Source organism: Zonotrichia leucophrys, chromosome 1, assembly GCF_028769735.1.
Source record: "Zonotrichia leucophrys gambelii isolate GWCS_2022_RI chromosome 1, RI_Zleu_2.0, whole genome shotgun sequence".
In the NCBI taxonomy this organism is placed as follows: domain Eukaryota; kingdom Metazoa; phylum Chordata; class Aves; order Passeriformes; family Passerellidae; genus Zonotrichia; species Zonotrichia leucophrys.
This window is the reverse complement of record NC_088169.1, coordinates 974,245-1,038,543: the sequence shown is the minus strand read 5'-3', so window position 1 is coordinate 1,038,543 and position 64,299 is coordinate 974,245. Positions and strand designations below refer to the sequence as shown.

General features: G+C 43.2%; 1 protein-coding gene across 4 annotated transcripts; it reads left to right on the top strand.

Moving 5' to 3' along the window:
* The first annotated feature begins 10,510 nt into the window (after nucleotides 1-10,510).
* Nucleotides 10,511-55,121, top strand: RCAN1 (regulator of calcineurin 1). Of its 4 annotated transcripts, none has more exons than XM_064704203.1 (4): nucleotides 10,511-10,780; nucleotides 46,090-46,263; nucleotides 49,505-49,672; nucleotides 52,764-55,115. In XM_064704203.1, the coding sequence occupies exons 1-4, from the start codon at nucleotides 10,517-10,519 to the stop codon at nucleotides 52,917-52,919; spliced, it is 762 nt and encodes a 253-aa protein (XP_064560273.1). In that variant the 5' UTR covers nucleotides 10,511-10,516; the 3' UTR covers nucleotides 52,920-55,115. The 4 variants fall into 4 exon arrangements, with proteins under 4 accessions (XP_064560273.1, XP_064560255.1, XP_064560264.1 ...); XM_064704185.1 differs by lacking the exon at nucleotides 52,764-55,115 and adding an exon at nucleotides 52,128-52,325 and having other exon boundaries at nucleotides 49,505-49,664; XM_064704194.1 differs by lacking the exons at nucleotides 10,511-10,780; nucleotides 52,764-55,115 and adding exons at nucleotides 41,903-42,459; nucleotides 52,128-52,448 and having other exon boundaries at nucleotides 49,505-49,664.
* The last annotated feature ends 9,178 nt before the right edge of the window (nucleotides 55,122-64,299 follow it).

Below are 64,299 nucleotides of genomic sequence, written 5' to 3'. Positions count from 1 at the left end.
ATCCAAGATGACATCCAAGGAGAGGCCCAACAGAAGAACCCCAAGGAAAACCCCAAGGAGAGATCCAGAAAAGGGGGTGAAACAAGATTATAAAGGGGGTGGGTGTACAAAGGAGGGGTTTACACAGAACCAATCAGGAAAGGTGGAAGGATGAACTTAACATAACTGACATAAAGGGGAATCCAATGAATACAAAGTAAAGGAGGGGCCCCGGGACCACAGCCAACCACGACCCCCAGAGAGAAGAAGACTCTGGAAAGTTGGGAGGAGTGGGAGGTGATTGACTGGGCCCAGGGAGGGGAGAAAGTCTGCATTTAAGGGAAAAAACGGGGAGGAGGAATTATATAACTTATGACAATTTAATTAAATATGACAATTTATGCCAATGGCGGGAAAACTGGGGAGGGCAGAACCATTTGCAAACATAGGGGGGAACAATACAAAATGGGGGAGCTATACAATAAACTTAACAAACACACTACTACACCTGGCAGTGCCCAAGGCCAGGTTGGAGCAGCCTGGGACAGAGGATGATGTCCCTGCCATGGATCTGGATAAATTTTAAGGTCCCTCCCAACCCAAACCATTCCATGATCTGTGAATCAACAGCTCCTGCTTTTGCCAAGGGCAGTTTGACCTTTGCAGGCAGTGGCTCCCTCACAGGCCGCCCCCTGTTTGCTGCATCCCTCCTGACAGCCTGGGATATTTCACTAAAAATCCTCTTCAGCAAAGTCTCCCTTTTACTTTTTGAGGGAAATTACTGCTTTTTGAGGTGCTTTTCCTGTGGCAAGCAGCCCCTCTGGGCTGATTTCTCTCACACAGGTTGTTCCCCCCAAGATTGTCCCACACCCACAGGCCTCAGCCTCCCCAGCACAATCCAGACACTCAAAGGGAATTTATAAAGTTCCCCAAAAATCCCAATCCTTTAATTTAACCTCACTTTGAGCAAAGCAGGTGCCTTCCAAAAGAAAACAGACCTAAAGGAAATCCCCAGCCTCGTTTAACAGCTTATTCTGATGCTAAATGTTATTGTTGAAGGAAGGGGACCAGGACACCAGCTGGTTCATCACAGGTCCAGTTTATTGAAGAAAGCATCAAACACTTATACAGCAAATAATAAGCTTATGAATATTCTGTAAGCCAAGCAATCTATTGGTTAAACTATACCATGAACTCTTCCTCATTCCTTAGGGGTTCCATCTCTCTTTTCTCATGTCTCTTTCACTATTTGTTATCCTACTACAGCTAGGCCCAAGGACACGCTATCTTTGCAGGTGTAGAACTTGGAATTAGCCACGGCTTTGTAATTTTCCAGTCTCTCTAGTCAGCTAAATTCCCAACAAGTTATGTTTAATTTCTTGCTGAAATGTGTTTAATCACTGGGGCCATTTGTTCTTGCTCTGTGAGCAGAACTCTCCCGGTGCTCCACGTTGAGCTTGTTATGTTTGCCCAATTATCCCATCAAAAAAAAACCCAAACAATATTTAAGGTAGCAACAATTTTAATGGAATAGTTTAGAAAATATATAAATCAGGGATAATTTGGTTCAAATAATAGCGCATAAGCAAAAACAACCGCGGGGTACGGAGGGCAGGGTTCTTGACCCTTGCCACTTCCCGTACAAGCTTGCCAAGTGAAAGTCACCCCTTATATGCCATGTGTCAATGCCATCTCCTCCCATTTTCAGTTCGTCATTTTTCTGTCTCCGCCTTCATTACCACCTTTACCATGCATGTGCCACCACTGGGTTTGGTGGTCGCACAAGTCTTTGGGGTCGTCACTGATGAAGGCCCTGGAGTCTTCCTCTTTGTCCTTTAATTCACCTTTGGGTTACACATGCACACCAAGCCAGTACAACGGGAGCCAAGACTAACGTATCACTGCATCTGCATATCAAAGCAATAAGTCCCTTATAATTAGCATTTTCTTGGACCTGTTATGTTTGCCCAATTATCCCATCAAAAAAAAACCAAACAATATTAAAAGTAGTAACAATTTGAATGAAATAATTAATATATATATATATATATATATATAAATCAGGGATAATTTGGTTCCAATAATAGCACATAAGCAAAAACAACCGCGGGGTATGGAGGGCAGGGTTCTTGACCCTTGCCACTTCATGTACAAGCTTGCCAAGTGAAAGTCACCCCTTATATGCCATGTGTCAGTGCCATCTCCTCCCATTTTCAGTTCGTCACTTTTTTGTCTCCGCCTTCATCACCACCTTTACCACGCATGCGCCACCACTCGGTTTGGGGGTCGTCACTGATGAAGGCCCTGGAGTCTTCCTCTTTGTCCTTTAATTCACCTTTGGGTTACACATGCACACCAAGCCAGTACAACGGGAGCCAAGACTAATGTGTCACTGCATCTGCATATCAAGGCAATAAATCCCTTATAATTAGCATTTTCTTGGACCTGTTATGTTTGCCCAATTATCCCATCATTTAAAAGAACCAAACAATATTAAAAATAGTAACATTTTGAATGAAATAATTAATATATATATATATATATATATATAAATCAGGGATAATTTGGTTCCAATAATAGCACATAAGCAAAAACAACCGCGGGGTATGGAGGGCAGGGTTCTTGACCCTTGCCACTTCCCGTACCAGCCTGCCAAGTGAAAGTCACACCTTATATGCCATGTGTCAATGCCATCTCCTCCCAATTTCAGTTTGTCACTTTTCTGTCTCCACCTTCATCACCACCTTTACCACGCAGGCACCACCACTGGGTTTGGTGGTCACACAAGTCTTTGGGGGTCGTCACTGATGAAGGCCCTGGAGTCTTCCTCGTTGTCCTTTAATTCACCTTTGGGTTACACATGTGCACCAAGCTGTGGGATCTCAGCAGCTCAGGACTGAGGTGCCACCGAGAGCACCCTTGGGGGGCTCGGGAGTCCTGGAATGTTCCAGAAGTGTCTGGTGGCTGGACTTTGATCCCACACAGGAGACGACACCTGTATGAGGACAGGAGGGTTTCACCGGGGTGAATGGTGAAGGGATTGGTTAATTAGAGAGTGAAACACAGGGTTTAGGATTTCTGTACAGGGGGGTTTAGAGAAGTAAGATGGAGGAATTGGGGCGTGTCCTGTCCTTCTTCTTCTTCTTCTCCTCCATCTTCTGTGGTGATGGTGGCACTTTGGGATTGGTCATTACTAAAAGTGCACCGGGCAATAAGAATAAATGGTATTGGGGAAAAATGATAAATATTGTACACGTAACTTTGGGTATAAAGATAGGTGACCGCCCGGAGGGCAGGGAGTGTGCTCATGGCTGGCTGCTGAGCAGAGCTCTGTCGGGCCCAGAGAAAATCTTTTAGATAAACAATTAATAAACACCGAGACCGAGAAAAGAACTGAAGCCTCTTCTGTTCCTTTGAAACGCGGCTGCCCCAAGGCCACCCCGGGCCTTTCCAGGCCATCCAAACAGCCCAAAACCGGACACCAAGCCAGTACAATGGGAGCCAAGACTAACCTATCACTGCATCTGCATATCAAAGCAATAAATCCCTTATAATTAGCATTTTCTGGGACCCAACCGGGTTCTTGGTCATTTTAGTATCTTCAGCTTCTTTCCTGTGGTCCTTGAGAGCATCTGCTGGGAAGGGGGGGTGGGTGGAGCCCCTCCTTTCCCATTACAACTTTTAACTATTAACTGTTTTATTTTTCTCAAATATTAATTACTGTATCAATATTGATTACTGTTTCAATTTTTTATCAGCACGAATCCTATTTATCACAAGCTGGAGCCTCTCCTCACTATTCTTGGTGCTCAGCTGAGCCCATCCAGCCCTGGAAACATCTCAGGATGTTTTTCTCAGCTTTTCCCTCCTAAAGCTGCTGGAAGCGGTTCCACACCTGGTCCCGACCTCTCTCCAAGGAAAATGTTCATCTTGGAACAACACAGCCGGCAGGGACACGAATCTCCTGCTGCCAGGTTTTGCTTCTGAATTTTTTGAATTCTGTGGAACGTCAGATTTCAGGTGGAAAATGTTCACCAGATTTTCTCCTTTTTTTTTTTTTTTTAAATTTTATTTAATTTTATTTTTGAATATTTTAATTTTAATTTTATTTTTGAATAGATCACTATGTTAATATTTGCTGGTGTTTTTATCAACAGCATGCAAGGCATTCACCATTTACGTTCACCACTTGCAGCTGCATTGGCCGAAAATATCTCGTGACTTTTTAAAGCAAAAATGCACAAACGAAAGGTTCAGGTTGGATTTTAGAACAAAATCCCATGGAAAGGGCGGTGAGGCTTGGAATTTTATTTTATAATTTAATTTTAAATTTAATTTTAGATTTTATTTCCTTTTATTTTATTCTGTTTTATTTGATTTATTTTTTTCCTATTTTACTTCATTTCATTTTAATATATTTTTTATATTATATTGTATTTTATTCTATTTTTTAAAATTTCACTTTATTTCATTATGTATATCATATCATATCATAATATATTATGTTATATTACCTTTCATTTCATTTTATATTTTATATATTTTATTTTATTTTTTCCTTCTATTCTATTCTATTCTATTCTATTCTATTCTATTCTATTCTATTCTATTTCATTTAATTTTATTCTATTTTATTTTGTATTTTATTTAATTCTATTGAATTCCATTTTGTTTTTTTATTTTAATTTTATTTCATTATATTTTTATTTGACATTATATTTTATTCTATTTTGTTTAATTTCATTTTATATTCTATTTGATTTGATATTTTATTTCCTTTTCTTTTATTCTGTTTTCAAATTTCATTTGAAAACAGAACATATTATATAATAAAAAAATATTATGTCATTATATTTTTATGTGATATTATATTTTATTCTATTTTGTTTTCAAATTTCATTTTATTTCATTATATTTTTATTTGGTATTATATTTTATTCTGTTTTGTTTAATTTCATTTTATATATTTGATTTTCTATTTTATTTCCTTTTCTTTTATTCTATTTAATTTCATTCTATTTTACTTTATTAGATTTTATATTTTATATTTTATTCTATTTATTTTATTTTATTTCATATTTTATTTTTTTATTTCATATTTTATTTAATTTTTTACTTTATTTTATTCTATTTTATATTTCATTTTTTAATTTTATTTTATATTTCATTTTAAAATTTCATTTTATTTTATTCTATTTTATATTTAATTTAATTTAATTTTATTCTATTTTAGTTTTTTCATTTCCTTTCATTTTATTTCATTTCATTCTATTTTACTTCATTTCATTTTATATTTTATATTTTATATTTTATATTTTATATTTTATATTTTATATTTTATATTTTATATTTTATATTTTATATTTTATATTTTATTCTATTTATTTTATTTTATTTTAAATTTAATTTTCTTATTTTCTTTTCTTTTCTTTCATTCTTAATTTTATTTTATTATTTTATTTTATATTTCAATTCATTTTTGAATTGTATTTTATATTTCATTGTATTTTATTCTATTTTATTCCATTTTATTTTATTTCGTTTTTTATTTAATTTTATTATTTTATTTTATTTCATTTAGTTTCATTTTATTTCATTTAATTTTTATATTTAATTCCATTTTAAAATTTTATTTTCTATTTCATTTCATTTTTAAATTTCATTTTATTTGTATTAATTTTATTTTATTTATTTATATTTATATTTATATAAATATATATATAATATATTATTATATATTATATATATTATTATATATATTTATATTCATTTTACTTATATTTTATTTAAATTTAATTTAATTTAAATTTTTATTTATATTAAATTAAATGTATTAAATTATTTCTTTATATTCATTCTATTTATATTAAATTTCATTTTATTTTCATTTCATTTGATTCTATTTTATATTTAATTTAATTTAATTTAATTTTATTCTATTTTATTTTATTTAATTTAATTTTATTCTATTTTATTTAATTTTATTTTGTTCTATTTTATTTTATTTTATTTAGTTTCATTTTATTTCATTTAATTTTTATATTTAATTCCATTTTAAAATTTTATTTTCTATTTCATTTCGTTTTTAAATTTCATTCTATTTGTATTGATTTTATTTATTTATATTTATATAAATATATATATTATATAATATATAATATTATATATTGTTATTATATATTATATATATTATATATATTTATATTCATTTTATTTATATTAAATTGAAATTTAATTTAATTTAAATTTAAATTTTTATTCAAATTAAATTTATTAAATTATTTATTTATATTCATTTTATTTATATTAAATTGAAATTTAATTTAATTTAAATTTAAATTTTTATTCAAATTAAATTTATTAAATTATTTATTTATATTCATTTTATTTTCATTTCTTTTGATTCTATTTTATGTTTTATTTTATTTTATTTTATTTTATTTTATTTTATTTTATTTTATTCTATTTCGTTTTTTATTTTATTTCATTTAGTTTCATTTTATTTCATTTAAATTTTATATTTTATTTCATTTTAATTTTTATTTTATATTTCATTTCATTTTTAAATTTCATTCTATTTGTATTGATTTTATTTATTTATATTTATATAAATATATATATTATATAATATATAATATTATATATTGTTATTATATATATTATATATATATTATATATATTTATATTCATTTTACTTATATTTTATTTAAATTTAATTTAATTTAAATTTTTATTTATATTAAATTAAATGTATTAAATTATTTCTTTATATTCATTCTATTTATATTAAATTTCATTTTATTTTCATTTCATTTGATTCTATTTTATATTTTTTTATTTTATTTTATTTCATTTAGTTTCATTTTATTTCATTTAATTTTTATATTTAATTCCATTTTAAAATTTCATTTTATTTGATTGTATTTTATATTTTATTTTATTTTATTTTATTCTATTTTATTTTATTCCATTCCATTGCAGGCAGCCGCCTGTCCGTGTCCAAGGTGTTTTTTTGGGCCGCCAGATGGAGGTGTCAGCACAGCGAGTCCCTTTCCTGCGGGAAACCACCAGCGTTAATCATCAGCCTTAATTATCAGCGTTAATCATCAGCGTTAATTATCAGCGTTAATTATCAGCGTTAATTATCAGCGTTAATCATGTGAGAAATGCATGGATTTTCTGATTGGCTTTTCGCTACGATTCCAATAAATATTATATGTGTTGTGTTAGAAAGTAATGTTGTATTAATTCTCTTAAGCAGTGTGTTAAATATAGTTTTAGGTCATAAAATGTTAAAATACAAACGATGCTATGTAAGATATTTTTGTTAAATAAAGGACTGGCAGTGAGGTAACAGCCACAGGACACCTGAATCTTTCACAGAAAAAGAATTTATTGCTCCGTTATCACAAGAAATGAACTTTTTCCTTCATCAAGATTCAGAGGACGGAGCTGACACTGCCCAGCCAGAATCCTGTGTTTGAATGGAATTTATGCATCATGGATGAGGTGTGTGAATATGCAACAGGTTATTGTTTTTAAGGGTTAATCCTCTGTTAACGTGGGGCCTTTTTCGGGCTTGTGATGCTCAGAAAAAGTACCCAGACATCCACAACTCTTTGTATTTATTGTCTCATATCGTGCTAATTCAATTTGTCCAAATTGTCATTACTCTAATTGTGTTACTCTTTTTATAACCATTTTATTACTATTAAAATTTAAAATTTTAAAAACAAGTGATTGGCGTTTTTCACAATCATTAGCGTTAATCACCCTCACTTGCACTCAAACCGGCCCCAAACATTGCAGGAAATTCCCTTTTTTGGCCCCAAACATTGCGGGAAATTCCTTTTTTTGGCCCCAAACATTGCGGGAAATTCCTTTTTGGCCCAATGAAACATTGTCAAATTCCTTTTTTGGCCCAAAACATTGCGGGAAAATTCCTTTTTTTTGGCCCCAAACATTGCAGGAAATTCCCTTTTTTGGCCCCAAACATTGCGGGAAATTCCTTTTTTTTGGCCCAAACATTGCAGGAAATTCCTATTTTGGCCCCAAACATTGCAGGAAATTCCTTTTTTTTGGCCCAAACATTGCGGGAAATTCCTTTTTTGGCCCAAACACTGCGGGAAATTCCTTTTTTTTGGCCCAAACATTGCAGGAAATTTCTTTTTTTTGGCCCCAAACATTGCGGGAAATTCCTTTTTTTGGCCCAAAACATTGCGGGAAAATTCCCTTTTTTGGTCCCAAACATTGCAGGAAATTCCCTTTTTTGGCCCCAAACATTGCAGGAAATTCCTTTTTTTGGCCCCAAACATTGCAGGAAAATTCCTTTTTTTTGGCCCCAACATTGCAGGAAATTCCCTTTTTTTGGCCCCAAACACTGCGGAAATTCCTTTTTTGGACCCCAAACATTGGGGGAAATTCCTTTTTTGGCCCAAACATGAAAATTTCCAAATTCTTTTTGGCCCAAACATTGCGGGAAATTTCCTTTTTTTGGCCCCAAACATTGTTCTTTTGTGGAAACATTCGTTCTTTTTTGGCCCCAAACATTGCGGGAAATTCCTTTTTTTGGCCCCAAACATTGCGGGAAATTCCTTTTTTTTGGCCCCAAACATTGCGGGAAATTCCTTTTTTTTGGCGCAAACATTGCGGGAAATTCCTTTTTTTGGCCCAAAATGAATGAATTTCCAAATTCCTTTTTTTTGGCCCCAAACATTGCGGGAAATTCCTTTTTTTTGGCCCCAAACATTGCGGGAAATTCCTTTTTTTGGCCCCAAACATTGCGGGAAATTCCTTTTTTTGGCCCAAACACTGCGGGAAATTCCTTTTTTTGGCCCCAAACATTGCGGGAAATTCCTATTTTGGCCCCAAACATTGCGGGAAATTCCTTTTTTTTGGCCCCAAACATTGCAGGAAAATTCCCTTTTTTGGCCCCAAACATTGCGGGAAATTCCTTTTTTTGGCCCCAAACATTGCGGGAAATTCCTTTTTTTTGGCCCCAAACATTGCGGGAAATTCCTTTTTTGGCCCAAAATTTGCGGAAATTTTTTTCCCAAATTCCCAAATTCTTTTTTGCCCCAAACATTGCGGAAATTCCTTTTTTTGGCCCCAAACATTGCGGGAAATTTCTTTTTTTTGGCCCCAAACGTTGCGGGAAATTCCTTTTTTTGGCCCAAACATTGCAGGAAATTCCTTTTTTGGCCCCAAACATTGCGGGAAATTCCTTTTTTTGCTCTCCACCTTAGGGCTCACAATACCTTCAGAAAAAAAATAAAAATTCACTATAAAGTAACTTCATAAACAATAACTTCATAAAAATAACTTCAGAAACAATAACTTCATAAAAATAACTTCTTGTAAATAACTTAATAAAAAACTTCATAAAAACCAGTAACTTCATGAAAAGCAATAACTTCATAAAACTCTGTGACCTTTGAAGCTTGGGCCTTCCCCTGGAAGGCGGTGCTAATTATATATAAAAATAAACTGAAGGGTAATGTTATAGAAGATATTTTATATAGATACAGGCACATTATATTGAAAATATAATAAAAATATTTGCCCAGGTCTCTTAAGTCAGACTAACCAGCCAAGCCCACCAAGGCAGATTAGTGAATTATAACACACAGTGGCAATTTTCAGCTGATTTGTAAGTCTTTGAGTGAGGAATTTTAATATTCATGTGGCATTTTATATAAATATTTAGTATTTATGTTATAGACCATCCAACCTGGCCTTGAACACTTCCAGGCATGGGACATGGAGCTCATGTCTTTCTAGCCATAATATAGCATTATATACAGCAATTTTTATATAAATATATATTTATATACATACAGTATATTATTAGATACAGCAAATTTTATAGGTATTATATACACTATGTTATTTATATTCCCACATACAAGGAGTGTATTGTTACATAAAGCACCTTTTTATGTATTATATACTGTATATTAGATATATACCACATAGGCATACAGCATAGTATATACAGCATATTTTTTTATATTATATTACACATAATATAGCAAAATGTTATAAAGGCAATACATACACTATAGGATATATATACATGGTATATTATATGGAAAATGATATGGTAAATTAGATAAGGTATAATAATGTATGATATTAAAATATATATGGTAGTATAATTATAATATATATGGTATATTATATTAATATATGGTATTATAACAATATATGGTATTTTATATGGTAAATAATATGGTATATGGTAAATTTTCAGCTAGAATATATTATATATAGTGGGTACGTGTATTACATACACAATATATACTAAATATACAGTACAGACGGTAAATATAGTATATTTTATACATATATAGTTTATTTTGTGGGTGGGAGCTCAGCCGCTCCCTCACGGCGCTGCCCTCGCCCAACATGGCGGACGCGGCCTCACGCCCCACCTGTTGCCGCAGGGGCGGCGGCTTCCGATTGGCTGACACGGCCCAGGGTGGGCGCGGCGGCGGCTTCCGATTGGCTGCTGCGGGGCGGGGGCGAAGGAAGCAAGATGGCGGGCGGGGGGTGGGAGAAGCCGCCTTCGCGACGTCGCTGCTGCCGCCTCCGCTCCCCTCCGGCCATGGAGGAGCCGCCGCTCCAGCAGCCGCTGCCGCCCGGGGAAGACGAGGAGGAAGGGGAGGAGGAGGAAGAGGAGGCGGACGCGGAGTGGAGCTTCGTTGACCGCGAGATGGAGGCGGTGGCGCTCCGCGATCTGCCCACCGCCACCATCGCCTGCAACCTGGACCCGCGCGTCTTCCAGGACGGCCCGTGCCGGGTGAGGCGGGCCGGGAGCCGGGAGGGGGGCGCGGGCTGCGGGGCCGGGGCTGTGCGCTTCTCTGGGGGGAGAGAAACCTCCGGGGAGCGGGGAATGAGGGGCGAGGCTTGGCTGCGTGTCCCGCCCGTCCCCTCGGTGCCGAGCCGGGCTGAGCTGAGCCCGCTCCGAGGGTGGAGCCAGCAGGGGCCGGGCTCGGCTCCGGGAGCGGCCTCAGGCTGGGCCAGGGCAGGCTCAGCTGGGACAGCAGCAGCAATTTGCCCATGGAAAGGGAGCTCAGGCCTTGGCAGGGGCTGCCCAGGGAGCTTTGCAGTGCCCATCCCTGCAGGTGTGCCCTGGAGGTGGCACTGAGTGCTCTGGGCTGGGCACAAGGTGGGCACAGCTGGCACTCCGTGGTGCCCAAACCTCGGTGATACCCCGGGACTTTCATCACCTACAGCTGTTCTACCTTCATTCCTTTGATTCCTTCAGGGTGAAACTGCGTGAAACAGAAATGAAATCAAATATCCCTGCACCCCCCTGGCCTGAGCTTTGTGCTTAAGGTTGTATTTGATGCACCCGATGTTGTGGTTTTATTCTTTTTTCCTTGTTTTTTGCCGTCAAACCCTTTCATGCTGGAGGAGGTGCTTGGTTTTGAAACAGATTTGAGTTAAACGTAATGGGGTTGAAAGGTGGGGCAGTGGTGACAAATGGAAGGTGGGGCAGTGGTGACAAATGGAAGGTGGGGCAGTGGTGACAAATGGAAGGTGGGGCAGTGATCACAAATGAATTTGAGTCTCATCATCTCAGCACAAACTGTGTTTTCTTCACCATGCCCAGATCCTGCATAAATTACATTTCTAAGGTGAAGAGTGGGAGAACTGCCTTGAACTTGAATCAATATCTGTCTGCAGGTGGGAGGAAAGGTCTCCAAGTTTTAGAAATGACACAAAACTCAAAAGGAAGGCAGGTAGGGTCCTTGGAAGGTAGGTGCACACAGATTTTGATAGATGAAAAATCAGTTTAGGTGTGTTTCAGCACTGAAATACATAATTCAGCTTCATTTTATCCAGTGACAGAGCTGGCAAGAGCTGATAACTCTTGAAAGCTGGAAATAAATGACATTTTTAGGAAGCCACAATTTAATTTATTTTGTTGCCCAGATATCAGGAAGGTGCAGAGAGGGAAACGAGGCCCTGAGGCTGAATCCCAGATTTTGGAGTTGTCATCTTGGTCAGGGGGTGAAATTTTCGAAAATTCCTTTGGTTTGGTGCAAAATGTGCCCAGAAAATGCCAACTTGTGCAGCAGAGCTGTGGAATTTGGTGCTGATCAAGGGTCCTCACACAGTGTTTGGGAATATTCTGAATTTTGCTGTTTTTGGTTGGTTCCCTCTGTGAACACTCTGCTTTTCCCAGCAGGTGTAACACTCCTAAAACTCTTTCCCTGCACTTAAATGGGAATTTTACTCTCCATTTAAATGGGAATTTTTCTCTCCATTTTAAATGGGAATTTTTTCTCTCCATTTAAATGGGAATTTTTTCTCTCCATTTAAATGGGAATTTTTTCCCTCCATTTAAATGGGATTTTTTTCTCCATTTAAATGGGATTTTTTCTCTCCATTTAAATGGGATTTTTATCTCCATTTAAATGGGAATTTTTTCCCTGCAGTTAAATGGGAATTTTTTCTCTCCATTTAAATGGGAATTTTTTCTCTCCATTTAAATGGGAATTTTTTCTCTCCATTGAAATGGGAATTTTTTCTCCATTTAAATGGGAATTTTTTCTCTCCATTTAAATGGGAATTTTTTCTCTCCATTTAAATGGGAATTTTTCTCTCCATTTAAATGGGAATTTTTTCTCTCCATTTAAATGGGAATTTTTTCTCTGCAGTTAAATGGGAATTTTTTTCTCCATTTAAATGGGAATTTTTCTCTCCATTTAAATGGGAATTTTTCTCTCCATTGAAATGGGATTTTTTTCTCCATTTAAATGGGAATTTTTTCTCTGCAGTTTAAATGGGATTTTTTCTCTCCATTGAAATGGGAATTTTTCTCTCCATTTAAATGGGAATTTTTCTCTGCAGTTTAATGGGAATTTTTTCTCTCCATTTAAATGGGAATTTTTCTCTCCATTGAAATGGGAATTTTTCTCTCCATTTAAATGGGAATTTTTTTCTCTCCATTTAAATGGGAATTTTTCTCTCCATTTAAATGGGAATTTTTTCTCTCCATTTAAATGGGAATTTTTCTCTCCATTGAAATGGGAATTTTTTCCCTCCATTTAAATGGGAATTTTTCTCTCCATTTAAATGGGAATTTTTCTCTCCATTTAAATGGGATTTTTTCTCTCCATTGAAATGGGAATTTTTTCTCTCCATTGAAATGGGAATTTTTCTCTCCATTTAAATGGGAATTTTTCTCTGCAGTTTAATGGGAATTTTTTCTCTCCATTTAAATGGGAATTTTTCTCTCCATTTAAATGGGAATTTTTTCTCTCCATTTAAATGGGATTTTTTTCTCTCCATTGAATTGGAATTTTTTCTCCATTGAAATGGGATTTTCCCCCTCCCCTCAATAATCCTGGATTGCCCTATTTCAGGAGGGTTGATCCAATAAATGCTTTGAACCTGCCCTTCCTGTTAATTTTGTTAAATGCCAATTTATTCTCAGAAGAAATAAAAATTCTTCATGCCCAGTTTGTTAATACCAACCCCAAAACCTTCCAGAGTAAAAAAATTCAATTTACCCAAGCACTTCCTATGGAGTTATCCAAATCACAGTTAGGAATTCCTTAAATTCTGGATTTTTGCTTTTTATTGAAGTACAGGAAATTACCACAGATCAAATATATCTATTTTTATATAATTTCTTCTGATCTTCACCTTGGCAAATGTGGAAAAAATTGGGATTTTCTGAACTTGTTTTTCACTTTGGATCTGTAACTTCAGTGTTGAGTGTGGGCTTGAGGAATTGCAATTCTTTTTTCACCCAGCACCCAAAATAACAGAAAAAAAATAAAAAATTTAAAAAAAATAACCACAAAATATACTCCAATAATACACCCAAAAATACCCCCAAAAATCAAAACAAATCCACAAAATTACCGCAAATATTACCCAAAAATACCACCCAGAAATACTCAAAAAACACCCCAAAAAATGTAAAAAAAAATAAAATACCCCAAATATTACCCAGAAATACGGCCAAAATACTCCAAAATTCTCCCAAAAAATTGGGGAAAAATCTCAAAAAATGCCACCAAAATATTAAAAAAAATACACCCCAAGAAATCCACCCAAATTACCCCAAAATAGGCCCCAAAAATTGAAAAAAAAATCCCCAAAAATACCAGAAAATGCCCCAAAAATGACGTGAAAAATTGAAAAAATCCCAGAAAATGCTCCCCCAAAATAGACCCCTAAAATCACCCCAAAACCACTCAAAAATCACCCAGCACCCAGATGGGTTTTATTTTAAAAACTCTGTTCCTGGGTACTCATTTATTTCAGAAAATGGATCAGGAAATAATTGCCAATTAGGTTTTTGTGGTTTTCCATCCTTTTCATGTGATATTCCATTTTTTGGTGGAATTTGTGCTCTCAGATCCATCCTCATCCCCAGGGATGTGTCAAAGTTTAATCTAGTTTAAATAAGTTTTCATAGATAATGATATATATAAAAATATACATTATATATATTTATATATAAATATATATGATATATTAATATAGATGACATATAAATATAAGTATATATAAATATATATAAGTATATAAAAATACATATAAATATATATAAATATATATAAATATATAAAAATACATATAAATATATATAAATATATATAAATATATAAAACAAGAGAAAGGTTTTAAAACCCAAACTAATCCTTCTTCATAAGTAATATTGTGTAATTAAATAAGAAAATCCACATTACAAACCACAAGTAGTTAGTAATCAAGTTAAAAGTAAAAATAATTTAAATATCATTTCTTAATTAAACAATTTATCATTAAAACCCTTATAAAAAAAACCAAATTGCATTTGTAATTAATGAAAATAAAATACTATAAAACTAATGGTTTTATATATAAATAATTATAATGTAATAACTGTAATAGAAATAAAAACAAATAAATAAAAAATCCCATTTCTCACATTTAATCCCAACCTTAACAAAAAAAAAAACCCAAATCCAGTTTCCATTTCCCCTTAATATCATTTCTTAATTAAACAATTTATCATTAAAACCCTTATAAAAATACAGCTCCATTTTTAATTTATGGAAATAAAATACTGTAAAACTCACAGTTTCAAATAGAAATAATTATAATAACTGTGATATAAATAAAAACTAATAAATAAAAAATCCCATCTCTCACATTGAATCCCAATCTCAACAAAAAAAACCCAAATCCAGTTTGCATTTCCCTTCACTGAGGGCCAAGAGCAGCACAAATTGTTGAGGAAATGTTGAGGAAATATTGAGGAAATATTAGGGAAATATTGAGGATATATTGAAGAAATATTGAAGAAATGTTGAGGATATATTGAAGAAATATAAAGGGAATATTGAAGAAATATTGAGGAAATATTGAAGAAATATAAAGGAAATATAAAGGAAATATTGAAGAAATATTAAGGAAATATTGAAGAAATATAAAGGAAATATTGAAGAAATATTGAAGAAATATTGAAGAAATATTAGGGAAATATTGTGGATATATGGAAATATTGAGGAAATATTGAAGAAATAAAAAGGGAATATTAAGCAAATATTGAAGAAATATTGAGGAAATATAAAGGAAATATTGAGGAAATATTGAAGAAATATTGAGGAAATATTGAAGAAATATTGAAGAAATAATATGGAAATGTTGAGGAAATATTGAGGAAATAGTAAGGGAATATTAAGCAAATATTGAAGAAATATTGAAGAAATAATTTGGAAATAATTGAAGAAATAATATGGAAATACTGAAGAAATATTGAGGAAATGTTGAAGAAATATTAAAGAAATATTGAAGAACTATTGAAGAAATATTAAGGAAATGTTGAGGAAACGTTGAGGAAATATTGAAGAAATATAAAGGAAACATTAAGGAAATATTGAAGAAATATTGAAGAAGTAATGAAGAAATATGGAAGAACTAATAAGGAAATATAAAGGAAATATTGAAGAAATAATATGGAAATATTGAAGAAATATTAGGGAAATATTGAGGATATATTGAAATATTGAAGAGATATTGAGGAAATATTGAAGAAATATAAAGGAAATATTGAAGAAATAAAAAGGGAATATTGAGGAAATATTGAAGAAATAATATGGAAATATTGAAGAAATATTGAAGAAATATTGAAGAAATATAAAGGAAATATTGAGGAAATATTGAAGAAATATTGAGGAAATATTGAGGAAATATTGAGGAAATATTGAAGAAATATTGAGGAAATATTGAAGAAATATTGAAGAAATAGTAAGGGAATATTAAGCAAATATTGAAGAAATAATATGGAAATATTGAAGAAATATTGAGGAAATATTGAAGAAATAATATGGAAATATTGAGGAAATATTAAGGAAATATTGAAGAAATATTGAGGAAATATTAAGGAAATATTGAAGAAAGAAATAATATGGAAATAAAATGGAAATATTGAGGAACCATTGAATAATCTGAATTTCCTGCTCATCTCTTCCTGCCCTGGAATCCTTTTCCTTCCCCTTTCTGAAGCTCCTTGGATTGAAACCCAACCAGTTTCAAAGCAGATTTCAATAAAAATAAATAAAAAATAAAGTGATTTTACATTTATCGATTTTTGTGACCACAGCCCTGATTTTGGCAAAGTTTCCCTCATATAAAATATAAAATGAATATAAAATGAATATAAAATCAATTATTGGCACCTGCATCTATTTTGAAGCTTTTCATTCTTTCTCTGCCAAAAAAAAAAAAATAAAATAACTTGGACCTTCTATCTCCAAAATGATGAATTATTAATTAATTATTAATTAATTATTTCTGTGGCACAATTATTTCTGTGGCACAAATCCACTCCTTGAAATCCTCAGAAATTTTTGCAATTTTTTTTGGGTATTTGGGAATATTTTTGCCGATTTTTAGATCCAAAAATCAGAATTTCATTCAAATTTTTCCCCATTCCTGGGGTTTTTTTGGATGTTTTAACCCCTTTTTTTTTTGGTCAATTTTTTACCATTTTTTGGCTGATCAGTACTTCAAACTAACTTTTATAGGTAAAAATAAAAATGGAAATACATCATATTGATATCTGATATAATATTTAAATATTTTAATATATTTAATATATAATATATTATATATTAAATTTAATAATATTTAAATATTTAAATTTTATCAATACATCATATTGATATCTAATATAATATTTAAATATTTAAATATATTTAATATATAATATAATATATTATATATTAAATTTAATAATATTTAAATATTTAAATTTCAATATATTTAAATACTATAATATTTAAATATTTGATAATATTTAAATATTTGAAGAACTCTTGCTGCACAAGGTGGTTGTTGGGTGCCTCAAAAATACCAAAAATAGAATAAAATTTCAAATATAGAAAAGCAGTGTTGGAAAATTGCCATGAATGGGTTTGAGGTTGGAGATTTAAATATTGGAGATAAAAATATTGTTGGAAATATGAAAAAATAAAGATTTTCCTGCTATCCAGAGCTCAGAGTGTGGAGGGAAAATTCCCAAAATTCACAATTTCATTTTCCTGGAAAACCAAAGGGAAATTGAGGAAAATGTTGTGGAATCCCTGGGAAGGCTGAGCTGGAACAGAATTAAAAATGAAGCAGGGATTTATATTAAAAAAATTTATTTCTATTATTTATAATATAGAAATAATATTATTTATAAATTTTATAAAAATTAGAATATTATTTATGTATTATTATTATTTATATATTATTAAATATAAAAATGAGATAAATATTTAATAACTATAAAATAAATGATGCTGATTTATATTAAATAGATTATAATATAAAATATATAATATATAAAAATATTAATGTATATTATATAAATAATATTATTTATACATTATATATTATAATTATTATTTAGGGATTTATATATTAAATTTATTAAAAATAATATTTATTATTTAGCCTTATTTATTTAAATAATAAAGACGAAATAATAATTTAGTGATAAATTAATATGACACCACATAACTAACATTATATATTTTTATATTATATATTATATAATATATTATATATACAATTATATATATAATTATATATTATGTATATAATATTATTATATTATAGTAGTATAAGAATTTTAATAATTTAATCATAAATTTTAATAGTTTATTAAAATAAAATGTAATAAATCTTTTAATAAATTTTTTTTTTAAGCCTCCATGGATGCATAATAATAAATAATTTTTTAAAGCCTCCTTGGGCTGCACCCAAGATGAACCAAAATGTTCCAAAATGCACATCTGGGCATTTTTTATTTATTATTATCAGCAGTCACTTTGAAATTTATTTTTTATTGATTATTATCAGCAGTCACTGAGCTGTCCCACGCAGAGCAGGATAAAATAAAATCATTTTAGCACCAAAAATTGAATTCTGTGACAGTTTATTGCACAGTTAATTCAGTGGTTTATTCAGGTTTTTTGATAAATTCATAAATAATATGGATTATTAATTAGTAATATTTGATGTTTTAACTGAAGGTCAGGACAACTAAAGATGAAGGAAATAATTAAAAAACAATGAAGCAAATGCATATATTGAATTGTGACAGCGTTTATAATTTTTAATTATTCTGGGTTGGTTTTTATTTGCTTTGGTTGGGTTTTATTTGACTTTGGTTAATTCTGGAGTTTGGTTAATTAATTCTGGAGTTTGGTTAATTCTGGAGTTTGGTTAATTCTAGGGTTTGGTTAATTAATTCTGGAGTTTGGTTAATTCTGGAGATTTGTGCATTGAGTTTAATTCTGGGCTTTGGTTAATTAATTCTGGGCTTTGGTTAATTAATTCTGGGTTTGGTTAATTCGGTTGGTGAATTCGGCTTTCGTTAATTATTTCTGGGTTGGTTAATTCTGGAGTTTGGTTAATTCTGGAGTTTGGTTAATTCTGGACTTTGGTTAATTAATTCTGGAGTTTGGTTAATTAATTCTGGGGTTTGGTTAATTCTGGAGTTTGGTTAATTAATTCTGGGTTTGGTTAATTAATTCTGGGGTTTGGTTAATTCTGGGCTTTGGTTAATTAATTCTGGCGTTTGGTTAATTCTGGAGTTTGGTTAATTAATTCTGGGGTTTGGTTAATTCTGGAGTTTGATTAATTAATTCTGGGGTTTGGTTAATTAATTCTGGAGTTTGGTTAATTCTGGGTTTGGTTAATTCTGGGTTTGGTTAATTCTGGAGTTTGGTTAATTCTGGAGTTTGGTTAATTAATTCTGGGCTTTGGTTAATTAATTCTGGAGTTCGGTTAATTAATTCTGGAGTTTGGTTAATTCTGAGTTGGTTATGGATGTTAATTAATTCTGGAGTTTGGTTAATTTTGCGGTTTGGTTAATTTCTGGGTTTGGTTAATTCTGGGTATTAATTATTTTGTATCTTTATTTCTTTATTTATTCAGCACTTTCTCAGTGGCCATTTGGGTTTTTTTCATTGGGGTTTTACCTTTTGCTCTTTCTCCCCTCATAAAATACAGAAATGTGCTGGCAATAATTGAAATATGGGCTGTGCTCAGTGAAACTGAACTTGAGACAGAGCTCTAAAATAGAATTTAATTTTTTTTGTGGGTGTGATGCATAATTAAAGTGTGGAAATCATTGTCCCAAAATATTTGGGGTGCTGATATTGAACATGGGATGGTCAATGGGGTCTGTGGGGTTTCATTGTCCCATTTTTCCCACTGTGGAAAAAAAAAAAAAAGATGAAATAAGAATTAAAATGTCCATTACAATGGAATTAAAACATTAGAACTGAAATTTCCGTTGTTGTGGAAAAAGAATATGAAATAAGAACTAAAATTTCCAGTATTATGGACATAGGAAATAAGAATTAAAATGTCCATTGCTATGGAAGTAGAAAATAATAATTAAAATGTTCATTACTGTGGAAAAAGAAGATGAAATAAGAATTAAAATGTCCATTACTATGGACATAGAAAATAAGAGTTAAAATGTCCCTTGCTGTGGAAATAGAAAATAAGAAGTAAAATTTCTATTATTGTGGAAATAGAAGATGACATAAGAATTAAAATATCCATTATTATGGACACAGAAAATAAGAATTAAAATTTGTTACTGTGGAAAAAGAAGATGAAATAAGAATTAACATTTCCATTATTATGGACACAGAAAATAAGAATTAAAATGTCCATTGCTGTGGAAAAAAAAAATCAGAACTAAAATTTCGGTTACTGTGGAAAAAGGTGATGAAATAAGAATTAAAATGTCCAATACTATGGAAAAAGAAATGAACTAAAATTCAAAATAATATGGAACAGAAAATAAGAATGAAAATGTCCATGCTGTGGAAGAAACAATAAGATTGAAAAAAGGGTATTAAAATGTCCAAAACTATGGACATAGAAAATAAGAACTAAAATGTCCATTTCTTGCAGGTTGTGATATTTAATAAATATCTGAAATAAATAAATTTCTGAAGCAGAATTTTAGGAGGGGGAATCAGTGGGAATTCCTGAGGTGTTTTTGCCCCCCCTGAGGTGTTTTTGCCCCCCCTGAGGTGTTTTTGCCCCACCTGAGGTGTTTTTGCCCCACCTGGGTGTTTTCTCCATCCCTGAGGTGTTTTTGCCCATCCCTGAGGTGTTTTTGCCCATCCCTGAGGTGTTTTTGCCCCCCCCGGGGTGTTTTTGCCCCCCCTGGGGTGTTTTCTGCCCCCCCGAGGTGTTTTTGCCCCGCCTGAGGTGTTTTTGCCCCCCCTGAGGTGTTTTTGCCCATCCCTGAGGTGTTTTTGCCCCACCTGGGGTGTTTTTGCCCCCCTGAGGTGTTTTTGCCCCCCCTGGGGTGTTTTTGCCCATCCCTGAGGTGTTTTTGCCCCACCTGAGGTGTTTTTGCCCCCCCTGAGGTGTTTTTGCCCATCCCTGAGGTGTTTTTGCCCCACCTGAGGTGTTTTTGCCCATCCCTGAGGTGTTTTTGCCCCCTGAGGTGTTTTTGCCCCACCTGAGGTGTTTTTGCCCATCCCTGAGGTGTTTTTGCCCCACCTGAGGTGTTTTTGCCCCTCCTGAGGTGTTTTTGCCCCACCTGAGGTGTTTTTGCCCCCCCTGAGGTGGTTTTGCCCCACTGAGGTGTTTTCTCCATCCCTGAGGTGTTTTTGCCCCCCTGAGGAGTTTTTGCCCATCCCTGAGGCATTTTTGCCCCCCCTGAGGTGTTTTTGCCCCCCCTGAGGTGTTTTTGCCCCACCTGAGGTGTTTTTGCACCCCCTGAGGTGTTTTTGCCCCACCTGAGGTGTTTTTGCCCCACCTGAGGTGTTTTTGCCCCACCTGGGGTGTTTTCCCCATCCCTGAGGTGTTTTTGCCCATCCCTGAGGTGTTTTTGCCCCCCCGAGGTGTTTTTGCCCCACCTGAGGTGTTTTGCCCATCCCTGAGGTGTTTTTGCCCCCCCTGGGGTGTTTTTGCCCCCCTGAGGCGTTTTTGCCCCACCTGAGGTGTTTTTGCCCCCCCTGAGCTGTTTTTGCCCAACCGGGGGTATTTCTGCCCATCCCTGAGGTGTTTTTGCCCCCCCTGAGGTGTTTTTGCCCCACCTGAGGTGTTTTTGCCCCCCCTGAGGTGTTTTTGCCCATCCCTGAGGTGTTTTTCCCCCCCTGAGGTGTTTTTGCCCCACCTGAGGTGTTTTTGCCCATCCCTGGGGTATTTTTGCCCATCCCTGAGGCGTTTTTGCCCCACCTGAGGTGTTTTTGCCCCCCCTGAGGTGTTTTTGCCCATCCCTGAGGTGTTTTTGCCCCACCTGGGGTGTTTTTGCCCATCCCTGAGGTGTTTTTGCCCCACCTGAGGTGTTTTTGCCCCCCCTGAGGTGTTTTTGCCCCCCCTGAGGTGTTTTTGCCCCACCTGAGGTGTTTTTGCCCATCCCTGAGGTGTTTTTGCCCATCCCTGAGGTGTTTTTGCCCCCCCTGAGGTGTTTTTGCCCCCCCTGAGGTGTTTTTGCCCCACCTGAGGTGTTTTTGCCCATCCCTGAGGTGTTTTTGCCCCCCCTGGGGTGTTTTTGCCCCACCTGGGGTGTTTTTGCCCATCCCTGAGGTGTTTTGCTGCTATTTAGGGACCACTTTGGGTTGGGAAAGCAATGCTGGTTTTGGGAGGTGTTCATTTCTCACTGTGCATCAGCTCCCGCAGTTATTTGTGGTAAATCCATCTTTCCCATGCCTTGGTAAGGAATGATGCTGGGAAAGGTAAAATGTAAAAAACTCCTGAAGAAATAAATGTAACAAATGCTTGGTTCTGGGAGGAGCAGGTGGAATGGCAGGAATGAGGTGGGGATCACTCAGTAAATTGAAAATTCGAGTTAAATCCTCCTTCTGTGTCACCCTGTCCTGGGCTAAGCCTGGCTTAAAGTGCCCCAGTTCAGTGTTTGGTGCTGGTTTGGTTTAATCACCATGATATTTATCCTTAAAATCTGCCCAAGGATCAACTCAGGCCAAGGGAAAGGATCCTGTGAGGGAGAGGAGAACAAAACCCAGCGTGACAGACCAGGAGGGTTTGGGGAAAAGAGCTGCATCCAAAACTTAAACACAGTCACCATGAGCAAAGAAATGCTGCAAGATTTTCATGTGCCAGCCTGAAAGTGAAGGATCTTTATTTTTTAAAATAGATTGGATGTGGGACGCAAATTCACTATTGAGCAGAGAGCTCTGACTGTATTTATTTCATGTATTTGGAAATTATTGTTTAATCTCTCTCCCCCCCAGTTGTTTGAGTCTCCCTTTGTTGCTGCCTGTCCTGCTTAGGCTTTGCCTTGCAAATGCCGATTTGGACTCTGTAATTTGGCATTTCAGCCCTGCTGGGACGTTGGGGTTGCAGAAAGTGGAACTGGAAATGCAATTTCAGCTCTTTCCTTGCTCTGCTGGGCAGGTTGGAAATGCCAGCTGGGATTTTCTGAGCTGCCTTCAGACACTATCAAGGTAGAGGCTGTTGGATCAGATCACTTTGAGGAGTGATTGGTTTGTGGTGCTTAAAATCTGAAATAGAGTTGGTGCAAGTGTGCCTGCTACAAGGGGCTCTCAGCCATGGCCAGGCTGTTCCTGTGGAGAACACTTGGGCACAGGAAAACACTGCGAGTTTAAAGAGGAGTATTTAAAGAGGAGTATTTAAAGAGGAGAATTTAAAGAGGAGTATTTAAAGAGGAGTATTTAAAGAGGAGTATGTAATCAGAACCCAGTTCTGCTGGAAAGAATGGTAAAGCTCAGCTGCTCAGAGGGCCACAGTGGTGTTTGCTGAGGGCTGAGCACTCAGCACAGCTTTTCCTGTGACTGAGCATTGCTGTTGCAGGAGTTAATGAGGTTCCTCAGAAACACCCTGGAGAGCGGCACCAGCTGCAAACACAGCAGGAACAGCTCAGGGCTGAGCCCTCCTGGCACCTTTGGGCCCTTTCTGCCTCCATGGGGGGAAAGGAGCAGGGGGAGCTTCCAAACCAGGGCTGGGGGCTGAGAAAAGCCATGAACAGAAATGCTGGAACAGTCTGGGCAGGAAAGGCTGGCACAGCTGGCATTGCTCACCTGCACAGGAGAAGCTTTGGGCTGAGCTCAGGGCGGCCTTGCAGGGCCTGGAGGAGCCCCAGGAAAGCTGGAGAGAGACAATTGCCAGGGGATGCAGGGACAGCACCCAGGGAATGGCTTCACACTGAGAAATTACAGGTTTAGATCAGATATTAGGAACAATTTCATCCCTGGCAGGATGGGCAGGGCTGGGATGGAATTCCATCCCTGCATCCCTGGCAGTGCCCAAGGCCAGGCTGGACACTGGGGACAGTGGGAGGTGTCCCTGCCATGGCAGGGGTGGAATGGGATGAGTTTTAAGTTCCTTCCCAACCCAAATCCAGATTTTGTTAATCCTTTTCTCTGATTCCCTCTGCCTTCCCCCTGTGATTTGAGTTCCATCCCCTCAGGACTCACTCCCTGTGTCCAGGTTCCTTCCAGAACCTTCCCTGGCAGGGATCCCTGTGCAAACCCAGCTGGGAATGGTCCCAGTGCCAGAGGGCAGGGCTGGGTGGGATCCTGGCAATGAGGAATAACAATGCAGGGTGGGCAGGGCTGGCATGGAATTCCATCCCTGGATCCCTGGCAGTGCCCAAGGCCAGGCTGGGCACTGGGGACAGTGGGAGGTGTCCCTGCCATGGCAGGGGTGGGTTAAGATGATCTTTAATGTCCCTTCCAACCCAAATCAGTTTGGGATCCTTTGAAACCTTAGGAATTCCCTCCATGTGTGTTATCACCCTCAGATTTATTATTTGACCTTCACTTGGGACATTTTACAACACTGGAAATGGGTTTTGGTCTTAGAAGGAATCACAGAACCATGGAATGGTTTGGGATGGAAGGGACCTCAAATCCCACCCAGTGCCACCCCTGCCATGGCAGGGACACCTCCCACTGTCCCCAGTGTCCAGCCTGGCCTTGGGCACTGCCAGGGGTGCAGGGGCAGCCCCAGCTGCTGTGGGCACTGAGAGCAGGATCTGTTCAGTGTGGAATTGCAGCAGCCCAGGTGTAAGAGAGTGGAAAATGTCCCAGGGAGCTTTGGTGTCCCCAGCTGGGATCTGCACAGGGATCAAAGGTCCCTCCCATTCCCTGTGGAGAAGGGAGGGGATGAGGGCTGGGAGCTGCTCTGAAGGTTCATTGGAGCAGCTCCCTCCAGGCTCAGAGCTCTGGGCTGCTCTCACTGCTCTGCCTTGGCTTTCAGTGACACCTCAGGGATTTTGGGAACCACTCAGCCATGGAGTCTCAGGGAACTTGTAATTATTGCCCAGTCCCTCTAGGGAACACAGCTCTTTGTAGTGTTGTGGCTTCCAAGAATAGAACAAAACTGAGCAGGTGATACAAGTGCTCAATGAGGCTCTTTCTGCATTTCCTTTCAATGAAATCATGAAAAAGGCACCTGGTTTTAGGCTTCTAAGGCTGGAGTTCCAAGAAACCAGGATATGCAGGGAATAGGGTGAAAGATATGCATAAGTTTTGTTTTCTTCTGATATTTAGGGGAAAAAGAATTCAACCAGAGTTGATAGAACGAAGTTATTAAAGCTGCTGTTTGTCTCTAAAGAGAGGGAGGCACAGAGATTCCCGGTCAGAAGGCAGCCCAGGAGAACAGCCTGCTTTCCATACCTTGCAGACTGTGAGAAATGTTTTCCAGGAAAGCTGAGGCAGCCATGAATCACCTCTGGAAAAGGCAGTGGAAGGAATTAGACACAGTCAGGCTGCAATGGGCACCCTGTGCTGTCAGAAATGGGGCAGCTTTCCCTCATCCTGCACACGCCATGGGACACCTCTGTGCAAAGCTCTCCGGAAAAGAGCAAGTGAAAAAATTGCTGCTCGTTGCTAAAAATGCTGATTTTGAGATAAATAGAACATTTCATACCAGCCAGAAGGGCTTTTCTCTGAATTTCCCTTTTCTCGCTGAATTTTCCTGCTGGCATCATCAAGGGAGCTGGGGAGGAACTGGCAGTGAATGTTGTCCTCACAGGCAGTAAATTGGCCAAATATTTCTTTTCTGGCTGATGTTTAATTAATTATTTCATGTTATCAATGTAATTATCTCCAGTTTGTGCTTTGCCCCTGCAAATCCCTGGCAGTGTGAGAACCTCCATGGTTTTCCCACTCCTTCCCATGGTTTTAACATCATCTCTGTTCATTATTCTGCTGTTACAGGGCTGAAAGAAACCAGAAATTCCACCAAAAATGTGAGGAGGGTGAGGGATTGCAGCTTTCAGCGTGCTTGGAGTGAATCCTGGGGGAGTTTTTGGGAGTTGTGGATCCAGATGTGTGGGGCAGCTCCTGGGCTTTGGAAGAAGGAGCTGCTTTGTCTGTCAGAGATGTGAAGCTGAATATTGAATTCCTGCCAAATGCCATTTTCTGCAGCTCCCACTCCTTTGCCAAGAGCTGTCTCTGCCAAAGGTGATGCAGGCAGGATTTTTAGGGAGCTGCAGAGGAAGTTGGGTTGTGTTTGGGTTTTTTGGTTTGTTGTGGGTTGGCTTTGGTGGTGGTGGTTTCTGTTCCTGTCTGTGGGAGCAGCTCATGCATGGAGATATTCTGGATGAAAGCAGCCAGGCCAGGAGGGAATAAGTTGAATTTTTGTGATGAATAAATGAAAGCTGCTGCCTGTGTTTGGTGTTGAGCTGTTGTGAGCTGCCCTGCTCAGCTGCAGAGGAAAGGAATGGTGCTCAAACACCTGGAATTTCCTGGGAAAGTGGGTGAGGCCTCACTTCCAGGTAAATCCACCTGAAGCCATTTTTGACCACCTTTTTAAAGCCATTTTTACAGTTCAGAAATTCAGGATTCCTCAGAGCTGAGGTCACCCTCCATCCACTGGAATTTTTATTTTTCCACAATTTGTGTCCCTTTGCAATGCCACAGAGAGCCATTTGGAATCCTTCCTGTCACTTTTGGTGTTTGGTTATTAAAACCAAACCTGCAGCCTCTGCCAAATACACTTTTCATTTCTGCCTTGTCCTTTAACCCTTTTTTCCTGGTGGAGATTTTCTAAGGGGCTCCAGAACATTCCAATTTTTGGCTGCTCTCTGATGATTTGGGGAAATGTCTCTCAGGATGACTTGGAGAAAGCCCTTGAAGGGACATTTTCCTTCCCTTTCAGTGGATTAGGGATAAATGAGCATCATAATTCCTCAGCTCACATTCCTTTCTTCCAAAATATCAATTTTTGAACAAAGCAGAGAGATTTCTGGATTTTCCTTAGAGGGTTTTATTTATTATTTATTGGTTGGAAATCATGGATGGCACAGGTGTTGGAATGTTTTTCCAAATGGAATGATTTTATTTTTAGATGAATAGAAAAATAATTGCCATGAAATACTGTCTGAAAATGTTTATTCCTTTTGAGTACCCAAAATGCGGGCAAAATCATCATTAATTCACTCTGGATCATTTGAGTGTATTCCCAGCAGGAGTGGAAACACGTTGGAAAAATCCTTTACATTTTGGAATATATTTCCCACATTCAGAAGCTTTCTAAATGAGGCTGGTGGTTACTCAGCTCCTCTGTAGTGGAATTTCCAAGTGCCCACTCAGTGAACAGGAATTCAGTGTTTCATGCTTGGAAATGGAAGTGTAAATGATGGATTTTTCCAAGCATGGAAGAAGCACACTGCAGGTATTTATTTCTCAGTTGGGTGGCTGGAAAAGTGCAGCCCATGGAATCTGGAAATGGCCCTTGTGTGACAGAGCACAACTCTGGAGATTTGATTTGAATATATTCAGATCTCCTCATGCAAAAATGCCACCAGCTCATACATCTGAAGCATGAGCTATTCAAATGGATCCTGTAAGTCTTCAGGAAAAACAGCTCCTTCTCGGCCCTGCACTTGGAATTTGCATTAAAAAACCATCAGGGGTTTATTGGAATCTTTATTTAATCCTGCAGTGGAGTCCTTGTGGGGTGGGAATTGAGGATTGGCTTCCCAGGAGCCTCCTTGTGCTACCCAGCCCCATTTCCATGGAAATTTTGCTGGAAGGACAGACAGCCCTGGCATGGCCTGGCATCGCACAGGAATTCATTGTGCCCAGGCAATGGGCACGGCCCCGAGGCTGCCACAGCTCCAGAACCCTTGGCCAGCGCTGCCAGGGATTCTGCAGCCCCTTCCAGCTCCTCAGGGATTCTGCAGCCCCTTCCCAGCTCCTCAGGGATTCTGCAGCCCCTTCCCAGCTCCTCAGGGATTCTGCAGCCCCTTCCAGCTCCTCAGGGATTCTGCAGCCCCTTCCCAGCTCCCTCAGGGATTCTGCAGCCCCTTCCAGCCCCTCAGGGATTCTGCAGCCCCTTCCAGCTCCTCAGGGATTCTGCAGCCCCTTCCAGCTCCTCAGGGATTCTGCAGCCCCTTCCAGCTCCCTCAGGGATTCTGCAGCCCCTTCCAGCTCCCTCAGGGATTCTGCAGCCCCTTCCAGCTCCCTCAGGGATTCTGCAGCCCCTTCCAGCCCCTCAGGGATTCTGCAGCCCCTTCCCAGCTCCGTTCCCTGCCCTTCCCAGCTCCAGCCCCTTTGACTTTCAGAACAGATTTGGAAGCAAAGCCTTGGTTGCTCAAAGAAAAAGTAATTGTGCTTCTTTAATTGCTTTACCTGAGCCTTTAATAGGCACTGATTGACTCTAGATTGAGATGTTGAGTAGGGAATACAGACAGGCTGACACAGATTCCTTCCTTTTCCTTTTTTTTTTTTCTCTGTTCTGACCTTTTATCTTTACCTCCTTCATTATCTGGAATGTACAGGGTGAGGTAAAAATATCTTGACTTCTTTGGTCTTCTCAGAAAAGTTTCAGTGAAGATGGAATCATACTGAACTACAATTTCCACCTGCCTTTGGTGCTGCTGTGGTGATCAGTGTGTGTGTCAGCAAGCCAGCAGGCCAAAGAAATCTTTGTTTTTCCTTGAATATTTAAAAGACTGGGATGCTGACATCAGGCTCTTACTCTAACATTATGAAGGTTTCACTCAAGAAATAATGATCCAAAGCCCCTTTTTGCTTCAGGAGTGATGTGTTTGAGCATGTCCCTTCTTTCTCTCCTGAGAAAGTGGATATATGGATTATGAAGTGGATGTATGTTGTAGTTGTGATGGAGACAATAGAAAGCAACACTCCATTTTCAGAAGGCTTCAAACCTGGTTTTATTCTAGCATGGATGGTTTTTATACCTTCTCACAAAACTCATAAATTTACTCTTTACTCATTGGTCAGGAAAGACAAACCAATACTCATTGGAACAGGCAGTTGCAGGTTTCTCTTATTTCTCCTTCTTTCTCTCTTGGTTTCTGTGTCAATGACCTTGGTAGGAAATTCTTTCAGGGGTGAACATGGATCCTCTGATCAGAATTCTCTGTGGCTCGCAGCAGTTCCTGTAAAACCTCTTCCACAAATAAATATTTTGAAGACTTTTCATATCAGGGCATTCTCCATGCAGTGAATAATGTGCTCTGACTCCATGATTCAGAATGCTGAACAATCACTTCATTAAAACTATACTATATTACATGAATATTACAATAAAAAGATACTAAAAAGATTCTGTGTTATACTAAAGAAAAATTTGTGACTGTCTCCAGACAATCAGACACAGCTTTGAGTGATTGGCTAATCAATCAAAACAACTTTCACCTGTGTCTAATTAAAAAATTACTTCAGGTAAGAAATTTCTGTAACACATTTCATGTGTGCAAAACAACAGGAGCAGTGAATAGAAATAAGAATTTTTCTCCTTTTCTCTGAGGTTCTCACTGCCTTCCCCAGAAAAATCCTGGGAGAGAGAATTGTGTGTCTGTCTGTTCAGAGAACGTGAATGCCACAAGGCATTGCCATGGAATGGAATTATGGGATGGTTTGAGTTGGGCCTCAGAGCCCACCCAGTGCCAGCCCTGCCATGGCAGGGACACCTCCCACTGTCCCCAGTGTCCAGCCTGGCCTTGGGCACTGCCAGGGATGCAGGGATGGAATTCCATGCCAGCCCTGCCCACCCTGCCAGGGAACAATTCCTCATTGCCCAGATCCCACCCAGCCCTGCCCTCTGGCACTGGGAAACCATTCCCAGCTGGGTTTGCACAGGGATCCCTGCCAGGGAAGGTTCTGGAAGGAACCTGGACACAGGGAGTGAGTCCTGAGGGGATGGAACTCAAATCACAGGGGGAAGGCAGAGGGAATCAGAGAAAAGGATTAACAAAATCTGGATTTGGGTTGGGAGGGACCTTAATAAAGATCTTCCAGTGCCACCCCTGCCATGGCAGGGACACCTCCCACTGTCCCCAGTGTCCAGCCTGGCCTTGGGCACTGCCAGGGATGCAGGGGCAGCCCCAGCTGCTCTGGGCACCCTGTGCCAGGGCCTGCCCACCCTGCCAGGGAACAATTCCTCATTGCCCAGATCCCACCCAGCCCTGCCCTCTGGCACTGGCAGCCATTCCCTGGGTGCTGTCCCTGCATCCCCTGGCAATTTTCTCTCTCCGTGGTTCTTGTGGCTCCTTTGGATTCTGGAATCTCAGTCTGGATCCCAGCCGTGCACAAGCAGCCCAGAATTGAGCTTCTGAGAGCTGCTCTCCTGTTGTGTGTTCATCACCGCTCCTACACACGAGAGCAGAACTGATGTCAGCTGGCTGGCACGGGGCTGTGTTAACAATGAGCTGTGTTTGGGTCAGTGCTCTGTACCTCAGTTATGCTGTGCTGCTGCTGGAAGGCAGGAATTGGGGAGGGATTGCTTCCTGTGGGAACGTCTGGGTCTGGGGCAGCTCTGAGCGCCCTGGCTTTCATTGGATGGGGTTTGAGCAAAGCCCTGTCAGCTGTGGGGCTGCACTGAGGCACTGCTGGATCCTTTGTGGGGAACTTTCCCTTCTTCCCAGGGAAGAAGAGAATTAGAGAAGTGTTTTAGGGGGCTCTTGTGGGGGCACAGCTGGAACTCTGTGCTTGGGAGAAGAACAGGGAAGGGGCTGGAGCTCCAGGAGGGTGTGAGGGAGGTGGGAAGGGGCTGCAGAATCCCTGAGGGAGCTGGAAGGGAATGGAGAATCCCTGAGGGAGCTGGAAGGGGCTGGAGAATCCCTGAGGGAGCTGGGAAGGGGCTGGAGAATCCCTGAGGGAGCTGGGAAGGGAATGGAGAATCCCTGAGGGAGCTGGGAAGGGGCTGCAGAATCCCTGAGGTGCTGGAAGGGGCTGCAGAATCCCTGAGGGAGTGGGAAGGGGCTGCAGAATCCCTGAGGAGCTGGAAGGGGCTGCAGAATCCCTGAGGAGCTGGAAGGGGCTGCAGAATCCCTGAGGGAGCTGGAAGGGGCTGGGGCTGGAGCAAAGGAGGCTCAGGGGCCCTCGTGGCTCTGCACAAGGCCCTGCCAGGAGGGCACAGCCGGGGGGGTCGGGCTCTGCTCCCAGGGAACAGGGACAGGAGCAGAGGGAGCGGCCTCAGGCTGGGCCAGGGCAGGCTCAGCTGGGACAGCAGCAGCAATTTGCCCATGGAAAGGGAGCTCAGGCCTTGGCAGGGGCTGCCCAGGGAGCTTTGCAGTGCCCATCCCTGCAGGTGTGCCCTGGAGGTGGCACTGAGTGCTCTGCGCTGGGCACAAGGTGGGCACAGCTGGCACTGCATGGGGGATTTGGTGGTTCTGGGATTCCCTGAGCTTTGTTCCTGTCCCCGTCACCCCCCTCCTCCCTCAGGAGCTGTCACAGCCTGGCTGTGTTTGTGTGGGAGCTCCCTTTCCCCATCCCCCCGCGTTTGGGCAGCTCAGGGTTGTTCTCCTTGTGGCCCTGTCACCATTCCAGCCGCTCTGGGTTAATTTGCTCTGCAATGGGGTCCCTGCTCGGTGCCCAAAGCTGGCCCTGGGGCCATGCAGGGCTCCAGCAGTGCTCCCTGCCTGGGCACACAGGACACACTGCAGGAATGCAGGAATGCCACTGCCAGCTCGTGCCCTGCTCTGCACCTCTCCCTCTGCTCAGTCTCATTTATAAATAACTTTACAGCTGCTCCCTCTCCATAAACCAGCCAGATCTTCGTGCTGAAGGTGCCCCCTCACTCAAGAATGATCCAAAGCCCCTTTTTGCTTCAGGAGTGATGTGCTTGAACATGTCCCTTCTTTCTGTTCTGAGTTATTTCATCTTGCAGCTCCACAGAGCTGTTAATTACTGTCTAGATGGGTTTTTCCCCTTTGAGCTATTAATTCAAAGAAATAACCTTGAAAAGGTCAGAGTGGAGCTGATTTTTCCTGAGTCTCTCGTGCTTCCTTTATTTCATTGCTACCCAGTGCTTGGGACAAACCTCTTTTTGTCTTGGGGGCTGCAGGAGCATTTTTAACAAATCACTTCCTTCAATTCTGCTGGAAATAGTTTTTCTCCAGTACGAAAAATGCCCTATTAACCCATTTTGTTTTCAAAGTCCTTGTCCTTTTCTAGTTCCTGACAAACAGAGGTGATCTTTGGAAAATTTCCACCTCTTCCCCCTTTTTTAGCTCCACTCTGAGCAGGGATTTCTATAGACAGCTATATTTAGAGAACCCTCAGCAAGCTGCAGAGGAGTTGTTGGAGGATTTCCTGCCCTTCCCTTGCCAGAGTTTGCTTTTCCTGGGGTGGTTCCATGGTGAGCTGGACACTGGACTCTTGTCCTGTCACCTCCTGTCTGCCACAATTAGAAATTAAAATCAGCACTGAAACTGCAGCTGCCCATGGGAATGTTCTTGATTACTTCTTTGTCATCTTTGGCTTTTTCTGTTGTCTTTGGCTGTTTGTTTTCTCTCACCCCAACATCTCATGGATTAATTATATTATTGCTGGACAGTCCTCCTCAGGAATTTTCATAGATTTTTAAAAAGCATCTTCTTGAAGGCTGGTTTGATGATCTGGACCCAAATTCTCTCTCTGTGGTGAAGGAAATGTTTCTTGGATTGACTTTGCAAGAACTTTCTCCTTCCCTTTTCTAATCTCCCAACCCAATTAGTGCAAAAGGTGTTTCATAACGTGCTTTTTCTACTATAAATACATTATCTGGAGATAATTTTGGAATGAGAGTAAAGCAGTTAATGAGTTTAAACAGAAATAAAGGCAGTAGAAATAGGCAGAGTTATTTTACAAACTCACTGACATTTATCCCTCTGTAACTTCAGGTCTGGAGAAGTGTTTGAGTTTGGAGTTTGTATTTGAGTCTGGAGTTTGGAGTTTGTATTGAGTTTGGAGTTTGTATTTGAGTCTGGAGTTTGGAGTTTGTATTGAGTTTGGAGTTTGGAGTTTGTATTTGAGTCTGGAGTTTGTCTTTGAGTCTGGAGTTTGGAGTTTGTATTTGAGTCTTGAATTTGTATTTGAGTCTTGAATTTGTATTTGAGTCTTGTGTCTTAAGGTGCAGAATCCTCATAATTTTCCCCTGACTTTCCTGTGGGTTTGCCTGCCATTTTAGAAAATGAACACTCACTTCTCTCCTTCTGTTTGGAACAGGAGAAGATTTTCCTGGAATAGCTGGAAGCCTAAACCAGAGGTGCCACTGCACCCCAGACATGTGGTTTTCAATTTTTTATTGTCAGCTGAGTTTATCCTTTGCAGTAAATATCTCTGGTACCATTAGCCAGTGCTAACTGTGCTGAATTAATGCTCTGATAGATATTTCTGACAGTCTTTATTCTGAAAAGATCTCAGGATTTCCCAGTGCTGCAGTTTTAGAACCAGGGGCTCCTTCCAGGCAGGTTTGGGGAACACAGCAAAGGTAAGAAGAGTTTGAGGGAGCTGTGAAAGCAATTCACATCCTGACAGAAATTCACATTCTGACAGAAATTCACATCCTGACAGAAACACAAAGAGCAGAGAACTCAGAGCTGGCTGCAAAGTCTGAAAGTAGAAAAGTTGCAGCAGTGCAGCAAGCAAGGACATGAAGCAATAGCTTGAGTTTTAGGCTTGGCTAAGACAGACCTTCAGACTGCAGAAAAATATGCTTAAAAAGACAGCAGAAGGTTTTAAACTTAATTCTGGAGTATTGTGTGTTAATAAAAAGCAGTCAAGCAGGCATTGTGTGCAGCAGGTGTATTTGTGCTTTTAGTGATTGGTTGGAACAATTATCTGTGAGCTTTAGCAATGTGTTGGAAAGTTTTTAAAGTTTTTAAAGTTTTTTTTCTCTGTACCAGAGAAATCTTTGCCTGCTGCTGGCTGTGCCTGGGCTTTGCCATTTCCCAGCTGTCTCAGCTGAGGCTGCAGTGGAGCTCAGGGATGAACCCAGCAGTCCCTTGTGCCCCATTCCATGGATCCAGCTCCTCCCAGCTGCTCAGGCTGCACCAGCACTGGGCACTGAGGGCTGCAGGGCTGTGCAGCACCGAGCCCTGCTGGGTTACAGTGACCTGAGCAGGTCCCTGGGTGAGAGAAGGACCAGAATCTTGTTTCTTGATCAGAAGGCTGGATTTATTGATATATAATATATGATACATTGGGTTACAGTGACCTGAGCAGGTTCCTGGGTGAGAGAAGGACCAGAATCTTGTTTCTTGATCAGAAGGCTGGATTTATTGATATATAATATATGATACATTGGGTTACAGTGACCTGAGCAGGTCCCTGGGTGAGAGAAGGACCAGAATCTTGTTTCTTGATCAGAAGGCTGGATTTATTGATATGTAATATATGATACATTATAACTATACTAAAAAGAGTAGAGAGAGAGCTTGCAGAGACTGCTATGCTGAGAATAGAATAGAAGGAATCTGAAAACAAGAGAGTTCTCTGTCCCTGTGTTCCAGAGAGCTTGCCCTGTGATTTGCACACATGGAACATGAACCAGTCCCAGGTGCATCTTATTGCATTCCACAGCAGCTGATAATCATTGTTTACATTCTCTTGCTGGGGCCTCAGCTTCCCAGAAAATGAACAAGTCCCAAAGAAAGGATTTCTGTGAAAAACTGTCTGTGACATCGGTGCTTGCTGGGCACAGGAGCTGCTGTGCCCCTTTCCCACTGATCTGGGCATTCCCTGGCTCCAGCAGGGCACCCTGGCACTGGGAAAGCTCTTTGTGGCCTTGCTGTGCTCGGACTCTGTGGGATCTCAGCAGCTCAGGACTGAGGTGTCACCGAGAGCACCCTTGGGGGGCTCGGGAGTCCTGGAATGTTCCAGCAGTGTCTGGTGGCTGGACTTTGATCCTACACAGGAGACGACACCTGTATGAGGACAGGAGGGTTTCACCGGGGTGAATGGTGAAGGGATTGGTTAATTAGAGAGTGAAACACAGGGTTTAGGATTTCTGTACAGGGGGGTTTAGAGAAGTAAGATGGAGGAATTGGGGCGTGTCCTGTCCTTCTTCTTCTTCTTCTTCTCCTCCATCTTCTGTGGTGATGGCGGCACTTTGGGATTGGTCATTACTAAAAGTGCACCGGGCAATAAGGGTGAAAGGTATTGGGGAAAAATGATAAATATTGTACACGTAACTTTGGGTATAAAGATAGGTGACCGCCCGGAGGGCAGGGAGTGTGCTCATGGCTGGCTGCTGAGCAGAGCTCTGTCGGGCCCAGAGAAAATCTTTTAGATAAACAATTAATAAACACCGAGACCGAGAAAAGAACTGAAGCCTCTTCTGTTCCTTTGAAACGCGGCTGCCCCAAGGCCACCCCGGGCCTTTCCAGGCCACCCAAACAGCCCAAAACCAGACATGACTCCTTTGCTGTAAATCAGTGCAGGTCATCCTGAGATCCCTCACACTTCTGAGCTGGTTAATAAATTGGTTTGTGCAGATGATTTCCCCTGCTGGAGGAATGGATTTATTTCACTTAATCTTCCTGAGGAATGCAGAAAATACAACCTGGGCTATGTAACTTTAAACCACAGCTCTTTATAACCACGAAGCAGAAGTTGTGACAGAATTACAGAATGGTTTCAGTTGGAAGGGACCTTAAAGATGGCAGGGACACCTTCCACTGTGCCAGGCTGCTGCAGCCCGGCCTGGGCACTGCCAGGGATGCAGGGGCAGCCCCAGCTGCTCTGTCTGAAAGGAAACCTGGGCAGGATTCCTGGCTGCAGGTCTGACAGGATTTCTCATGAGGTAAAACAGGCCAGTCCTGCTTTAGGATGGTTTTCTGCCCAGATTCCTGCAGCAGCCTGAGCCCTGGCAGCCTGGCACAGGCCGTGCCTGGCATAGCTCCACACCCACTCAAGCCTCTGACTTAGCCCTGGAAATTTTTCCAATGCCAAGCACACCCAGGTCACAAACACAGGCAGAATTATCACTCACTATTAATGTTACAGAAGTTTTTGGAAGAAATTCTTTACTCTGAGGGCAGGGAGGCCCTGGCACAGGGTGCCCAGAGCAGCTGGGGCTGCCCCTGCATCCCTGGCATGTTCAGTTCCAGGCTGGACACTGGCACAGTGGGAGGTGTCCCTGCCATGGCAAGGGTGGCACTGGATGAATTTTAAGGTCTCTCCCAACCCAAACCAGTCTGGGAATTTATGATTTTTGTCTTGAGGGAATTTTATTTTTGTTGGGAGCAGGGGAGTGGTTGGGAATGTGGATTCATTTTTAGCCAGTAAAATGAGAGTAGGGCTGTGCCAGGAAAATGAAAGCAGTGTGATTTTCGTTGTAGATAACTTGAAGATGTTTATCCGTGTGCTGAGGAAGGGCTGAGGCAGATGATGAACGTGGAACAGGAATAGAAGCTGGGTGTTGGTAGGAAAAGAGCAGCAGGCCTGCAGTGGGAGGGCAGGGATTACACCAAGAGCACCTCCAAGGGCAGCTGGAAAAGCTGCAGGGAGGAGGGAGAATGGACTGGGTTGTTCTGGTTTGTGGCTCTTGGGGGTAATTCTATCAACTTAGAGAATTCCCAGCATATTTAAGTTCACATTCATTTCCCTTCACTTTGCTGTTGGAGTTATTGGCACTTTTGGTGACTTTTGCCTGATTTCTGCTTCTGTGGCCTCGCTTCCTTCAGTTCTGTGCCTTGCCTGTTCCACTGCACGTGGAGATGAAGTTGGGGAGGGAATTATGGCATTCAGTCCTTCTGTGTTGCCACTATTTCATACATTGATTGGACTCTCTGATTGTCCTTCCAGCCCCTAAAAAAGGTCTCTGTCACATTTCTGTCCTTGGGCAGTGCTGGAGGATCTCTCAGGTGCTCTTGGTGTTTGGGAGCACTTGAGGTTCTGATTGAGCACCTTGTGTGCAATTCTAGAGCTCAGTTTCCAGAATGTGAGCCCTGGAATGTGCAGCTTGCAGGGGAAAGGTGAAAGCTGAGGAGGTGCTGTCCTGTCCCTCTGCTCTGAGCCTTTGCCTCCATTCCCAAAGTGCAGCAGCACCAGGGAGCCATGGAATGGAATGGGTGGGAAGGACCTCAGAGTGCACCCAGTGCCAGCCCTGCCATCCAGGGACCCCTCCCACTGTCCCCAGTGCCCAGCCTGGCCTTGGGCACTGCCAGGGATCCATTCCAGTCCCTCATTTCCATCCCAGGGAACAATTCCTCATTGCCCAGATCCCACCCAGCCCTGCCCTCTGGCACTGGGACCATTCCCAGCTGGGTTTGCACAGGGATCCCTTCCAGGGAAGGTTCTGGAAGGAACCTGGACACAGGGAGTGAGTCCTGAGGGCATGGAACTCAAATCACAGGGGGAAGGCAGAGGGAATCAGAGAGAAGGATTAACAAAATCTGGATTTGGGTGGGAGGGAATTTAAAGTTCATCCCATCCCACCCCTGCCATGGCAGGGACACCTCCCACTGTCCCCAGTGTCCAGCCTGGCCTTGGGCACTGCCAGGGATGCAGGGATGGAATTCCATCCCAGTCCTTCCCACCCTGTTAGAGAGGAAATTGTTCCTAATATCTGATCTAAACCTGAATTTTTCAGTTTGAGGCCATTCCCTGGTGCTGTCCCTGCATCCCCTGGCAATTGTCTCTCTCCAGCTTTCCTGGGGCTCCTCCAGGCCCTGCAAGGCCGCCCTGAGCTCAGCCCAAAGCTTCTCCTGTGCAGGTGAGCAATGCCAGCTGTGCCAGCCTTTCCTGCCAGCAGAGCTGCTCCATCCCTCTGCCCATCCTGGAGCCTCCTCTGGGCTCTGCAGCAGCTCCAGCTCCTCCCTGCGCTGCTGATTTTGCCCTTGTTCTGTCTCCAGGGAAGCTGCCCTCTGATAATATCAGAACATCCAATCCAGGACTCCTGGGGTGTCGCAATGTTCCTGTCCCAGCCAGGGTTGTTTGCTGTGGGTACCAAACCTTCCAGGAGGGAACATTGCAGCACTCAGCTTTGGGCACTGGGGCTTTTGGAACTTGGCCTCGTGGTTTCCACATCACCTCAGGGCTCCACTGCCCCAGACAGCTCTTCCTGCACCAGGGGCACTGGGAATTGGGGCTTTTCCTGTTGAAAAATGCTTGAGTTTAGTATTAATGATTCAAAGAGGTTTATTTAGTACACAGAGACCTGGCCTGAGCTGGAGGAGGCCAGGGCTGGGTGGGATCTGGGCAATGAGGAATTGTTCCCTGGCAGGGTGGGCAGGCCCTGGCACAGGGTGCCCAGAGCAGCTGGGGCTGCCCCTGCATCCCTGGCAGTGCCCAAGGCCAGGTTGGACACTGGGGACAGTGGGAGGTGTCCCTGCCATGGCAGGGCTGGCACTGGAAGATCTTTATTAAGGTCCCTCCCAACCCAAATCCAGATTTTGTTAATCCTTTTCTCTGATTCCCTCTGCCTTCCCCCTGTGATTTGAGTTCCATGCCCTCAGGACTCACTCCCTGTGTCCAGGTTCCTTCCAGAACCTTCCCTGGCAGGGATCCCTGTGCAAACCCAGCTGGGAATGGTCCCAGTGCCAGAGGGCAGGGCTGGGTGGGATCCTGGCAGGGTGGGCAGGGCTGGCATGGAATTCCATCCCTGCATCCCTGGCAGTGCCCAAGGCCAGGCTGGACACTGGGGACAGTGGGAGGTGTCCCTGCCATGGCAGGGGTGGCACTGGGTGGGATTTCAGGTCCTTTTTGTGATTCCATGATTTGGTGCAGAACCACATCAAAAAGCCATGATGATAGTGACAAAGTGCAGCATCCTACAAGTGATTCTTTGGGGTTTTAAAAAGCCAAATTAAAAACATTGTGTGTGTCAGTAGGACTTCAATTTTTCTTTTAAATCTGGAGAACACTGTGAAAAGATTCTTTTGTGAGATGTTGCATTTCTCAGCCCCACTTGGTTTGTTCCTAGTCCTGGATTAGCTGACAGAGTTCTGATTTTGGGGTGCTTTCTGCAGTCATTTTCCCTGGCTCTCAGCAATGCCTTGAGCATGGAACCAGAGAGATTTTTGCTGTTTTACTGCTCAGGGACAGGAATGTCCCCAGAGGTGCTGCTGTGCCAGCCTGGAGCAGGAACCTGCTCTGCTTTCTGAGCAGTTCCCTGGCCCGTGGGCAGCCCGGCTGTGCCCAGGTGAGTCACGGCCATTCCTTCCAGGTGAGCATCCCGACCTCTGCTCCTCCCACATCCCAAAGGGACCTGACTGAGATTCCAGGCCAGGGACAGGGTTTGGGATGTGCTCAGTGTCGTTTTCCGGGCTCTGCGAATCCTGGATTTCTGTGTGGGATCTCCCATCCCATCCTCACTGACGGAATTCCTCCCATTCTGCCCAGAAAAGGAGCTCAGGGGCTGCCCAGGGGGGTTTGGGGTCCCCATCCCTGCAGGAATTTCTGGATGTGGCACTCAGGGCTGGGGACAAGGTGGGTGATGAGATTTGATAGTCCTGAAGTGCTTTTCCAATTCAGTGATCCTGGGATTTTCTAGTGATGCCTTCCAAGAAAAGGTTCTGAAAATTTGTATTAAGTATTCTTTTCATGCTGTGGTAAATTCTACACCGAGGTAACCTAAGAACAGCAGAGGGTTTGACTTTAAATGGGGGTTTAGCAAGTAGACCCCCTAAAAATGGAGAATAATCTTTATGTGAGAAGTTTTGTGTATATAAATATTGATGAAATCAGGTTTTAAACTTAGCACTGTGCATTGTTTGCAGGTATTCCCTAGAACCTGGTGCTTCTGTGTTAAACCAGAATGAACTGAAGGCATTTAAGATTTTGACTGTGTTGTAATTTTGGAGCTGCAGTGCATGGGAGAGTTTCAAATAGCTTGTGAAAGCTTCAGTGTAAACTTCATTAATTACTTGAAATGGTGATGAGGTTTTATTAGAGGTTCTTGCTTTTAAAAAAACCCCAACAAACACACAAGAAAAGACCAGAAAACCCTTACAAAAACCTGTGTTCTGTGCTGCTTTTTGGGAAAGCCTTTGGGATTCAGGTGCCCCAGAAAATGTCAGGAATTGAGGTTGCAGAGCTGCTCCCTGCTGCTGTGTCTCAGGTTCTGGCAGAACCCTGCCAGGCTTTGGTAGGAAAAAGAGGCACAAAAGAAGCCCTGAGAAACCCTCCCTGCTCCGTGGGGCTGGGAAGGTGTTTAATGAGGCAAGAGCTGTAATTAATGCCCAGAGCTGCTTTGAAGAAGCTTCCAAATGAATCCTCCTTGTGATGGCAGGAAAATATTTCCCCCAGATCCATCTCTGCATTTCCACCTGTGGCTGTTTGGTGGAACAAGAACTGAGCTCAGGGATTTGTTTCCCATCCCCAGAGCACCAGAACCAGACATTTTCCCTGCTGCCTTCTCCCCATTCCCAGAGAGTTTCCACCTGTGGCTCTTTGGTGTCACAAGAACCAATCTGGGGGATTTGTTCCCCATCCCCAGAGCATCAGAATTGGGCATTTTCCCTGCTGCCTTCTCCCCATTCCCAGAGCGTTTCTACCTGTGGCTCTTTGGTGGCACAAGAACCAATCTGGGGGATTTGTTCCCCATCCCCAGAGCATCAGAATTGAGCATTTTCCCTGCTGCCTTCTCCCCATTCCCAGAGCATTCTACTGAGGCAGGAACATTTCCCTTTAACACATCTTGATTTTTCCACCTGTGGCTGTTTGGTGGCACAAGAACTGAGTTCAGGGATTTGTGTCCCATCCCCAGAGCACCAGAATCTGACATTTTTCCTGCTGCCTTCTCTCCATTGCCAGAGCATTTCCACCTGTGGCTGTTTGGTGGCACAAGAACCAATCTGGGGGATTTGTTCCCCATCCCCAGAGCATCAGAATTGAGCATTTTCCCTGCTGCCTTCTCTCCATTCCCAGAGCATTCTACTGAGGCAGGAACATTTCCCTTTAACACATCTTGATTTTTCCACCTGTGGCTGTTTGGTGGCACAAGAACTGAGCTCAGGGATTTGTGTCCCATCCCCAGAGCATCAGAATTAGACATTTTTCCTGCTGCCTTCTCCCCATTCCTAGAGCATTTCCACCTGTGGCTCTTTGGTGGCACAAGAACCAATCTGGGGGATTTGTTCCCCATCCCCAGAGCATCAGAATCTGACATTTTTCCTGCTGCCTTCTCCCCATTCCCAGAGAGTTTCTACCTGTGGCTGTTTGGTGGCACAAGAACTGAGCTCAGGGATTTGTTCCCCATCCCCAGAGCATCAGAATTGAGCATTTTTCCTGCTGCCTTCTCCCCATTCCCAGAGCATTCTACTGAGGCAGGAACATTTCCCTTTAACACATCTTGATTTTTCCACCTGTGGCTGTTTGGTGGCACAAGAACTGAGTTCAGGGATTTGTTCCCCATCCCCAGAGAATCAGAATTGAGCATTTTTCCCGTTGCCTTCTCCCCATTCCCAGAGCATTCTGCCAAGGCAGGAACATTTCCCTTTAACACAGGGTGATGTTTCCACCTGTGGCTGTTGAGTGGAACAAGAATGAGCTGAGGGATTTGTGTCCCATCCCCAGAGCATCAGAATTGAGCATTTTTCCTGCTGCCTTCTCCCCATTCCCAGAGCATTTCCACCTGTGGCTGTTTGGTGGCACAAGAGCTGAGTTCAGGGATTTGTGTCCCATCCCCAGAGAATCAAAATTAGGCTTTTTTCCTGCTGCCTTCTCTGCAGCCCATTCCCAGAGAGTTTCTACCTGTGGTTGAGTGGAACAAGAACTGAGTTCAGGGATTTGTGTCCCATCCCCAGAGAATCAGAATTGAGCATTTTCCCTGCTGCCTTCTCTCCACCCCATTCCCAGAGCATTCTACTGAGGCAGGAACATTTCCCTTTAACACATCTTGATTTTTCCACCTGTGGCTGTTCGGTGGAACAAGAACTGAGTTCAGGGATTTGTGTCCCATCCCCAGAGAATCAGAATCTGACATTTTCCCTGCTGCCTTCTCCCCATTCCCAGAGCATTCTACTGAGGCAGGAACATTTCCCTTTAACACATCTTGATTTTTCCACCTGTGGCTGTTTGGTGGCACAAGAACTGAGCTCAGGGATTTGTGTCCCATCCCCAGAGAATCAAAATTAGGCTTTTTTCCTGCTGCCTTCTCCCCATTCCCAGAGAGTTTCCACCTGTGGCTCTTTGGTGGCACAAGAACCAATCTGGGGGATTTGTTCCCCATCCCCAGAGCATCAGAATTAGACATTTTTCCTGCTGCCTTCTCCCCATTCCCAGAGCATTTCCACCTGTGGCTGTTTGGTGGCACAAGAACTGAGCTCAGGGATTTGTGTCCCATCCCCAGAGCACCAGACCCAGACCTTTTCCCTGCTGCCCCGTCCCCAGCCCGCTGCTGGAGCATCCTGCCAGGGCAGGAACATTTTCCATGCGCGGAGCGGAGCTGCATGGAATTACCGCCAGTGGAAACTATGCTGCAAGAGGCGGCAGCAGCTGCCCCGCTCGGCTCAGCCGCATTTTCCATGCTCCCGGTAATTAGCAGGGGGAAGCTGACTAATTACTGACGTCACCTCTTTCCAGCGCCGCTCACATTTTGTTCCCAAGCATGCTCAGGAATTGGCTGTCACCCACGGGATGCTCGCAGAGCTTTTTGTCACCAGGGGCTGGGCTGGCCCCGCTTGCCTTGGCTGTGCTTTATAAACGCTGCGAGCGGCGGCCGCGGCTCCCGAGCAGCTGCGGGGCCGCCCCAAAAATGCATTTCCGAAACTTCCACTACAGCTTCGGCTCGCTCATCGCCTGCCTGCCCGACGGGCAGCTCTTCACCCAGCCGGAAAGCAGGGTACGTGTGGGTTCTGGGGGTTCTGCTGCTGCTGGGGCCCGGGACAAAGGAGAATTGAGTCTGGCTCCGTGTTCTTGGAAGGCTGATTTATTATTATATTACATTAATTCTATTGTATTAATTCTATTAAATTCCATTCTATTCCATTCTATTCCATTCCATTATATTCCATTCTATTCCATTCCATTATATTAAATTCTATTATATTAAAGAATGCTGTACTAAAACTATACTAAGGAACAGAGAAAAGTTTGCATTTTGGTGTGGTGTTTGCTGAGTCCCAGGATGGAGGAGAATTGAGAGTCTGGCTCCATGTTCTTAGAAGGCTGATTTATTATTATATTACATTAATTCTATTGTATTAATTCTATTAAATTCCATTATATTCCATTCCATTCCATTCCATTCTATTCCATTCCATTCTATTCCATTCCATTCCATTATATCACATTCTATTATATTAAAGAATGCTGTACTAAAACTATACTAAAGAACAGAGAAAGGATTGCAGTTTGCTGTGGTGTTTGCTGGGTCCCAGGATGGAGGAGAATTGAGAGTCTGGCTCCATGTTCTTAGAAGGCTGATTTATTATTATATTCTGTTAATTCTATTATGTTAATTAATTCTGTTATATTAACTCTATTAAACTCCATTCTGTTAAACTCCATTCTATTCCATTCCATTCCATTATATTCCATTCTGTTATATTAAAGAATGCTGTACTAAAACTATACTAAAGAACAGAGAAAGGATTGCAGTTTGCTGTGGTGTTTGCTGGGTCCCAGGATGGAGGAGAATTGAGAGTCTGGCTCCATGTTCTTAGAAGGCTGATTTATTATTATATTACATTAATTCTATTGTATTAATTCTATTAAATTCCATTCTATTCCATTCCATTATATTACATTCTATTATATTAAAGAATGCTGTACTAAAACTATACTAAAGAACAGAGAAAGGTTTGCAGTTTGCTGTGGTGTTTGCTGGGTCCCAGGACAGAGAGGCAATTGAGAATCTGAATCCACATTCTTAGAAGGCTGATTTATTAATTATATTGTATTAATTACGTTCTATTACATTAATTCTATTCGATTCCATTCCATTCCATTGCACTACATTATATTCCATTATATTATATTAAAGAATGCTATACTAAAACTATACTAAAGAACAGAGAAAGGATAGAGACAAAAGCTTAATAAGAGGGAAATTGCAGTTTGCTGTGGTGTTTGCTGGGTCCCAGGACAGAGGGGCAATTGAGAATCTGAATCCACATTCTTAGAAGGCTGATTTATTATTATATTATATTAATTCTATTCTATTAATTTTATTATATTGTATTAATTCTATTATATTCTGTTATATTATATTAATTCTATTATATTCCATTATATTCCATTCCATTATATTCCATTATATTCTATTATATTAAAGAATGCTACACTAAAACTGTACTAAATAATGGAGAAAGGATGCAGACAGAAGGCTCAACAAAATACTAATTAAAAACTCGTGGCTGCCTCCTCAGTCCCAACACAGCCAGATGGTGATTGGTTATTAAGTAAAAACAATTCACATGTTGGATAAACAATTTCCAACCACAGAACACAGCAGAAGCAAAGAGATAATATTGTTTTCCTTTTTCTCTGAGGCTTCTCAGTTTCCCAGGAGAAGAAATCCTGGGCAAAGAGGATTTTTCAGAAAATGTGACAGGGACAGTTTGCCATAAAAGTCTTGGAGAGTGTGCTCTGATGGGAATGATTCCAACTCTGGGAATTATTCAATTTTAGCTCTTTGTGCTTGGGAAAATTGTCTCAAGTTTCCCTCCAGACTTCTTGGACTGTGTGGTGTATTCTGAATTTTCAGCAAATATTTCATCAGTTCTGGAATGGCTGAATTCATTCAGGGTTGGTGGAGTCCCCGTCCCTGGGTGTGTTGGACAAAGCCTGGGTTTAGTGCCAGGTTTATTTGAGATTCAGGGAACAGAACAGGTTGGACTCCACGATCCTGAAGGGCTCTCCCAACCTTGTGAGTCTGCGATTCTGCAATTCTGATTTTGGAGAAAAGGGCAGGGCACAGCTCTGAGCTCCTGCATGCTGGGAGTCCAAACTTCAAGAATCCTCATTAAATATCCTTAATAATTTATTATGAAATATTTTTGTCAGAGATTTTATTTCCCTGCAATGGCTTTTGGAAGCAGAGGTTGTTTCTGATGGAATACTTGGAATAAATAAGTAAATAAATGAATAAATGACACAGCAGCCTCAGTTTGTGTGGGAGTTCAGAGCTGCTGTTCCTTCACTGATTTTGGCAGCAAGATCCGTGAATTTATAATCCATGTGATTCTCCTGGGCTTTTTTTTCCTGGTAATACTATAAGGAATCCTCTTGGGTCTGTATTTAGCTGATTTGCAATATAAAATAAATAATAATGTAAATATAAAAGAATATAAAATACTTATCAGTCCTGATACAGTGAGCTGTTACTGCCAAGATACTTAAAGGACAAAAAATAACTTTTTTTTTTTGAAGTGTCATAGTGATAAAGTGGTATTTCTGATCTCTATAATCACATATTTAAATAAATTAAAATTAGGAAAAAGATTTCTGTCTTTAAATACAGAGTGAGAAGTTGGAAATGGAATTTTTGGGTGTACTTTCCATGGTTCTATCTCACATTTCAGATATACCAAAGATGTATTTTGAGGTTCCCAAGCACCAGCTCAGGGTCCTGCTCCTGTTTCAGAGCTCATTCTGAAGAAGTTGCAGAAGCAGAGCAGCTCTGATTTTAAAATCTCTTTAAAACAGAATGATTTTATACCCAGCTGTGGTGAGTGTGTGAAGTGCAGCTTCTCAGGGAGGAAAACGAAATTATGAATTAATTTCTGCCTTCTTATGTAATTTCCCTGCTTTTTTTTTCCCCTACTAATTCAAAATATTACAGTAAAAAACCCTCAATGGAATAATGTTTATTGTGGCTTTATCCTGAGTTTCTGGGAAGCTTTTAGGGAGAGAAAATATCTGGAAATTCCCCCAATTTGCATCCATTGGAATAAAAGCCTTGGGAAGGGCCTGGCAGCTCCTCTGGTGTCTCTGGGATCCTGCAGGGACAGTGGAAGCACTTTCCAGAAATTCAATTCAGAACAGCAGGAGATGTTCATGGACTTCATTCTTGCTGCTGAGTCACTGCAGAAAATCACATTGAGCTGGAAAATCAGGATTTTTTCCTGTTTCTCTATGAAAACTTGTGGTGGTTCCTTTGAAATTTGCACATCTGGGCAAAGGCTTGGTGGAGTTTTTTTTTTTTTCATGGTTTTTGGGTATTAATTTTCTAAGAAACATTTCAATATCTTCTGTAGCTAAATTAAAGTGTCTTGTCCAACATTATTTTGTGGTAATAAGATAATAAGTGATAACATCATTTATTATTATTATTGATGTATTTGGAGGATACAGAAATCAGGGATAAGGTAGACAACTTCATTCTAGAAAGGAACAGGAAAATAAACGAAGCTGTTACAATAATCAATATTCAAGAGTGGTAATTTGCCTTATTACTAACTTCTCATTTAGAATTAATTCCTTTTTTAGTGTTTAATGCTGATTTTCTCCTCTGCTCCTTTGCCTCCAGGCCAAGTTTGAGTCCCTGTTCCGCCCCTATGACAGGGACCTCACCTTCCAGTATTTCAAGAGCTTCAAAAGAGTGAGGATAAACTTCAGCAACCCTTTGTCTGCAGCAGATGCCAGGATCCAGCTGGACAAGACAGAATTCCTTGGAAAAGAGCTCAGACTCTATTTTGCTCAGGTAAAAAAAGCTGCTTGGGATTAAAGCTTTCCTTGTTCTGACTGCCACAAATCCTCCTGATGTGGAGGATTTCTTTTTCCAAGCTGGTGTTTGGTAAACCCCAATTTTGGGGTTGAATTTTGGGATTGGGATGACAGGGTTGGAAAGATGATGGGAATTTTGGGAACTGAAGCCTTTTTTTACACTGGGTTTTGTGCATGTTTCTTCTTGGTCTTCTCAAGTCGTTTGCCTTCTTTTGTAGAGTTTCTCCCAAGTTTCTGGAAATCTGGGAATTGTTTCAAAGAGTTTATTATCCCAGCATCCCAGAATTCCTTCGTGGTCATTTTTTGTCAGATGAATTTGAGAATCCAGGGTTGTTCCAGAGCTCCACGCATTTGGAGGCTGTTGATATTTCCCAATTTTTTTTATTAACCTTGGATGTGGAATGAGAACATTCCAAGAATTTAAAAGGCTGGGGGAGGCTGGGTGGGTTCTGCCAGCACCCAGGGAGTTCCTGAGGGATCCAGAGTGTGGAGATGCCCATGCCAGGCTGGGAGATGCCCATGCCAGGCTGGAGCTGAACATTCCAGGCTGGGAGATGCCCATTCCAGGCTTGGAGCTCCACATTTAATGTTGGAGCTGCCCATTCCATGGCTCTGGAGCTGCACATTCCAGGATTGGATCTGCACGTTCCAGGCTCAGAGCTGAATGTCCCAGACTCTCCCTGCCCATTCCAGGCTTGGGAATCTCCACCAGAGCAGCTCTGGAGCTCCCTGCTCTCTGCTCCTGCCCAAACTCAGGCTCTGGCATCAGGCTGCTTTTCCAGCTGCTTTTCCAGATGCTTTTCCCTCTGAAAATCGAGTGGGGAAAACGAATCCAGAAGTGTTGGGACACCTCCCATGATCCAGGTTATTTTTGTCCCTGCTGGAATTCCACTTTTGGGAATGACTCCTGGCACCATTTGTCACAAGGCCTTAGAGGCCCTGTCCTGCTGGAGGTGTGGGAGGGCAGAGGTTTGGGTTTTAGGGAAGAAAATCCCGGTGGATCAGAGCTGTGTCCTGGCTGGTGCTGCCACCCTGAGTGCCGGGCAGGGCACGACAGCCCCGGGATGAGGGGATGCAGGAATTGAGGGATGTGGGAATTGAGGGATGCAGGAATTCAGGGATTTGGGGATTCAGGAATGCTGGCACTGAGGCATGCAGGCATTCAGGGATTTGGGGATTCAGGAATGCTGGAATTGAGGGATGTGGGAATTGAGGGATTTGGGGATTCAGGAATGCTGGCACTGAGGGATGCAGGAATTCAGGGATTTGGGGATTCAGGAATGCTGGCATTGAGGGATGCAGGAATTCAGGGATTTGGGGATTCAGGAATGCTGGCACTGAGGGATGCAGGCATTCAGGGATTTGGGGATTCAGGAATGCTGGCATTGAGGGATGCAGGAATTCAGGGATTTGGGGATTCAGGAATGCTGGCACTGGGGGATGCAGGAATTCGGGGATTCAGGAATGCTGGCATTGAGGGATGCAGGAATTCAGGGATTTGGGGATTCAGGAATGCTGGCACTGGGGGATGCAGGTGTGCAGGGATTTGGGGATTCAGGAATGCTGGCACTGAGGATGTGGGAATTGAGGGATTTGGGGATTCAGGAATGCTGGCATTGAGGGATGCAGGAATTCAGGGATTTGGGGATTCAGGAATGCTGGCATTGAGGGATGCAGGCATTCAGGGATTTGGGCATTCAGGCATTCAGGGGTGCAAGGATGCAAGAATTGAGGGATACAGGGGTGCAGGGATTCAGGGATTCTGCAGGCATTCAAGGATGCAGGGATTCAGGCATGCAGGGATTCAGGCATTCAGGAGTGCAGCCATTCAGGGATGCAGGGATTTGGGCATTCAGGAATTCAGGGATGCAGGGATACGTAGGATGCAGGCATTCAGGATAGATTGCAGGCATTCAGGATGCAGGAATTGAGGGATTCAGGGGATGCAGGCATTGAGGCATTGAGGATGAGGCATTCAGGATTGCAGGGATTGAGGGCTGCAGGAATTCAGGGATGCAGGATTGAGGGATGCAGGCATCCAGGGGTTCAGGCATGCAGGAATTTGGGCATTCAGGGATGCAGGATTGAGGAATGCAGGCATTCAGGGGTGTAGGGATGCAGGCATTCAAGGATTATGGGGTGCAGGCACTCAGGGATGCAGGAATGGAGGGATTCAGGGGTGCAGGAATTGAGGAATTTAGGCATTGAGGGATGCAGGAATAGAGGCATTCAGAGATGCAAGGACTATGGGATGCAGGGATTCAGGGATGCAGAAATTCAGGGATGTAGGAATGGAGGGATTCAGGGGTGCAGGCATTTGAGGATGCAGGAATTGAGGGATGCAAGGGTGCAGGAATTAAGGAATTTAGGCAGGAATAGAGGCATTCAGAGATGCAAGGACTATGGGATGCAGGAATGGAGGGATTCAGGGATGCAGGGATTCAGGGATGCAGGAATTTAGGGATTCAGGCATTGAGGGATGCAAGGACTATGGGATGCAGGGATTCAGGGATGCAGGAATTTAGGGATTCAGGCATTGAGGGATGCAAGGACTATGGGATGCAGGAATTCAGGGATGCAGGGATTGAGGGATGCAGGCATTCAGGGATGCAAGGATTGAGGGATGCAGGCATTCAGGAATGCAGGGATTGAGGGATTCAGGCATTGAGGGATACAAGGACTATGGGATGCAGGGATTCAGGGATGCAGGAATAGAGGGATTCAGGCATTGAGGGATGCAAGGATTCAGGGATGCAGGAATAGAGGCATTCAGAGATGCAGGGATTCAGGGATGCAGGAATTCAGGCATTGAGGGATGCAGGGATTCAGGGATGCAGGAATAGAGGCATTCAGAGATGCAGGGATTCAGGGATGCAGGAATTCAGGCATTGAGGGATGCAGGGATTCAGGGATGCAGGAATAGAGGCATTCAGAGATGCAGGGATTCAGGGATGCAGCATTGAGGAATTCAGGCTGCAGGGATGCAGGCATTGAGGGATGCAGGAATAGAGGCAGTCAGGGATGCAAGGACTATGGGATGCAGGAATTCAGGGATGCAGGAATTTAGGGATTCAGGCATTGAGGGATGCAAGGACTATGGGATGCAGGAATTCAGGCATTCAGGGCTATGTGGATGCAGCATTGAGGAATTCAGGGCTGCAGGGATTTGGCATTCAGGCATTCAGGGACACTTTGGGGGGCTCTGGTTTCTCTTGCAGACTTTGCACATCGGGAGCTCCCACCTGGCCCCCCCAAACCCAGACAAGCAGTTCCTGATCTCCCCTCCTGCCTCTCCCCCCGTGGACTGGAAGCAAGTGGAGGATGCCACTCCAGTCATCAACTACGACCTCCTGTATGCAATCTCCAAGCTAGGACCAGGTGAGAAGGTGGAAAAACCAGAATTTTGGTGGAGGAAAACACCTCAAAACTTCCTGGAATTCTAAAACTTTTCCAAGAAATTTTTATTTCTGTTTATTTTTGTTTATATTTTCTGGTTATTTTTCTTTCCATTTATATATTTTAGTTCCATTTATATTTTAGTTCTATTTATATTTTCTTTCTATTTATATTTTGGTTCTATTTATATTTTATTTCTAATTTTATTTCCATTTATATTTTAGTTGTATTTATATCTTGGCTTTATTTTATTTATTTTTATTTGTATTTTATTTCTGTTTATTTTTCTTTCTATTTATATTTTATTTCTATTTATATTTTAGTCTATTTTTTCCATTTATATTTTATTTCTATTTATTTTACTTTCTATTTATATTTTCTTTCTATATTTATTTTCTTTCTATTTATTTTTATAAATTTCTACTTCTATTTTCTTTTTCTATTTTTTCTTTTTTTTTTCCTTTCTATTTATATTTTCATTTCTATTTTTTCTTTTTCTTTTTATTTCTGTTTTCCTCAGAGGAGGAAACTGCTACTGAGTGTAGGAGGAACTATCAGTATGAACTTAAAATTCTTTGGAATTTAAGAGGGATAAATTCCTGCCCCTCCTTTCCCCAGTGATTCATGATCACATCCCTGGATTTCCCTTTTCTCCCATATTTTATACAACTTATCCATGAAAATTGGTGCAAATTAATCTTTCCTTAAATCCAGCTCAGATTTAACCTGTTTGGGGCAGTATTATTAATTTTAGGGGAGAGAAAAATGGTCACATTTAATAACATTGAACAGAATTCAATTACTCTTATTATATGAGAATAATTATTCTCATTAATAAGATTAGAGAAAATAAAAACTGTGTCAGATTCATTTTACTGGAGAATTTTTAAAATTTCTGTTCACCTCCCAACTTAGGGAATTGTAAAGGATGGAGAAAAGGGCAGGGCACAATTTTGAGCTCCCTCATGTTGGGATTCCAAACTTCCCATCAAGAATCTCCTCATTAAATATTCTTAATAATTTATTATGAAATATTTTTATCAGAGATTTTATTTCCCTGCAATGGGTTTTGGAAGCAGAGGTTGTTTCTGATGGAGCACTTGGAATAAATAAGTAAATAAATGAATAAATGAATAAATAACACAGCAGCCTCAGTTTGTGTGGGAGTTCAGTGCTGCTCCATGCTGCTGTTCCTTTACTCCAAGTTTTGCTTCCAAATTTTAGGAAAACCAAAAAGAAACTTTAAAACAAATATTTTAGGCCCTTCCAAGCATTAAAAATTTGTCGTTTTTCCGTTACTGAGCATTCTTATGAAATTTTCCCACCTAAAAACCCCATTGAAAATTCACCATGTCCCATTTCCTAAAAAAAAAAACCCATTGAAAGTCACCACGTCACATTGCCTAAAAAAGAATGATTAGAGATTCTCCATGTCCCATTTCCTAAGGAATTTCCCCACCTAAAAACCCCATTAAAAAATCACGATGTCCCATTTCCTCAGCAATTTCCCCCCCTGAAGAAGACCCCAGGTGCCCTTTCCTCAGGAATTCCCCATCATGGAAGAACCTTCAGGTGACATTTCCTAAGGAATTCCTCACCTAAAAACCCTGTGGAAAAGCCTCCAGGTGACATTTCCTCAGGAATTCTCCACCAAAAACCCCATTAAAAAATCACCATGTCCCATTTCCTCAGGAATACTCCACCTAAAAACCCCATTAAAAACCCCCCAGGTTCCCTTTCCTCAGGAATTCCCCACATGGAGCAGCCCCCAGGTTCCCTTTCCTCAGGAATTCCCATTTTCATTCCCATTTTCCCTCCTCCCTCAGGGGACAAGTACGAGCTGCACGCTGCCACAGCCACCACCCCCAGCGTGGTTGTCCACGTGTGTGAGAGTGACCAGGAGGGCGAGGCGAGGAGGAGCCAAAAAACCCAAACCCAAAATTTCCTCAGGAATTACCCCTAAAAACCTCCATGGAAAAGCCCCCAGGTGCCCTTTCCTCAGGAATTCCCCACATGGAAGAGCCCCAGTGCCTTTCCTCAGAATACCCCACATGGAAAGCCCCAGGTGCCCTTTCCTCAGGAATACCCACATGGAAAAGCCCCAGGTGACATTTTCTCAGGAATACCCCACATGGAAAAGCCCCCAGGTGACATTTCCTAAGGAATACCCCACCTAAAAACCCCATTAAAAAGTCACCATGTCCCTTTTCCTAAGGAATTCCCCACCCAAATCCCCCATGGAAAAGCCCCCAGGTTCCCTTTCCTCAGGAATTCCCCACATGGAGCAGGCCCCAGGTGCCCTTTCCTCAGCAATTCCCCACCCAAAAACCCCTTTAAAAAATCACCATGTCCTGTTTCCTAAGGAATTCCCCACATGGAGCAGCCCCCACGTTCCCTTTCCTCAGGAATTCCCATTTTCATTCCCATTTTTCCCTCCTCCCTCAGGGGACAAGTACGAGCTGCACGCTGCCACAGCCACCACCCCCAGCGTGGTTGTCCACGTGTGTGAGAGCGACCAGGAGGGCGAGGCCGAGGAGGAGCCCAAAAAACCCAAACCCAAAATTTCCTCAGGAATTACCCCCTAAAAACCTCCTGGAAAAGCTCCCAGCTGCCCTTTCCTCAGGAATTCCCCACATGGAAAAGCCCCCAGGTTCCCTTTCCTCAGGAATTCCCCACATGGAAAAGCCCCCAGGTGCCCTTTCCTCAGGAATACCCCACATGGAAAAGCCCCCAGGTGACATTTCCTAAGGAATACCCCACCTAAAAACCCCATTAAAAAGTCACCATGTCCCTTTTCCTAAGGAATTCCCATCCAAATCCCCCCACGAAAATGCCCCCAGGTTCCCTTTCCTCAGGAATTCCCCACATGGAGCAGCCCCCAGGTGCCCTTTCCTCAGGAATTCCCCACATGGAGCAGCCCCCAGGTGCCCTTTCCTCAGGAATTCCCCACCCAAAAACCTCTTTAAAAAATCACCATGTCCTATTTTCTAAGGAATTCCCCACATGGAGCAGCCCCACGTTCCCTTTCCTCAGGAATTCCCATTTTCATTCCCATTTTTCCCTCCTCCCTCAGGGGACAAGTACGAGCTGCACGCTGCCACAGCCACCACCCCCAGCGTGGTTGTCCACGTGTGTGAGAGCGACCAGGAGGGCGAGGCCGAGGAGGAGCCCAAAAAACCCAAACCCAAAATCATCCAGACCCGGCGGCCCGAGTACAGCCCCGCCTCGCTGAGCTGAGCCCGGCCCGGCGCCGCTCCCTCCGGAGGAAATCCGCCTTTCCAAGGAGCTTTCCAAGGAGCTTTCCAGGGATTTGCCGTGGAGAAGCGCCCGGCTGTGGTGCCGCAGCTGCAGGAGGAGGAGCCCAGGTTTGCTGCACGTAAAGGAATTCCCTGCTCGGTTTGGAGCCTTGATCCGTGTGCTGAGCGAATTCCCACGTGCTGGGAGCGCAGGATGGGAGAAGGGGACATTTTGGGGACAAACTGGGCTTACTCTGCGGGACAGTTCCTTGTTGTGACACCCCTGATGGGTGTTTGGAAAACCTTGGGATGACAGGGTTGGAGAGATGATGGGAATTTTGGGAATTTAACCCTTTTTCTTACACTAGGTTTTGTGCATGTTTCTTCTTGGTCTTCTCAAGTCATTTGCTTTCTTTTGTAGAGTTTCTCCCAAGTTTCTGGAAATCTGGGAATTGTTTCGAAGTATTTATTATCTCAGCATCCCAGAATTCCTCCTGGATGTGTACATACATGATATATTTATATTTGGTTTTATTGGCACTCGTTTTCCAGCAGGATCCAATTCCTCCAGCACCTGCTTTTGGTGCTCTGGAAGTTGTGCTTTTAAAATTTGAACCTTTGGAATTCCTGCAGAGGGTTTTACCTGGCAAAGCAGTGGAAAAACGTGCAATAGGAGAATTGTTGGAATACATGGATTTTAAATTATTTTAAGTTCAGGTAATTTATATCTCCAATAGGATTTGTTTGGGAGCTTTGACTCAAGGGGTGAAAAAAGGACTCAAATAATGCTGATGGTGCATATTCAGAGCAGGGGGATTTTTCCAGTGAGAAAAAACAACTATGGAGAAACTTGAATCTGCATTTTTGGTGAGTAAAGATTTGCTTGGGATTGGAAAATTCCACCCAGGAAGCAGTGAGGAGAGCTGGAGTGCCTTTTCCTTGTCCATTCCTACTCCAAGCTGCACACTTGGATCTTTTTCTACTGGTTTTGGATATCAAAAAATCCAAACTTTCTGAGCTTTGCTTCCAAACTCAGCTGGGATGAAATGCTTCATGCCAAGGAATGCTGATTTAAGCAATGGGAATATGTGGGAGAAGCTTTTTTATGGCAGTGTTTAAAGGCTCCTAAATGCAAATTTTAAAGAAGAAAGATGGCAGAAATATTTTAATACTGTTTTTTAAACTGGAGATCCTCACCTTGAAACAGGGGTCAGGATTTTTTTTGGAGACAGGAATTGCTATCCCTAGGAAATGCCACTTGGGGTCTTGGAAAAGGGATGTTGGAGCCTCTCATTGTGTTTTTAGGAATCAAACTGGGGCTCTCTCCTGGTTTGCCCTTGCCACAGCTGGTCTGAGAAGAGATTGAAGCAAATGTTGACTCTTTGACACCTCGGTTTTTTAAATAATATTTGTTTTAAAAAGAGTGGAGCCATTCCAGGCCACGGTGCAGGGAAACAGGGTGTTTGGAAGGCCTGGAATTCCTGACTGGAACACAAAGGAGGGCCTGGAGACCAGGAATACACTGAATTTCCTGCTCTGGCTTGGATTGTGATTCCCTGGGAGGTGGAGCAAAGCCTGGCCCTGGTTGAGAAGAGCTGATTCCATGGATTGCTGGAGCTGCACACACAGGAAAATCAGATTATTCTGGGTTGCCCTCAGCTGGCTCCACGTGCTGCATTCAACACCCAAAAGAAAGGAATTGATGGAGGAAAACTTTGCAGGTTTGCCACAACTGCCTTGAAGCCTTTCCAAGACTTTTCCATGTTTCTCAAACGACTGCTGGACTCTGTGTCTCACCACATTCAGGTCAAAGCATTGGGAATAATTCCTGTCCTGTCCTTCTTCCATGAGGAATCAAAGCATGACTTTGGCAGTCAAAACCCAGGTGGCTGCTGCTGTGTTCCCTCCAAAAGCAGAGCTGCTTTTCAGTTCAAACCATCAATAAATCTGATTTTTGTCATCCTAATACCTGACCCCTGCCTGAGGTGGGGACCATGGAAATCTTGGAATGCTCTCAGTGTGTTCCTGCTTGGATCTGCCACCTCCTGTCCCCATGACTCCAGTGTGCTGCTTGCTTTTTCTGGTTATTTTTGTAATGTTCCAATGGATGCTTAGTTGGTATTTTATACACTTGTATAGCACGGGGCAGATTGAAATTAAAATATTTTGTTGTCTTCTTGTAAATGTCCTGGTGTTTTCTGCACAGAACCACTCCCAAGTTCAGCACCAAAATGGGAATTTTCAGCTTCCAAATGTTGTGCCAGGCCCTCAGAAATTGATGCCTTGGAAAGGTTTCCAACCTTCAGAGAATTGCATGAGCTCCACATGGGAGAATCTGCTCATGAATAAAACCCTGGGGGGATGTTCCAAACCTGATTCAAGTTCCTGATAAAGGTATCAGCATCTTCCTGCTCCAGAATAATCCCTGGGCATTGGGAATACATGAAATATTTCTATTAAAAATGAACAATTTGGGGTTTTTTTTTGCAGAGAGGTTCTGGATTCCCACCCCTGGAAGTGTCCAGGGTCAGGTTGGACGGGGCTTGGAGAAGCCTGGGATGGTGGGAGGTGCAGGGAGATGATCCCAAACCATCCCATGATTCCTGAAGCTCCTGGAATACAGAAATACATCACTATTTAATGGCTTCACCTGAAAACTTTAAATCCTTTTGCTGCAAAAGGAATTAGGGAAACAGTGAAGGTTTTGCTGTGTGAAGGGATGGAAGTCCTGTGATGGCAGAAAGGAATTTCTGGTGCCCAATTAAAGCCCTGCCTCATTAAAGAGGTGAAGGCAGCGACCTCAAAAGGACCAAAGCTGGTTTTTAATCAGTTTTGTTTTCCAGAGCAGCCCCAAGGGTGGAAACTTTGAGTCCATCAGAAGCTTCTTGTTCAGTCCACACTTGGCAGGGGTGGGGAAGGAATGAACTGCAGAGCTCTGGAGCCATTTGAACAATTTTTGAACCCTTTTTGAGCAATTCCAGCAGGGATTTTGCCCATGGCCTCATCACCTGCCTGCTCCAGTTTGGCTTGGCTTAAGGAACACAAGTTCTTCCTTTTTGCTTTTATCCTGCCTTGCCCAGCACACTTCAGAAACATTTTCCAGAGAATTATTCCTTGCTAATGCTTTTAATAATTCATAATGGAGCTGGGAAGACAAAACAACGATGAAGACATTCCCCAAGACACTGGTGAAGAACATTTTGACACTAAACTTTCAATCAATACCAAATTTTCAGCGCTACAGGCAGTGAGGCAGGAGCACAGAGGTGACTCCAGTGACAGGGGACAGGATGGAGCTGGCAGGGCTGGATTTATCTTCCCTGACAACATTTCCATTGATAACAGGGAACTGTCACATTCCAGGCCTTGTCATGCTGAGTGGTGTTTGTGTTTTCCTGCCAGGAATTCCTTTTGTTTGGAGTTCCTTTGGAAATGGCTGGAAAACTCATCCTGGGAGGAGCAGCTGGACAAGAGGAGGCTCAGGGGGGACCTCAGTGCTCCCCAAAACTCCCTGACAGGAGGGGCAGGGAAAGGAGGAGAGGGAATTCCATGGGCTGGGATTGCACCAGGGCAGATGGCTCCGGTTGGAGATTGGAAAATAAAATTTCCCTTCACTGGAATGGGCTCAGGGTGGGCCCAGGTGGCTCTGGAATGTCCCAGCAGGAGCCCCCAGAGCCCCCCTGGTCCCTGCTCAGGGCTGGGCACTGCCAGGGCAGGAGCTGTGCCCCTGTGAGGGGAATTGCTGGGCATCCATCCCTGCCCATCCCTCGGGTCCTGTCCCTTGGCACCACTGGGAAGAGCCTGGAGCATCCATTGGCACCCTGATGGATGCCCAGGGCTGGAGACCAAAGCTTCCATTGAAGATAAATCAAGTGAATCATTTTCCTTTGTGAAAGTTTCTGAAGGGAATTTCTTTCTTGGTGCCCCTCTGGCAATCTGTGGGGTGTTTGGGTCGGAGCTGCCCAGGGAGGTTTGGGGTCTCTGTCCCTGGGAGTGCCAGGAGGGCTCTGGATGTGGCCTTGGGGCGATGCTGGTGCTGCTGGGGTGGGCCTGGATGCTCCTGAAGGCTCTTCCCACCTGAAAAACCTGGGATTGGAGCCTTGAAGTGGGGCTGAGTGGCTGGAGCTGAAGGATTTCCAGAGGCACGAGGAGGTGCCCATAGGTGGAGCTCAATATCCAGCGATGGCATTCATTATCCTGAATAAAACCAGCTCTGGCTCCCAGCCCCTCAGCAGATGCTGGAAAAGATCTCTGACAGATCCCTGCCAGCCCTCAGCATTCCAGGATCCCACCTTCACAAACTGCTGCTCTGCATTTCCCTGTGGAAATCTCTTCTCTTCCAAGGAGCACCCACAGAGAAAAGTGGCTGCATCCAGATGGAAAAGGGAAATTTTGGGTGCCGCTTGTGGCTCTGCAGGAGTGATCCCAATCCCCAGGGTGTGTGGGATGTACAGAGAGCTCATCCAAATAATTCCCTGCCGGGAATCACTGTCAGGGTGATGGGAAGAGCCTGGAGGAGGCTCCTGGGGGAGCTCAGAGCCTGAAGGGGGCTCTGGAAAGGAGGGAGAGGGGTTTGGTACATGGGCAGAGAGTGCCAGGACTCCGGGAATGGCTTTAAATTGAAGGAGGGCAGGGCTGGGTGGGATTTTGGGAATTGGGAATTGTTCCCTGGCAGGGAATTCCCTCCCTGCATCCCTGGCAGTGCCCAAGGCCAGGCTGGACACTGGGGACAGTGGGAGGTGTCCCTGCCTGTGGAACATGGAAATGATCCTGAAAATCCCTCCCAGCCCAATTCTGGGGTTCCCTTAAGTGCCTTCATCACCAGCATGGGTTGTTTTGACCTTTTCTAGGAGCTGAACCGTGCTGGGTTGAGCCTTTGTAAATAAAGTAACGATGCATTTATTGATTTATTGATGCATTTATTGATGTGATTCAAGTGGGAAAATGCAGGACCTGCCATAAAAAGCAGCTTTTCCTTCTCAGCAGCACAGCCCTCCCCAGAGCTGTGCCAGTGCCTTCCCTGGGAGGCTCCACGTGCTGCCAAGGCATGGAAAGTTCCTGCTGAACCCTCTCCCACACAGCCCCAGCTTGGCAGAGGGATTGCCATGGGCTGCACCTGCTTTTGGATCTGCTGGATGGATTCTGGCTGCTCAGGCTGCCTCCTGGATCAGCAGGAGCTGCTGGGACGTGCAGGAATGCTGGGCTGGGAGCTGCCCAGCCCCACTGCCCTGGCATTAACCTGGGGCACAGTTTCCATTGGGCTGCCCTGAGAGAGCAGAGCTGCCAGAGCTGAGCTCCTGCAGAGGGGACGCTTACTCAGCACACTGCCTGGGGCTTCTCTTGGCTGGGTTTGCATTGTCCGGTTTTTCAGCTGTTTGAAGGGCCTGGAAAGGCCCGGGGTGGCCTTGGGGCAGCCGTGTATCAAAGGACGAGAAGAGGCTTCAGTTCTTCTTTCGGTTTTTATGTTTATTAATTGTTTATCTAAAAGATTTTCTTTTAGCTCGACAGAGGTCTGCTCAGCAGTCAGCCATGAGCACACTGTGTCTGCCTTCTGGACAGTTATTTATCTTTATACTCATGGTTATGTGTACAATATTTATCATTTTTCCTCAATACCATTTATTCTTATTGCTCTTTTAGTGCACTTTTAGTAATGACCAATCTTAAAGTGCTACCATTACTATAGAAGATGGAGGAGAAGAAGAAGAAGAAGAAGAAGAAGGACAGGACACGCTCTAATTCCTCCATCTTACTTTTCTAAACCCCCCTGTACATAAATCTTAAACTCTGTGTCTCACCTTCTAATTAACTGATCCCTTCACTATTCACTCTGGTGAAGTCCTCCTATCCTCATACAGGTGTCGTCTCTTGTGTAGGATCAAAGTTCAGCTACCAGACACTTCTGGAACATTCCAGGACTCCCGAGCCCCCCAAGGGTGGTCTCGGTGGCTCGGCACCTCAGTCCTGAGGTGCTGAGATCTCACATTGCATCAGGCTTTTAATGTCATGTGGATCTTTTTAGTGTTGTCTGAGACTTCAGAGGGAAGAGCTGGGGCTCATCCAGCCTTTCCAGCCCCGTGTTCTTCTGGAAGATTCCCTGAGGGAGCGGCCTCAGGCTGGGCCAGGGCAGGCTCAGCTGGGACAGCAGCAGCAATTTGCCCATGGAAAGGGAGCTCAGGCTGTGCAAACCCAGGGCACCAGGAATATTTCTGTGTCTGCTCTGGGGTGCCCTGACCCCCAGGGCAGCACTGACTCTGACCCTTATCCATGGAGAAAGTTTCCCAGACTTCAACATAACCTAGGATCCACAAAAATGTGAAATAGATTATAGAGAGCAGTGCAGGTGCATCACTTGGTGAGAAATTGAGGTTTTGGGGTTTTTAGTCTGTTGTGGATGGCAGCAAGATGGAGGGCACAGGGTGCTGTCCTGGGTTTGTTCTTCATGCTGCTTCTTCCTCCTTCTCCATGGGTTTGGGTGGCATTTTGTAACTGGGCAGAAAAGTCCCCATTGCAGCTCTTTGGGATCAGTTATTGGGTTTAAAGGGAAAATAATCCAGGTGTCAGTTCTTCATTGGATAGTTCAGTCTTAAAAGACCTTGGAACAAGAGATTGCTGGCCATTTTGTGCCTTCTAATGAAAAGCTGCAGAACTCACAGCAGTGAGACTGTTTGACTGATAACAAATAATAAACACCTGAGTGCAAACGTGAATTACTGTCCCAAGTGCCTTCAATCCAGACCCAGAGAAACCCACACCTGGCACTGCCACACCAGGCCTTGGCAGGGGCTGCCCAGGGAGCTTTGCAGTGCCCATCCCTGCAGGTGTGCCCTGGAGGTGGCACTGAGTGCTCTGGGCTGGGCACAGCTGGCACTGCATGGGCTGGCAGGGCTGTGCCAGCCCCGGGGATTTGGGGATTTGGGGATTCAAGAAACACAGGATGGGACACCTTGGGCAGTGCCTTGTTCAGCCAGAGCCGCCTTACACAGACTGGAGATGCAATTAAAACCCAGATTTTCCCCTGCAGGTTTTTCCTCTCTAACAAGAAGCAAAACTCCTTCCCAGTGTCCTTCACCACAAATGCCCCATTTGCCTCCAGGACAGTCCCTGTCCTGCCAGGCAGCAGCTGTGACCCTCAGTGTGACACCAGGAGGATCCTGCGATTCCCTCCCTCAGGAATTCTGTGTTCCCTGTGTGTGCTCCTCACCCTCCACCTGCTCTCAGGGGTCACACACAGCCTCTCAAATTCACATTTGAGAAATGGCTGGGCTGCACAGAACTTTCCTGGCAGCTTCTGGAGCTCCCTGCTTGTTCCTGCAGCTCCTGAGGTGAGGAATAGCAGCTGAGGAAATGCTGGAATGGGAGAGATGATTCCAGAGGGGGCTGGAGGAGCAGGAGGGAAGGGCTAATTGAACACTGACTGATTAATTGTCCACCAAAGCTCACAGTGATGCTTTCCCTTGGCAAACATCAGGCTCCAGAACAGCAATCTGTCCCGAGAGCTGCAGTGGGAGCAGGGACAGAGCTGAGGGGGATAAAGGGGAGCAGGGACAGAGGGGGCAGCACTGCCAGCGTGTCCTTGGCACAGAACCCTCCGTTTGTCCTGCTGGGTCCCCAGGGCTGCTCCTGATGATCCCAGCCGGCCTGCCGGGCACCAGCACAGGCACCCAGGGGCTGGGTGTGCTCCATGCCCACGGGATAACAGCGCCCTGCATCCCAAGCACACCCCAGGGAGAGGCCACCCTCTGCCCAGGGGGATTTGGTGCTGGTTGGGTGCCATCAGCCACACCAAACCCCAGTGCTGGCACTGCAGAACCCTGGATCCTGCCCCTGGGAATGCCAGGCTCCCAGTGAGCCCAGCCTGGCTGCCAGCAGGGCTCTGCCCTCTGCAGGTGCTGCTTCCTTTTCTTCCAAACATCTCCATTTCCCATGGGATCAGTGGCTGCCAGAGGGAGCAGCAAACCCTGCACCAGCAATCCCTCAAACCCTGCACCACCAATCCTTCAAACCCTGTACCAGCAATGAAATCCTGCACCAGAAATCCCTCAGATCCTGCACCAGCAATCCCTCAAATCATGCACCAGAAATCCCTCAGATCCTGCACCAGCAATCCCTCAGATCATGCACCACCAATCCCTCAAACCCTGTACCAGCAATGAAATCCTGCACCAGAAATCCCTCAGACCCTGCACCAGCAATCCCTCAGATCATGCACCAGAAATCCCTCATATCCTGTGCCAGAAATCCCTCAAACCCTGCACCAGCAATCCTGCACCAGCAATGAAATCCTGCACCAGCAATCCCTCAGACCCTGCACCAGCAATCCCTCAAATCCTGCACCAGCAATGAAATCCTGCACCAGAAATCCCTCAAACCCTGCACCAGCAATCCTGCACCAGCAATGAAATCCTGCACCAGCAATCCCTCAGATCCTGCACCAGCAATCCCTCAAACCCTGCACCAGCAATCCCTCAAACCCTGCACCAGCAATGAAATCCTGCACCAGAAATCCCTCAGATCCTGCACCAGCAATCCCTCAAACCCTGTACCAGCAATTCCTCAAACTCTGCACCAGAAATCCCTCAGATCCTGCACCAGCAAAGCAGCTCCACTCAGAGGGGCTGGGACAGAAACCACGGGGAGAGGCCCCACTCAGGGGATCTCAGCATCAGGCCAGGGACAAGCAGGGAATCATGGAATTATTTGGGTTGGGAAGGACCTCAAAGCCCACCCAGTGCCAGTCCTGCCATGGCAGGGACACCTCCCACTGTCCCCAGTGTCCAGCCTGGCCTTGGGCACTGCCAGGGATGCAGGGATGGAATTCCATCCCAGCCCCTGCCCACCCTGCCAGGGAGGAACTTGTCCCTAATATCTGATCCAAACCTGTAATTTTTCAGTGTGCAGCCATTCCCTGTGTGCTGTCCCTGCATCCCCTGGCAATTGTCTCTCTCCAGCTTTCCTGGGGCTCCTCCAGGCCCTGCAAGGCCGCCCTGAGCTCAGCCCAAAGCTTCTCCTGTGCAGGTGAGCAATGCCAGCTGTGCCAGCCTTTCCTGCCAGCAGAGCTGCTCCATCCTCTGCCCATCCTGGAGCCTCCTCTGGGCTCTGCAGCAGCTCCAGCTCCTCCCTGCGCTGGTTCCAGGGTCCCTGGGCATGAGCAGCCCCAGGAATGGGGCAGGATCCGTGTTTGGAGTCCCTGGGTTCCAACCCAACACATGCACTGGGTTCCTGCCTCAGTTTATTGTGTATCATCAATCAAAGTGAAATGCCAGGGGATTTTTCTCTGGGAGACAGAACAGAAGCCTTTTGTGCTGGGTTTGCTGTGGGTGGGGCTGGGGAGGAAGCAATCCTCCTCCTCCTCCTTTTGAAGTGGAGAAAACTCCCCAATTATTTGCACTGACTCTGCCCTGAGCGCATTTGCTTTGCTGGCCAGAGGCTGTTTGGGGCATGGAGGGAAATGCTGGCACACCTTGAAAGGAAAAGCAGCCCTGGCTGGGCACACCTGGCCAGGGGTGGCTGCTGGAGGCCTGGCCCGGGCACCACAGCTGGGTCTGTGCTCTCAGGTGGAGCTGGGAGCCCACAGAGGTGCAGATTGGAAATTACAGGATATTTGTCCCTGGAAGGGTGGTCAGGCCTTGGGATGAGCTGCCCAGGGAGGTGCTGGAGTCTCTGGGAGTGTTCAGGATGTGGCCCTGGGGTGATGCTGGTGCTGCTGGGGCATTTTGAAGGTCTGTGCTGGTGTTCACAGGGGTCTGAGGATGAGGGGAGAGACGAGGATCTGACTCCATGCTTCAGAAGGCTGATTTATTATTTTATGATGTATATTACATTAAAACCATACTAAAAGAATAGAAGAAAGGATTTCATCAGAAGGCCAGCTAAGAATAGAAAAAGAAATAATGAATAACAAAGGCTTGTGACTGACCAAGCCAGCTGACTGTGATTGGCCATTAATTAGAAACAACCACATGAGACCAATCCCAGATGCACCTGTTGCATTCCACAGCAGCAGATAACCAATGTTCACATTTTGTCCCTGAGGCCTCTCAGCTTCTCAGAAGGAAAAATCCTAAGGAAAGGATTTTTCATAAAAGATGTCTGTGACAAAGGTCTCTTCCAGCCCTGATGATGCTTTGGCCCTGTAAAAGCCACATTTGCAGATAATTTGTTTGTAAAAGTTCTTAAACTCAGTTCTTAAAAAAAACCAACCCCAAACCCAGCCCATTCCGTGATCCAAACCCGCTGGAGAACTTGGATGCTGCAGCTTTAATGAAACTGAAGTGTTGATCCCTGGGTTATTTCAGGTTTGGTTTTGGTGTTTTGGGCAGTTCTGTGTCCTGGTTCATTGGCTGGTGTGATGGGCACCCCTGCAAGCCTGGCTTGGACAGGGATTGGAACAACCTGGCAGAGTGGAAGGGCTGCAATGGGATGGGATTCCAGGTCCCTCTCACACCAAACGTGGAGTTTTGGGTGAGATTCAAAAATCCCATGGAACGTTTTTCTGTTGTGTGGGAAAAAAGGGGTGAATTTTGAACTTCAAGTGCAGCAGAGCAAACAAAGGCTTTGTTTTCCAGCCACTGCTTTGCCCTGGAAAGCTCCACTTTGAGGGACACCTCTCTTTGACTCTTCCCAAGAGGTTCCCTCATCCCCCACAATTAAATCTCGGCTGTCAACGTGTTTAATTAATTTTCCATCAGAAGCTTTATTACATTTAGTGAAGGATGGGAAGCACTGAGCATGTTAAAGCTCAGCTTTGCTTGGGTGGAGGAGAATTCCAATCAAACACCAGCATCGAGGCAAAGGATTCCAGTGTTCTCCCAGCCCTCGTCATTCCCAGTGCTCCCCACTGCCCAGAGCACTCCTGTGATGCTCACAGGTGGTAAAAGCTCCTAAATGGACAAGAATCCCATTTATTTGTTTCAGTTTGGGTTAAAAGGTGATGCCAGGCTGAGCTTTTTGATGGGAGTGGAGCTGCTCACACCACCAGGATAAAAAACATCCCCTTGGTGAGATCTGCTGGAAAATATTTGGATGGACAAAGTGCTGCATTACTGGGCCTTGATTAATGGATGGTGTTTGGAAACAAAACTTTCCAAACAAAAGGAATGATGTGCTATATCTGGCAGAGGGGTTGATCAACAGGAATTCACTTTTTCCATTTCCTTGTGTGGAACAAACAAAGGAGGCTTAAAATTAGTAAATCACTTAGTCATGGCATTAGGAATGGCACGGTGGGGTAATCACAGAGTTATGGAATGGCTGAGCTGGAAGGGACATTAATGATCACCCAGTGCCACCCCAGCCATGGCAGGGACACCCCCGCTGTCCCAGTGTCCAGCCTGGAACTGAACATTCCAGGGATCCAGGGGCAGCCCCAGCTGCTCTGG

Bases quoted from the DNA above. Each gene is read 5' to 3' on its own strand.
- RCAN1 (XM_064704203.1), top strand. From the start codon at position 10,517: ATGGCGGGCGGGGGGTGGGAGAAGCCGCCTTCGCGACGTCGCTGCTGC. The intron at 46,264-49,504 runs GTAAAAAAAGCT...TTTCTCTTGCAG, and splicing joins TCAGACTCTATTTTGCTCAG to ACTTTGCACATCGGGAGCTC. The intron at 49,673-52,763 runs GTGGAAAAACCA...TCAGGGGACAAG, and splicing joins AGCTAGGACCAGGTGAGAAG to TACGAGCTGCACGCTGCCAC.